The sequence below is a fragment of the Lactuca sativa genome, chromosome 4 (assembly GCF_002870075.4).
Source record: "Lactuca sativa cultivar Salinas chromosome 4, Lsat_Salinas_v11, whole genome shotgun sequence".
In the NCBI taxonomy this organism is placed as follows: Eukaryota; Viridiplantae; Streptophyta; class Magnoliopsida; order Asterales; family Asteraceae; genus Lactuca; species Lactuca sativa.
The window spans coordinates 366,589,356-366,661,444 of record NC_056626.2 but is presented as its reverse complement, the minus strand read 5'-3'; the positions used below and the strand labels follow the sequence as shown (position 1 = coordinate 366,661,444).

The window sequence follows — 72,089 nt, the reverse complement described above, 5'->3', positions numbered from 1 at the left end:
GAATAAAAGAAATTTTTGTATTTTTGAACTTTTGGAAAAAGAATAAAAACAGAAAATAAAAGATATTTTTGTATTTTTGAAATTTCTGAAAAAAGAATAAAAACAGAAAAGAAAAGATATTTTTGTATTTTTGAAATTTCTGAAAAAGAATAAAAACAGAAAATAAAAGATTGCAGATAAAGATAAAGACCAATGAAAGATGAGTATAGATACTGAACAACATATACAAGATTTACAACCGAAACCTAACCTTGAAAAGATGAAGCGAAACAGACCGAGCGATCGAGTCATTTCGGTTCCCTAAATTTCCGGAACCGAAATAGACCGAGTGTTCGGTTCATTTCGGTTCCCAAAATTTACGGAGCCGAAATAGACCGAGCAATCGCTCTATTTCGCTTGTCTAATTTTTAGAGATATGTATGGGGTTTCGGTACCGACTCTTCTTCCATCATTCCCAAACCTTGTAATATTCTATTAAAACATGCTTCTGGTAGGGCCTTAGTGAAGATGTTAGCCAGTTGATCAGAGGACAGAACGAAATGAACTTCCACATTACCATCTTCAACATGGTCCTTGATGAAATGGTATCTCAGTGCAATATGTTTGGTCTTAGAGTGTTGCACTGGATTGTGATATATTCTTATCGCACTTTCTGAGTCACAGTAAAGAGGAATTTTCTTCATATTCAATCCATAATATCGAAGCTGGCTTTGAATCCAAATGACTTGTGAAGTGTAGGGTTTAGGTTGTTTGAAAGAACTTAAACTTTTAAGAGACTCTGAAATTTTAAGATCTGAATTTTTAAGAGATTAAAGATGGTAGTGAAAAGTAACAGAGAGGCGGTCGTGTGAAATAGAAATAGAATAATGAAAATGTTTTGTTAAAAAACATTATGGTACATTCGGAACATGCTCTTTTTATATTTATATACAACTCTCTTAAAAATTAAACGGACACTGAAAAGTTAAGAGGAAAAATTAAAAGGCTATTAAAAAACATTGGTTATTCAAAGACTATCAAACAACCCCTTAGAATCTTGTAAACTAACTTCGGTTATTCAAAAACACTAGCAATCAACAAATCTCATGTTTATATTGGTTATGTATCTTAGAGGGTGTTAGGGATTTCATTTAAAAACAATTTATTCGTTTATTAGCTTTTTGTAACACCCATCGCATGGCCCTATTTGAATTAGCCTTTAATAAAAATTCCAAAATGATTTCAGAGTATAGTTTGCTGAAAAACGATTTCCAAATCAAACACCCTTGTTCTTGAGTTTACAGTCGTACACTCTTCAAATCTGCACGGGTCGTAAACCCTTCAAAGAGGGGTTCATGGTCGTAAACCTTGTTCACGGCCGTAAACTGCCTGTTGGCAGTAAACTGGTCTTCACAGCCGTAAACCCTTGTTCATGGCGGTACACACCTCTTTAGCGATGAAAATCTCGTTTCCTCGATTCAACCAAGTCCCAGTAACATTCCTTAACTGAAAGCAAGTGTTTTCTAACACTTTATCTAACGAAATCTCTAATTTAGATACATATATGTATTTATTGATATTAGGATTCCGTTAAGTGCCACGTACTACACTCCAGGATCTTCGTTTCCAATCGACATTTACACACAAGACACAGTGAGTTCATACCCCTACGCTTTTAAGGTTTTTAAACGTTTTCAGGGGGGTTACAAGCCAAACACAAAGGATTTTTGTGAACAAAAACAGAAAAGTTTTCAACGAGTTAACACTTATGCAATTAATACAAACCAATGTGTTTCATAAAACATATAGATATTTTATCCTTTTTTGTATTATGCGGGGCATAAGGGACGTTTTCTAAACACAATTGCATAGTTTTTAGAACAGATCACAAACATAACATTTCCGTCAAACTATAATAGGTATAGTTTGGGGAATTCATTACCAGTTTTACTGACACAAACTAGTTACATGGTCAATCATATAAACTATAATAGATTTAGTTTATGATATTCATTACTACATTCAGATAACAAGAGTATAACACTAAATAATTATTTTTGCATATAATTATTTATACTCTGCTAAGTATACAAACGATTTCAAAAATGAGAACATGATACAAAACAACACGTAAAATAGTTAATATAGGATTGTGAGACCTCTCTTCATTGTAGCCTTCGGGGTACTAGCAAATCCTTTACATTTAGTATAACCAGAGTCTCCTGGAGGAAGAGCGTGATATTTTTGAATAGATCTATTCGAGACTGACAATCTCACACCTAACTGTTAGCTACAGTTAGGCAGGTATGACTGGGGTGACAAATATCATACCATACGACGCTTGAAGAAACATCGCGGAGGTCATTAGTCATATCAATCATGATTATACGAACTCACAATAGTATAACGTTACATTTGTTTACAAGATTTCATTCTTCATTAGTTTTATTTGAAGTAATAAAACTACTATACATACGGGTGGTAGCCATGGTTTTCAAACAGAACATACACTACATAGTGGTGATAGCCAAGGTTTTCAAATAGAACATACACTACATACTGGTGGTAGCCAAGGTTTTCAAACAAAACATACACTACATCCTGGTGGTTGCCAGGGATTTTCAAACAGAACAAACTATACATACTGGTGGTAGCCAGGGTTTTCAGATAGAACACACTATACATTCCGTAACGAATAAACATGTGAGAAAATATTGGATTTTTCTTGGGAAGCATGCATACATTTTTCTAACCTGATAACATGGTTTTTACTACGAAACAGTCTTATGAACTCACCATCTTTATGTTGTTATGTTTTTCAAAATCACTTGTATTCTCAGGACATCAGTAGACAGGTACTCTCGCCGGCTTTTGAGAAGACGGAGATTATGGAGTCTCGTTTTATATTTTTGCTACTTTTGATTTATACACACAATGAATCAAACATATGTAAATATTCATATTATATTGTAATGGTTGTGTTTACTTTGATTACTATGATGCAACTGTTGTTGTGATACTACACATGACGTCCTCCACCCCTAGACGTTTCTGCCGTTTTCGGTTTGGGGGTGTGACATATTCTCACTACCAAAAATAAAATCCATAGACAATGTGGTAACAATATTGCTATGAAACGACATTCCATAGCACAATCCATAACAGATTAACAACGAAAATACGTTCCATAGCGACCTTCCTTAGCAAAACTGCGTTTTTCTTGTTGTGGATGTAGGCCCAGGATGCGTGTATTGTATATGTATTGTTGTGTGGGGTATTTTGGTAGAACTCACTATACTTTGGCTTACAGTTGTAGATTTAAATGTTTTCAGGAACTTTAGATTATCAGGGTCAAGCGAAGGCATGATTGTACACATCCTTTTGCTGATATATATCTTCAGAGATTATTTTGATACTCTGGATTTTATGGATTTGTTTTGAAAACAATGTTTGATTATCTTATAGTTTATGAAAATGTCATCAAAAAATGAAAATTTGTGTCCTGGTTTTTGGGTGGTTAGAATCCATAAACTTGCCAACTTTATGGAGCCTAACCATTCAAACTCTCACAATAATGGAGAAAATGGACAAGAAGCTTAAATCTAGAAGCACTAAACATAAAGCTTTGAAACTGAGGACTTACAAAAGTCCAGAATATGAGGAAGGATAAGATGAGAAGGTTTGCTTGCTAGATCTATGCACCAATAGGTCACCATTCTTCTTCAAAACACCAAAATCACCACCAAAAGCTCTCAGATGGAGAATGAATGCTCACCTAAGCTGGAATAACTCACTCTCACTGGTGTTCATGATAAAGATTTTAAACAACTGAAACCTTTTTGCAATTTTGTCTTATTTATATATTTTTTTCATTTATAAATTAGGTCCAAACTGTTTTCACCATCTTTTCCTAAATATGTTTTTAACTACAACGATCTGATAAATAGTTTTTGTAATCACTATCCTTTGATTAAAATTATTTGTGGCCAACTCCAACGGTTTTAAAATCCAAATTTTCATTTAAAATATTTTCATGTCGGAAGTGGGCTATGGGATGGGGCAATTACATCGATCACTTAACTCCAAATAAGAAAAACAATAAAATCTAAAGCATCAAAATGAACAACTTACCACTATCTCTGTCTATTACCACATATTTATATTTTACAATCTTCTACATGAAATAAGAACAAACAAACTTACATAGTTTAAAGTAGAAATCTCACTTTTGAGAAACTGATTTACTGATAAACATATTAGAGTTCGTCCATTCATGAGTTTGAATAGTGAGTGTAATGCTCCAATCCAACTCCATTTCCAACTCCAAAAATAGAGCAAAATATTCACCAAATGGCTGGAGATTTATCATATTCTGCATCATTTTTAATATAGCCAACATATATTATTATTACCCCACCATTTGCTCGTCGAGTGGGTGTGATTTACTTTTTTACTTTGAAAGTGATTTATAATAGGTTCGACACTCACTTCAAATATAGAGTTTTGTTTAAGTTACTAGTAAAGTGATAGCTATGCTATATATTAAGTAACTTGTTCTTCATAAAAGCAAGTCAGTGTCAAAAATATTATGTCTATACTAGTCACCTAAAGGGAATAATATAAATAAAGAAGAAATGGCTAAATCAATAATATATATATAATTTACGTAAAAAAATTGAACGAAAATAATGCTACCTATTAATTATAGTAAACTTAAAAATTCTCAATTAAATAACTAATCTACATTATATTATTAGAAAAAAACACTTAAGATATATGAATATATTATACATCGGACATAGAAATATATCATTCATAACACTTTTTACTAATAAAAAATTTATAAACAAAATATAAAACCATAAAAGCAATATAAAAACAAAATGTTTATATTACTGATTTTTTGTTATTCTTCACAAGTCACAAATAATGTGTTGCCAATATACTGTAGAAAGAAATATGTGTTGCCAATCTACTATCTTCCTTCAATTTAATTGGAAAACAATGAATAAATCATATAAAATTTGAAAACAATGAATAAAAAACAAAAAGTATACATATAAGAAAATAAAATTTGATTGCCTTTATTTGGAGTTATTTTTACACGCTTTCTTTGTCTTGTCGCATCTTTGTCTTGTTACATCATAGCCTCAAAGACAATAAACAAATTTGGTTTGATTATTTTCATCTTTCCAACAATACAAAACTGTTTATAGAATAATGGAGAGACTTTGTTTTCTTCTCATAGTCTCTCAATCGTAATTCAAAAACATATGCGCAAAAAGGAAAAACAATCGTAGCGAGATCTGAGAATGCAAATTGTGCATTGTAAGAAAGAATTGATTTATAATGCAGGGATTGGGAGTTGAAGCGGAGTTGTACGTGAATACAGTTATTCTTCCCTATTAATTTGTTTATTTTTTCTCCATATTCGTTACCGTTTTAGATTTACATAGATTTTTTGTTATTTTTTCAGGGTCAAAACTCAAAAGTAGTAGTTATCCATGCTAGATTAGTTTTTGATATCTTTTTTTTTTCTACTAAGTATGGAGTCCTTTGATAAAGGGTATAGCATCTAATATACAAAAATCACTTTTCAAAAAAACAACACTACTAATAAAATATCAAAGATATTAAGTCTATAGATATTAAGTCTATACCTTGTGAAACTTCAAATCCACCCTACCTCCACCTCTATACTCCTCCTCTAGCCATCTACCGCCCTAGTTCTTGGTCACCGACAACAACTTTTCGGTATCTGATGATCAATTTTTGCCTTCATATTCGACGATTACATCTCGTACTATACCCCAGCCTCTCATCATGATTCTTCGACACTGAGACTAATTGTCATAATCCAGATTTGGCAGATTAATTTCTTGATTTCTGCACATTTTTTATGTTAGTTTACTTAGTCTTCAAGCTAATATAAGTCTAAGCCATGTTTGCTAGTTGTTCCCTATTTTCATGCATACAGGGAAGTTTGTTTCCTTTATGTTAGGCAATTCCTTTTTTTTCTAGTTTAAATACAAGGCAAAAGTGTACGTTGCTGAAGTAGTTCTCTCTTCCAAGTTAGTGAATAACAAGTGCAGCTTTTTGCCCCTATATCTATTACTTTTTCTGTTCCAGTTTCTTTTATATTTGGCTACTGTGATACCCGTTATTCTATCCCCTGTTCTTTGTTTCTAGTGAAAAGTCACTATCACTCCTTAAAGAAGCCAACATATGGTATCAGAGCACAACCTGGTGAATGCCTAAATACCAACCCCGTGAGAGAGAGATGACTGGAAACAACCACAACGAGAAGGAGGGGCAGATCACACTTCACTACCCTATGTTGTCAAGAACAAATTATGTTGCCTGGGCTATAAAAATGAAAGTCTTCATGCAGGCTCAAGGAGTATGGGATGCAGTTGAGCCCAGAACAGCAAACACAATGGTTGAAGTGAAGAAAGACAAGATGGCCTTGGCAGCCATCTACCAAGGCATCCCAGAAGACATGTTGTTGTCTTTGGCGGAGAAGCAAACAGCAAAGGAATCATGGGATGCATTGAAGGCAAGATTTCTTGGGGCAGATAGAGTGAAGACAACATGAATTCAAACTCTAAAGGCAAAGTTTGAAGCTTTAAGCATGAAAGATATGGAGGTAGTAGATGAATTCGCTGTGAAAGTGATTAACATTGTGAGAAACATTCGTACCTTGGGCGAGACAGTTGAAGAGTCGTATGTAGTGAAGAAATTACTATGGGCAATGTCATCTAAATTTCTGCAGATTGCTTCAACTCTTGAGCAGTTTGGTGATTTAGATGAGATGCCAGTTGATGAAGTAATAGGAATGTTAAAGGATCATGAAGAAAGAATGCGGGGTCAAGGTGAAACCGATGACAGGAAGCTTCTCTTGACTCATCAAGAATGGATTGAAAGAAGTAAGAAGAAGACAGAAGAAGACTCCAAATCCAACCACAAAGGGAACCATGGTGGAGGCTCAAGAGGACGAGGTAGAGGTCAAGGTAGAGTTGGTGGACACAGTGGTCGTGGCAGAGGTAACTCTCCTCACCAGAAGAATGGAAACAATGGTGGGTCCAGTAGTCAAGACAAGAGTAGTGTACAATCCTACAATTGTCAAGACTATGGACATTATGCTGCAGATTGTAAGAATCCAAGAAAGGAAAGAAATCAAGTGAATAACTTGATACAAGAATAGCTTGACAACGAACCAACACTATTGTTGGCATCTTTTGATGCAACTTTAGAAGATGGTGAAGTGTTCTTGAATGAAGAAAACTTAAACCCACCATTAAAGACAAAAGGAGATACAGTTAAGCACTCAAATATGTGGTATTTGGATACAGGGGTCAGCAACCACATGACAGGTGACAAGTACAAGTTTAGAAATTTAAACAAAATGATTCATGGTTATGTGAAGTTTGGGAATGAATCTAGAGTGAGAATTGAAGGGAAAGGCTCAATTATTTTCCAGTGCAAGAATGGAGAACATCGCAAGTTGGATGAGGCTTATTATATCACAGACTTATGTAGCAACATAATAAGTCTGGGACAGTTGGCTGAAGGTAGAGATGAAATCAGAATAAAGGATCCATTTTTATGGGTTCATGACACTTCTGGAAGGTTGTTGATGAGGGTCCAGAGATCTCCAAATCGGCTCTACAAGATTGAATTAGAAGAAGTAAAGTCAACATGCTTAGTTGTAGAAATCAGTGAACCCTCATGGCTTTGGCATGCTAGGATGGGCCATGTGAATTTTCACTCCCTAAAACTCATGTCTGATAAGGATTTAGTTGAATGTATACCAAAGATACTCATCCCAAATCGACCATGTGAAGGTTGTCTAGTAGGAAAGCAGTCATGTAATTCCTACCATTCACAAGCAAACTACAGGGTAAAGAAAAGATTGGAGCTTGTTCATAGTTACTTATGTGGACCGGTCTCACCTCCTACACCTGCTGGAAATAGGTACTTTATGCTGCTTCTGGATGATTACAGTAGAGTGATGTCGGTCTACTTAATGAAAACAAAAAATGAAGATGTTCAAGTTTTTAAGAACTTCAGGGCTAAAGTAGAAATTAAAATAAGAGAGAAGATAAAGGTTCTTAGAACTGATCAAGGTGGTGAGTTTCTTTCGAATTATTTCACTTCATACTGTAATGAAACAGGCCTAGATCGCCATTACACTGCACCATACTCTCTACAACAAAATGGGGTTATGGAGATGCGAAATCGAACTGTTCTGAAGATGGTTAGAAGTAGCTTGAAATTCATGAAGGTGCCTAATGTTTTATGGGGAGAGGCAGTAAGTTACATTGTGTATGTTCTAAATAGAGTTAACACAAAAGCTCTTAAGGATACTACACCGTATGAAGTATGGACGGGTAGGAAGCCACCGGTAGAGCATCTTAGGGTGTTTGGTTGTGTTGGGCATATGAGGGTGTCTAAGAGTTACTTGAAGAAATTAGAAGACAGAAGCATGAAAGTTGTTCATCTTGTAGTAGAAAGAAGGACGAAGGCATATAGAGTTTTGGATCCAGACACGGGTTTAATATATGTGAGCAGGAACGTGTGTTTTGAAGAAAATAAAAGTTGGCCATGGGAAACAGCAAGAAAGATATGAGATGTTCCAGGAATGGTGTTCACAGTGAATGGGTACAGCTAAGATACCTTTGAAATAGAGGGATCAATACCTAATACGCCTAATGAGTCAAACGTTGGACCTTATCAAGATAGTCCAACATTGACTGAAAGTGGGCCATTTAATGAAGACACATCGCATCCCTTTAATAGTCATGTACAACCCATTACTTCTCGATTGGAATCACCCACAAGCCCGCAAGGCAGACCTCAAATAGGTCGTATCGTCTCCACACACCCTAACGTCGTTAATTGGGTCATCGAGCTCAGTCTCAAGCTCCACGGGTGGAGGAGCTCCCAAAAGGTATCAATTACTAACCGATCTATATGAAAATACTGATCGATTATTGTTGATTCAAAACAATGAAGAACCATCGTCGTTTATAGAGGCAAGTAGGCAAGTCGAATGGATTGAGGCTATGAAATCAGAACTCGACTCAATTGAGAGAAACAAGACATGGGATTTGGTCGAACTACCTAAAGATCGAAAAGCAATAGGGCTGAAGTGGGTTTTCAAGGAGAAGAAAGATCCAGAAGGAAAGATAGTGAAGCATAAGGCAAGATTGGTAGAAAGAGGGTATGTCCAAAAATCGGGGATAGACTATGACGAATTCTTTACACCCGTAACTAGATTGCAAAAAGTACGAGTAATACTCGCCCTTGCCGGAACAAACAGATGGCTTGTGCACCATCTAGATGTGAAATCGGCTTTTTTAAATGGAAAATTAGAGCAAGAAGTTTACGTATCTCAACCGGATGGATTCGAGAAGAAAGGTCAGCTAAACAAAGTGTTCAAACTAAAGAAGGCTCTCTATGGGTTGAAGCAAGCGCCCAGAGCATGGAACTCTTTCTTAGACAAATACTTGAAGGATTTGGAATTTGCAAGGTGCTCTCAAGAATACTCTGTGTACACTCGAAACAAAGATGGTAAAGTCTTAATTGTGGCAGTGTATGTAGATGATCTGCTTGTGACAGGAAATTGCAATAAGGAGATAAAAGTCTTCAAGGACCAGATGGAAAAAAGGTTTGAGATGAATGATCTGGGGTTGTTAACTTATTACTTGGGAATAGAGGTGAGTCTTCATGAAGGAGGAATCAGATTGAAGCAAGAGTCCTATGCAAAGAATGTTCTAGCCAAGACCAATATGGCTGACTGCAACCCCACCAAATGACCTATCGAACATAAGACACAACTGACTAAAGATGAAGGTGGAGAGTTGGTGAATCCAACTGAGTATAGAAGAATCGTGGGAATCTTGAGGTACTTAACCCATACCTGTCTAGATTTGTCCTTTGCAATCAGTGTGGTTAGTCGTTTCATGGAGAGACCAACCACAAAGCACCTCCACGCTGTGAAAGGAATTCTCAGATATGTGAAAGGTACCCTGGACTATGGTTTAGTCTACTTCAAAGGGAAGGATGAAAACAAAATCTTTGGAGAATGATTTGGCAATGGATGTGAATGACCAAAGAAGTACAGGTGGTATGGCATTTTACATCAATGAAAACCTTGTCTCATGGGCATCTCAGAAACAGCGGCGTGTAGCTCTATCCTCGTGTGAAGCAGAGTTCATGGCTACCACATTGGCAACCTGTCAAGCAATTTGGATGTGCCGCCTTCTTGCAGAGATAACCAGAAAACCGGTAGCTCCTGCAACTTTACATGTTGACAATAAGTCAGCTTTGGATCTCATGAAGAATCTCGTGTTTCAAGGGCATAGAAAACACATTGATACACGATTTCACTTCATAAGAGAGTGTGTGGAGAATGGAGAAGTGAGTGTAACTCATGTTTGCAGTAAAGAACAAAGAGCTGATATCCTCACAAAAACAATGGCGCATGTGAAGCATAAGGAAATGCAGGAGTTGATTGGAGTCAAACAGGTACCAAACTCTGGACTAGGGGGGAGAATATTGTCATAATCCAGATTTGGTAGATTAATTTCTTGATTTCTGTACGTTTTTTTATGTTAGTTCACTTAGTCTTCAAGTTAGAATAAGTCCAAGCCATGTTGGCTAGTTGTTCCCTGTTTTCATGCATACAGGGAAGTTTGTTTCCTTTATGTTAGGCAATTCCTTTTTTGTTTTTTCTAGTTTAAATACAAGGCAAAAGTGTACGTTGTTGAAGTAGTTCTCTTTTCCAAGTTAATGAATAACAAGTGCAGCTTTTTGCCCGTGTCTATTACTTTTTTTGTCCCAGTTTCATTTATATTTGGCTACTGTGATACCCGTTATTCTGTCCCCTGTTCTTTGTTTCAAGTGAAAAGTCACTATCACTCCTTAAAGAAGCTAACAAGATTGTGGAGACAAGTTCATGTTCATCAACTTTGGACGATGCATGGAGGTTGTTCTCTTCGGTTGTACATAGTGTGCAGAGAAGAAGTCGTATCATAATCATTATTGTTCGTATCTCCTAGATTATTAATAAGAGTAGTCGATAGAGGACTTAAAAGTCTTCGGCATAATGGTTGGATTGATCTCCACCGGCGGCTTAATTTCCTCCAGAACTCGAGCAAGCTGCAAATTAAACAACCGTTTGTAGGAAATCCATAGTAATTGATCCTGCGAGAACTACCTAACAAGGAGATGATGACTACGACGTGGGTTTAATAGTGACTATATATGGTGTGCAAAAGCTTTAAGCTTTTTGCAGTGGCATACATACAAGGAGATGAGAGAGTGCAACTTTTTGTTCGATAAAAATGATGGTATATAAATAGATTCAAGGGGGGATAATAAATGGCTAATTAAAGATAAAGAACTAACCCTCACTGAAGTTGGAAATAATTCACTCACTGGTGTTCATGCCAAAGATCGTACAATTTTGTCTTTTCAATTTAATATTCATCTATATAATAGGTCTAAACTCTTTTCACCATCTTTTCATATATATGTTTTTAACTACAATGATCTGGATTTAATTAAAAATATTTGTGGCCAATTCCAACGGTTTTAAAATCCAAATTTTCATTTAAAATATTTTCATGCTGGAAGTGGGCTATGGGATGGATGGGTTAAATAAAAAAATTAATAAAACATAAAGCATCAAAATGAACATTGGCGGAGCTTTATAAGGGCAACGGGGGTTGTGGCTGATTTTTTAGTTATCAACAGTCTTTCATACTCTCATTTTATACATTTTTGGCCCAAAAATATAAAATGTTGGCTGTGGCCCTCCCTGTTTAACAATTTTTTTACATATTATATTTTCGGTCCCCGAAGTTGAAGCTCCGCCCCTGAAAATGAACAACTTACCACTATCTCTATCTATAATTACATTTATATTTTACAATCCATAATTAAAGTAGTGTACAAGTTTTGCATTACGAGACTCTTTGAAAATTTAGAAAAAGTGAACAAATCAACATTCAACAATTAACAAATAACAACAAATAAAAAATTATTTAATATTTATATACTGATCTTCAACATGAAATAAGAACAAACAAACTTACAAAGTTTATAGTAGAAATCTCACTTTTGAGAAACTGATTTACTAATAAACATATTAGAGTTCGTCCATTCATGAGTTTGAATAGTGAGTGTGATGCTCCAATCCAACTCCAAAAATAGAGTAATATTATTCACCAAATGGCTTATGATTTATCATGCTGTACATTTTTATACAAAATTTCGACAAAAAAATGCGCTACAGTTGAAGAAAGGTGGATTTGATTGTCACAAAAGAAATTCAGAGAAATAATTTAGATTTATGGGAAAATGACTTATAAGGGTAAATGTATTTCAAAATCGTTCAAAAAATATCATTCAAATTTGGTGTGTCTGAAAAACACCATCCAAGTAAAGCATTTGTACAAAAAACACCAACGAAGTATATTCTTTGTTCAAATTTGACATTTGGTAACCGGCAATTAACGGTAAAAAATAAGTAAAGGAAAAAAACAATAGGAAATGACTCAAAGAGATAACTATGTTTCAAAATCGTTCAAAAAACACCATCCAAGTTTGGTGTGTTCAAAAAACATCATCCAAGTAAACTTTTTGTACAAAAAACACCAACAAACTATATGTTTTGTTCAAATATTACCCACCGGTAATTGGTTCTTACAGGTTAAATGATAACTTGACTTTACTATTATGACATGACATAATAATGATTGACAAAACAATAAATGATATATTCCTTCTTTGGGCGTATGCTAGTAGTACGTTGGGCGTATGCTAGTAGTACGTTGGGAGTACGCTAGGAGTACGGCGGGCGCACTGGCTCGACATCCGGATTGCAGAGGCTTCAATATATGATGGGAATATGCACATACTTGTTTAAGTTAGGCCTCGGGCCCACCTGATTGTAGCAGGTAATTTTTTGGGCTTAAGGTCATGTTGGGGTTCTTGGGCCATATTAGGCCTTAGATGCCTTGTAGTTGGGCTTGGATGCCTTTTTGGGCTTTTTGTGGATTTGGCCTTAGGGGGAGGGAGGTCCATTGAGGTAGGGGTAAAGGGGCCCTTTTTGCCTTAAGTTAAGAATTAGGGTTTTGGACTTGAGTTATCACTTTAGAAGAAGACGAGCAATCATAGAAGAAGAATAAGTCATTCGTTCATGAAGAAACCCTAAATCGGTTTTTAAAGGAGGAGTATATCATTTATTGTTTTGTCAATCATTATTATGTCATGTCTAAATAGTTAAGCCAAGTTATCATTTAACCTGTAAGAACCAGTTACAGGTGGGTAATATTTGAACAAAACATATAGTTTGTTGGTATTTTTTGTACAAAAAGTTTACTTGGATGGTGTTTTTTGAACATACGAAACTTGGATGATGTTTTTTGAACGATTTTGAAACATAGTTACCTCTTTGAGTCATTTTCCTATTGTTTTTTTTCCTTTACTTATTTTTTACCGGTTACCAAAGATAAAAGTTGAACAAAGAATGTACTTTGTTGATGTTTTTTGTACAAATGTTTTACTTGGATGTTGTTTTTTAGACACACCAAACTTGAATGATATTTTTTGAACGCTTTTGAAACATACTTACCCATATAAGTCATTTTCCCTAGAGTTATCATAGGGACGTTGTCCCGTAAATGCCAATATGGGGAAAAGTAATTAAAGAATAATCGTTGTATGAAAAAGTATAAAAAATAACTTGTCTTCTCTTCTACAAAATCTACAAGCACCCTTATCGATGCTTGCTGCTTAGTTGCATTCTCCAAAACTTATTTTTAAAGCTATAATCTATTTTCATGTATATTAGTATATTGTTGTATATTAATATTAAAGTCATATGATTAGTAATTAAACAAAACACAAACAGTATGTATATATAGCCATCAAATTGAATTACATGCAAAATACAAATTTTACTCTACTGTTTATTTTAAACATAGCCAACGCCACCATTTGTGTCCCATTTAAAACATGGATTTTAGGTGTCATTTACTAGTCGGACTCCTCCACCGGAAAATTGGTCTTGGCTGACTTTCCTCTATACTGAATGTTGGCGACGTCGTAAGCTCTGGCAGCCTCTTCTGCAGTCTCAAAAGTCCCCAACCACTTCCGCTCTTTCGTCCCCGGAACCATTATCTCCGCCGCCCATTTCCTCGACGGCCGGAGACGAACTCCTCTGTAAATCTTCTTAGTTCTCTTTCCAGTCTCTTCTCCACTGCAGCCGATGAACATTTGACACCCCAAACAGTGTTCCGGGATTGGCAATCTACACTCGCCGCAGAGTTCATGCTCCACCGGCGACGGCTGACTTCGAGAATTTCCCATCACACCACTGCTTGTAGAGGCGGCGTTTCCGCCGGAAATGACATACCAGAGTGCTGAAACAATGGCGGAATTCTCGTCGTCGAAATTGATGGTCGGATTCTCCATTTTTTATGAAGAACGGGTAAAGTGGTTTCCTTGGCGCCATTATATAATTGCGATTTGCGCGCTGCGGATGAACTTCGAAGCGGACGTTGTGATTTCAGTCAAACGCCGAGGATGACATCGGAGAGCGAGGTAGGGTTGATAACAACATAAAGTAGAACTCTGTCGTTTGCTACTGCTATTTGATAAATTATAACCCCCTCTTCTTTGAAATGTTTTTCACTACAGTCCCTACAGTCTTAATTATTAGATATATAGTTGAACTTTTCTTAAACATGAGGTATTTTTACTTTCATTTCCTGTAAATTTGAAAATTATTTATAAGTACTCTTATTTATTTAGAATAGGCTAAAGGGACTAATTTCGACGCACCCACAATACTATTAAGGTGACATGCATGCCAAATTCCATGCCTATTGTTCGGCATATCGAGATTTTGTGACACCACATCCTAATATTGATTTTTTTCTCCTAATCTTACCCAATTAACGGTTAGTTTTTTTATCCAATATAAATATCAATCAACCATACCATTTTATACCACATCAATATGTCTATTATTTCTCTGAATTTTACTTAGAATGTCTCCCTTATCTTCCTTTTCGGTAATATGAATGATGAGGCAAGCAGGGTCATGCGTTTTACGAAAGCGTTTGAGGGAACAATCGATGTGTTTAACCAATGAGTAAGTTGAAAGTGCGTGTCAGAAAAAACAAAAATTTATACAGAAAGATCGTGAAGCTACCCACCAAATATACGGAGTTGAGCAAATTGATTTCAACGTGGAATCCATAGATTATTTGGATGATGAATTTTTAGACCTAGAATACACGTCACTTGTATTAATTTTTTTTTTTTTTTTATGTTTTAAGTTTTTAAGTTTCTAATTTCTTATTATGCATTTCATATTTCAATTAATGAAAATTTTGTTTTCATATAAATAAAATTGTTTTAAATAATAAATGAATGGCACGTGGTATGGTAAAGATCGTTGATGTAACAAATAAAATATAGTGATAAAAAGGATGTCAATTTTTTTCTAACAAGTCACCAAAAATTAAAAGTTACAAGATTAAAAGTTATAAGACGAAAGTTTGGCTAAATTTTGTAGAAAATGCTTAATTTCTAAATGATTATTACCAAGTCAATCATTATGATTTGCTTTTTCTTGTATCTTTTTTTTTCATTTTTTCTTCTAGGTTTACCGAGTAAAAAGGTTAGTTCGTGTAGTTTTTTGATTTTTACCATTTACAATTCTATAACATCAGTGGTTGTTATCAAGAGTAAAACCATTTTTTAATACATCTAATAGAGCAAATGAAGTCATGTGGGATGAGAAGAAAGATGGGTTAGGTACTGTGGTTACCTGGATGAACACTATTAATTAATTGGATCGTGGTACCTCAAAAGATTTTGGTAGTGGGTTAGCCAACTAATTCTTACTCCCATACTCTTGTTTTTTCTTTCAACTTGTATCATATGTATTAAAACATAGTGATGAATTTTCATTTGTTTTAGGTCGAGATAGATTAAAATAAAAGAAGTAGGTTGAACATTGAACATACCCAACCAATCAATCATCCACTTCCAAATAGTCGTAGCATAACCACAAGAAAAATTAAATGATCAATCGTCCCCTCAGCAGAATGACGGAACGGACAAGCAATGGAAGAAACACTAATCCCACAAAAATCCAAATTAGGAAGACTCGGGATCCTGTTTTTGACCAATCTCCATAGAAAACAATTAATTTTAAGAGGTATCCAGTTCACCCACTTAAAAATCATAGCGTGGTTATCCACACACTTATCAATAAGTTGCATTAAAACCTTAACAATGAAGAAATTAGAATTGTGGTCATTCTTTCCATTGTCATTTCTCAGAGCCCTATTAAAATGAAAGTTGTCACGTTATCCATCAAAGTATCTGGTTGATTAAACTCTCTCACACTTCTCATTTCTCGAGTCTAATTCCATAACCAATGGGGCATTAGCATCAATATTCACCATATCTAAAACCAAACAATCTTTATTTCTCTTCATGACACAAAAATTGGGACAAAGATACTTCAAAGCAAGGTCACCACACCAAGTATCTATCCAAAAGTACGTCTTGTGTCCACATCCCACCATCTTTTTAAACAAATTATTCAATGAAATGTCTTTGTACTCAAGATCCATCTTGACTTGAGTAATATTAAACCAAACTCCCTTTTATAGAGCTTCTAGTTAAAGTCTTCCCATCAACAAGCTTGAGATTATTGATGGTTTTAATACCCCAAACCAAAAAGAATAAAGTTCACATAATTTCAAGCTTGTTGATGGGAAACCTTTGACTAGCATCATCTAGTAGACATAATCAACGAACAATGTTGACATTTGTTTTATTCTATTATATTTTTGATATTCTGAGATTGTATATTATATTTTTAACAAATCTTACAAATATACTCATGGATTTTTCAAATATATATTTATTAATATTATTGATATTAAATTTCTATCGAAATATTGTTATAAATAAGAAAAAAATTATTATCTTTAACTATGTTTCTCTATACAATATGACTCGTATTGCTAAAAGTTATTTCCTAGTTAACATATTCAGGTTAAATTTGTTGATTTTTTGTTTGATATTTATTTTGATATGTCACAATTTCAAGAGAAATAAAACGTCATATTAATTTGTTAACAACATTGATCAAATGACATTATATTCATTTAATAATATCCTTACTTACATGTACTAAATACGAGTATTGTTACATGCAAGGTTGTAGAACTCGTTACTCGATACCTGCTCGACCGACTATCGAGTAGCGAGTACTCGGGTTTGGTAATTCATGTAAAAATATTTTAAGGGAAATTATATATGTCAAAACCATAAGTTAAAATCATATGTTGATTCAAATATATAATAAAATTAGATACATGTGAATACATAAAAACTGAAAAACACATAATGGTCTCACTTCGTAAATAATTACTAAAAAATTAAGATATATATGTAGTAATAATCACATGTGTATGTTAAATAATAAGTCATTAAGTATATTATACACATTAATCATCGGGTTGACCGAGTTTTACAACACTGGTCAAGTCAGTAAGAGACCGATCAGGGAGTACTCAAGATTTTGTAACTCGCCTCGGTAAGGGGCCGAGTAGCGAGTACTCAGAGGAGTAATCGGCCAACTCAACGAGTTTTGCAAGACCGGTTACATAAATAGTTTAAGATCTTATATATAATAACTTTTGTTCATTCAACAACCATATGAACGACCATCAACCCTTGAATGTTGAGGACTACAAGGGACTATTATTAACACAAGTGGTTGAATTTTTTATAGATAATATCATTCTTATGAATTTTAGAGATTATATATATAACATGGAATTCAAATTATACCAACTTTATTTTTATTTTTTAGATTCGTTAACAACGTGAATTTCACGTTATCTATTGTGCTCAAAGGAATACAATCACTCATTTATTTATGATTTTTAAATTTGGTCATGTTCTTAAATAATGAAAATTTAAATTGACTACACAATAGTACTACCCGATTTAATTAAGTAGATTTACTGATTAAAATATAACAAAAACAAGACACAAATTATAGGCATATTTAAAAAAATTAGAAATTTGATGTCAAAACAAATAAAATTGTCTAGTAAGCATTTTGTAGCACTCAAAAAAAAAATAAAGGGAATAGTTTCGGCATTTCATAATTTAAGAGTGAAATTTTTATGAAGAAAGAATTGTGATGGGTTATAAACTGAAAATTGAATAACAAAATATGTGGAACCGATTCACACACGGATTGCATTCGTTTGTTATGAAAAATATCTTAAATTTATGAAATGAAATGCCTATAAAAAGCAACAAATGAAAATCACAATGAAACAACACTCATTACATCAACCTTGGGGACATTCCGTCTACGCTTTGACGACTCTCCTCCCACGTCCCAGTTGATGATAATCGCTATTGTTCTACCCTTGGTTTAGTTCACGATACACATCATGATTCTAGCTTTGACACCGAAACTGTGGAACAAGTTCATGTTCATCAACGATATATGGACCATGAAAGCTGTTCTCTTCCATTGTAATCTGTAGAGAAGAAGTTGTATCATAATCATGATCGTTCACATAGTCGATACAGGACTTAAAAGTCTTTGGCAACAGTTGGATCGATCTCCACCACCGACTTAATTAATTTCCTCCAGAACTCGAGCAAAGCTGCAAACTAAACAACCGTTTGTAGGAAATCCATAGTAATTGATCCTGTGAGAACTACCAAAGGAGATATGATGCTTATATAGGACGCGGGTTTAATAGTGACTATGGTGTAGCTTTTTGCAGTGGCATACATACAAGGAGATGAGAGAGTGACTTTTTGCTCGATGAAAATGATGATATATAAATGGATTCATGCCAATGAATATTGTTTAAAATTGGGACCATTTTTTGCAATTGTCTTTTTATTTAATTTTTCATTTATAGAATAGGTCCAAAATGTTGTCATCATCTTTTGGTAAATATGTTTTTAACTACAATGATATGGTAAATAATTTTTTGTAATCACTATCCTTCAATTAAAAATACTTGTGGGAACCTCCAACGGTTTTAAAATACAAAAATTAAAATATTTTCGTGTTGGAAGTGGGGTATGGGACGGGTACACTAGATCACTAACTCCAAAAAAAAAAAAAAAAAAAAAAAAAAAAAAAAAAAAAAAAACAATAAGAATTAAAACATAAAGCATCAAAATGAACAAGTTACCATTATCTATATCCATTATCACATTTATATTTTACAATCCATAATTGAAGTGTAGAAGTTTTGCATTTAAGACTCTTTGAAAATTTAGAAATTTTTAATAAATCACCATTCAAACAGTTAATAAATAACAACAAATCAAAAACTATTTAATATTAATATAACGATCTTCAACATGAAATAAGAACAAACAGACCTACAAAGTTTTCAGTAGAAATCTCACTTTAATTTTGAGAAACTGATTTACTGATAAACATACTACAGTTCGTCTTACTCATCAGTTTAAATAGTGAGTGTAATGTACCATTTCCAACTCCAAAAATAGAGTAATATTATTCACCAAATGGCTGGAGTTTATCATGTTCTGCATCATTTTTATACAAATTTTTTATGCAAAAAAATGCGTTACAGTTGAAGATAGGTGAATACCGTGAATTTGATTGTCACAAAAGAAGTTCAGAGAAATATGAAGTGGTGTTGATTCTGATGGCATGTGCGAAATTAGAAAGATCTAGTAATTCATCATACAAATTCAAGAACACAAGGAGTAAATAAATCTTTGTAAGCTCTTATTAGATCTACAAAGATTATACAAATGGGTCTTGTATACAAATTCTCTCTCTAGTCTAACACTCCAAAATGGTTCACTTACATAATGGGAGTCACTCATTTCCTATTTATAGGAAAGACTCAACCCATTTACACATACAAAGAGGAAAGCCTAAAACACTACATCCAAGCATGACTTTGCACCCTAACATTCTCCCCCTCAAAGTTAGGATTGGATGTCCGGCTTTAATCTCCAACGAGCTAGCGCGATCAAGACCAAACTCCCCCTCGAAGTAACACCGGTCTTCAAATCCGCAAATGAATATTCGACAAACCCGAGAAGCTTCGAATATCCATCATTTCTCCCCCTTTTTATAATCAAAAAATGATTATAAAACCCACTAAGGATGAGAAGCGCCCGATGAATAATCTTCACAATACTCCCCCTTGATGTGTACCAAAAATGAATCACCAAAAATCTTGCACGGAAAAACAATCATGAAAAAGCCACAAAAATTTCCAATTTATGAAAAATTTTGACTTTTTAAGTGAAAGTTGCAAGATTTTTCAAAATCCGGGTAGAAATTGTCACTTTCTGAAACTTGTAGGGACCCGTTGCGCCAAAAACAGTCAAATATGCGAAACTCTAGCCCATTTGCGAAACCGGGCATAAAGCGTAAATTCGCATAAACTGCAGGGACCAGAAATGAATATTCTTTAATTTCCAGCAAAAATTAGTTCTTTTTCGAAATTGGGCGAAAACTGCCAAACTTACGAAGCCTCAGGGACTATTTTCGAAAAATCTGGCTTTTTGCTCCAAAACATACGAAGAGTGTGACCAAACATTCGAAGAGTTGAAAAAACTGTCACTCTTTCGTAAGATCAGGGACCAATTTCGTAAGTTGTGTGGTTCTTCCCCATTCTTGTTAAGGACAAACGTACGAAGACTCTTTCTCTCTCCTCTTCATACAAAGACTCTTTCTCTCTGCCCTTCGAATCAAAATCCCAAATCATCGTTCTTTATCCCCAAAATATCTATATCCAAACAATAAACCAGCATCGACAACAACTATTCAATTCATAGCCTTCGTTATCAAACATCTACAGCCTTTCGCTTCCCAGTTCATTCGTTTATCAATACCTTCCAATCGAATCCATAAGACCAAAAACGAACTTCCAATCATTGAGTTTTCGTGAGTCAACAATTATAAAGTCTTCGAACATCACACTTCGCTTTTCATTCAAGAGCACAAATACCATCGATTTCTATATCAAAACATTCGTTTTCAATTAACTGGCCTTTGAAACACATTCCAAATGCAGTGAAGTATGATTGTAACCCAAACGAAGTTGACTCAACAATCAACTACTCAAACTCGATCCTTCGATTCTCAAAGATCGACATCAAATTCAAACTACATTTTTGACTTTCGAAATCAGAGTAAACCCTTCACAGATCGAAATCAAACTTGGAATCAAAATCCATTCACGATTCCAAAATCGATCACCAATCGACATCCTGCACTTGAGTTCACAGTCTTCGCTTTTCCCAGTTGATTACGTTTCAATACTCACCATTTCATCGATCGATTTGAAATCCAAATCAAATACCTTCGAAATCTAACCCCAAAATCGATTCCGTTTGTGACTTTAACAGACCTTAGAACCGATTTCTTCATCAAACTCGATATTTCCAGTTCAAATTCCGATATGTGAGTCTAAATCTGTGGCCTTCGAAATCAGATTACAAGCAACAACCTTAAATCTTTGATTGTTCATCTCGTTATCAAGCAATCGACTTTGGTATCAGATGCAATATTAGATGCAAATGACGAACCATCGGATTCAATGAATTCGAACACCAGTCGGAACTTCAAACTGATTTTGACTTTTTCAAATTTTCGTTTGATTATCAAACCCAATTACCGTCGAGATCGACATGGAAACTCTTATAGATCCTTCAATTCACAAAGTCTTCGATCGTACATCTTTCCCATTTGAAATCGACTCCTAAGCTTAATTCCAGATCTTCGAACACAACAAATAGTCATCGACATCAAACCCAAAATCCAACAGGTGACCATCAACATCGATCCAAAAACAAACAACCCTCAATATCGATACCAAACCATCGATCAACATACTATCGAAATCGATTTCTCATAAGGACCCTCAACCCGTTGAAATCAAGTCTAAATTGATATCAGATATGAAAGAACGAGATCAATCAAACTAATGTTGACTCCAAAAAGTCAACTACAAGTCGATTTCGTCAAATAGTTTGATTCATGAAACATACATTCGACTTCTTTGATTTGGAATGAAATTGATACATCAAACACCAATATTTACAAATGCATTATGGATTGGGCTGATTGAATTAAAGATGAACAGTAACCATAATCAAATGATTTGGGCTAAAGACTTGGACTGTGAACAGTAAAAAAAAAAACTTTGCGCTAGAAATTTGGATCAAACAAATCATAATTTGTTTGGGCTTGATCTAATGGGGTAAATATGGATTAGATCCAACGAAACAAACCGATCAAATATGAAAAACGCAATGTACGAATCGAAATCATAGACGTTTTGGAATCCATTTGAGAATTTGAGATACTTTTTTGACGAATCGAGATCCGTTTTCAACGAATGAATTAAATTTAGAAGATCTCGGTTCTTTTGTCGGAATGAGAAAATCTCCAAATCGAACATTGTACCACCCACCATGCGAGATGTACAACTCGTTCTTCGTGTTCTTCGTGTTCTTCAACGATCCAAGAACATCTTCAAAAGAACCACCAACACTTTTGGGTTTTGACTTCAAATTCAATTCAACACATGGATATTGTTGCTTTGGAACCCAAATTTGCTTCACGGATTTTGGCTTCAAAACATATGACGATTTTTGTGAGTAAACCCGCTTGTTCTTCCGATTCATCTTCTTCTTTTTTTTCTTTCTCATCTTTTTGCATCTTGAAGACTTGATTTCATGAACAAACCCACTTTCAACAACATGAGCATTTTGAGTTTGAATCAAATCTTTTGGAGTTTGATATTTGTGAATTTCTTGAACCACTGGATTCCGATAAGGAATCATTCCTTCAAACGAATCACAAGAACACAAAATATCATCGGTTTGAACTCCAATCGAGCAAAAAACTTTTTCATCATGAGAATCAACTTGAACTCCTTTTTCTTGAACATCAAGAACATCACATTGAACTCCATTATCAAGAACTTCAAGAAATTTAAGAGCACGAAGATCATTTGGGTCTTCAATAAGAGAAACATATTTCTTATTGAACAAATCTATTTCTTCTCCTTCCTTTTGATTTCTACTACGAACTAATATGGACAAGGCAATTTTATTCAACCATGCAATCTTACAAAGTGGTTGAAATACCAAGTTTCCATGATCATCCTTCAAACCTCCATAAGAAACCATATTCCCCCATGAAATCAATTTGCTTAACACCAACCCATAAAATTGATCTTCATTGACTTTGTATTTCACATCTTTAACGATCACAATCCAAGAATCATATGGCAAACCCACCATGATCACAAAAACTTGATGAATTCTAGAGAGAGAAAGTAATTTTGAATGGGTTTTCTAGAAAGATAAAGTGATACAAAAAGTATTCTAGAGAGAGAAAGTCGAATTATGGATCAAATCAAAGAAAAATTCGACTTCTAGAACACAAAAACACTCTCTAAACACGAAGATCAATGAACAATAAGAATCACCAAATCAAAATAGCCATCAAGGATCAATTCTTGATGAAAATCAAGAACACCCGCTCTGATACCAATTGAAGTGGTGTTGATTCTGATGGCATGTGCGGAATTAGAAAGATCTAGTAATTCATCATACAAATTCAAGAACACAAGGAGTAAATAAATCTTTGTAAGCTCTTATTAGATCTAGAAAGATTATACAAATGGGTCTTGTATACAAATTCTCTCTCTAGTCTAACACTCCAAAATGGTTCACTTACATAATAGGAGTCACTCACTTCCTATTTATAGGAAAGACTCAACCCATTTACACATACAAAGAGGAAAGCCTAAAACACTACATCCAAGCATGACTTTGCACCCTAACAAAATAATTTAGAGGTGTCAATGTCATAGGGAGATGTCCCCCTAAAGAGAAATATGGGAAAAAGTAATTAAAGAATAATCGTTGAATGAGGAAGTACAATAACTTGTCTTCTCTTCTTCTTCAAAACTTATTTTTAAAGCTATATATAAGCTATATATTTTCATGTACATAATTATATTGTTGTATATTAAAGTGATGTGACTAGCAAGTAGCAATTAAGCAAAACACAGTACGTATATAATTATATATATATATATATATATATATATATATATATATATATATATATATATATATATATATATATATATATATATATATATATATATATATATATATATCGATAAAATTGAATTACAATTTACATGCAAAATACAAATTTAACTCTACTGTTTATTTTTAGGGTAAATTACACCATTCGTCCCTCGTACCTGTTCCCAAAAACACGTTTAATCCCTATTTTCAAAAATTAACTCGGAGCATCCCTTATATCATAGAAATGTGCATGTTTCATCCCTCATTAGTTTAAATTTGCATGTTTCATCCCTTGTGAGACTTGAAATGACCAAAATACCCTTTGCAATTTCTTTTTCATTTATTTTTAATAGTTTTGATTATTTTTAGTTATTAAAAAATATTTAAATTAAAGTTATAGGTCCACCAAAAACTTTACATGTTATTTCTCTTTTTTTGAAGAACACTAAACCACCACCCTCATCGGAAATCTGCAGCACCACCGAAAACCTGCACAACCACCACCAGAAACATAGACAACAACCACCAGAAATCTGCTCTCAGCTCACCACACCCCCTTCGAACATCATCTATCATCGCTCAATCATCACTACCAGAAAACCCAAAAAATATTAAAAAAAAACTAATTATTATGCAAACAATCCATAATTAGGGCAAAATCAAAATGGGGAAGACAACGTTCTTCTCCAACCAGACGTTGCCGTCCCCTCCACATCCGACCAGACTTCGCTAAACCACTATGTCTCTTTCTTCATCTCTAATCCACCTAGGTCTCCTACACCACCACCTAGAAGAGTTCGAAGAGATGATCTCTAGCGTTCATATCGGCAGAGTACAGATCCACGAAGTGAAAATCCATGGATTACAACATCGGTGGCTTGTGGGGAAAGACGGTGGTGGATTGGAGGCAACACATGGAGGATTTTATTTCAGTTCCGGAAAACCGATCTTGTTGATCTCCTCTTCCTCTTCTTCTTCCTCTCATCGATTTTGTTTCCATCACTTTCTTTCTCCCTCTGATCGGTGGGTTTAAAGGAGAAAGAGGGAGAATTTTCTACTGGAAACCACCCTAAACACCACCAGCTCTGTTGGATATGAAACTCCCATCTGAAACACAAATTTAAATCGCCACCAGCTTCTTTCTCTCTCTACTGTTGCTTTTGTTCTACATCATCTATTGAGGGTGGATGGTTTCATGATCTCGTCGGAGTATTTCAGGGGCGCCGATCATTAGAGAGGAAGATGAGTTCGAAAGGAAGATGAATAGGTGAGAGAGAAGGATAGAATCTGGGAAAGGGAAAGGATGGGTGGGTGGGTGGGTTTGGAAAAATATTTTTTTATTTTTTATTTTTTGTATTAATTTAAACTAATAAATAAATTAAAAAAACAAATTATTAAGGGCAAAATAGTCATTTTGTATCAATAAGGATTAAGCGTGCAAAAAAAAAAAAACAAAACCAAAGACGGTCCGAGTTAAAACATAGCCAATGTATATTAATCACTCCACCATTTGTGTCCCATTTAAAACTTGGATCTTAGGTGTCACATCCTAGTCATTTAACATAGCAATTTAGAGGTTCCAACCAAGCAACATATTAACAAATTAGATCTTAAACATTCAGACCCTCTTAGAAATTAAGACCTCTTGAAAATTCAGATCTTAAAAATTCAGATTCTACCAAACAGCCCCTAAAAGTTATAAGATGCAAGTTTGGCTCAATTTTGTAAAAAATGTTTAATTTCTAAATGATCATTACCAAGTCAATGATGATGATTTGCTTTTTATTCTATCTTTTTTTTTCATTTTTTTTCTAGATCATATTTATCGGGTAAAACGGTTAAATAGTTCATGTAGTTTTTTGATTTTTACCACTTACAATTCTATAACATCAGTGGTTGTTATCCACAGTAAAACCATTTTTAATACATCTATTAGAGTGAATGAAGTCATGCGAGATGAGAAGAAAGATGGGGTAGGTACCGTCGCTACCTCTATGAACACCATTAATTAATTGGATCGTGGTACCTCAAAAGATGTTGGTAGTGGGTTAGCCAACTTGTTACTCACATACTCTTGTTTTTTCTTTCAATTTGTATCATATGTCTTAAAACTTAGTGATGAATTTTCATATGTTGTACGCTGAGATGGATTAAAATAAAAGAAGTAGGTTGAACATTGAAAATGGCCAACCAATCAATCATCCACTTCCAAATAGCTATACCATAACCACAAGAAAAAATAAATGATCAATGGTCTCCTCAGCAGAATGACGGAACAGACAAGCAATGGAAGAAACATTAATCCCACAAAAATCCAAACTAGGAAGAGTCAAGATCATGTTTTTTACCAATCTCCAGACGAAACAATAAATTGAGAGGTATCCAGTTCGCCCACTTAAAAATCACAGCTTGGTTATCCACAGACTTATCAATAAGTTGCCTTAAAGCCTTAACAATGAAGAAATTATAATTGTCGTCATTCCATTGCCATCTGTCAGAGCCCCTATTAAAATGAAAGTTGCCACCTTATCCATCAAAGTATCTAGTTGGTTAGACTCTCCTACTTCTCATTTCCCGAGTCTAATCTCATAACCAATAAGGTAATAGCATCAATAATCACCATATCGCGAACCAAACAATCTTTATTCTCTCCATGACATATAAATTGGGACAAATATCCTTCAAAGCAAGGACACCACACCAAATATCTTTCCGAAAGTACGTCTTGTGTCCACATCCCACCACCTTTTTAAACAAATTATTCAATTAAATATCAGTGTACTCAAGATCCATCTTGACTTGAGTAACATTGAACCAAACTCCTTTTATAGAACTTCTAGCCAAAGGCTTCCCATCAACAAGTGTGAGATTATTGATGAATTTAATACCCCCAAACCAAAAAGAATCAAAATCACATAATTTCAAGTTTGTTGATAGAAAACCTTTGGCTAGCTAGCATTATCTAAGAGACATAATTAACAAACAATATTGGTATTTGTTTTATGCCATTATATATATATATATATATATATATATATATATATATATATATATATATATATATATATATATATATGATATTTCAGGTTGTATATTATATTTATAACAAATCTTAGAAATATAACTCATGGATTTTTCAAGTATATCTTTATTAATATTATTGATATTAATTTTCTATCAAAATATTGTTATAAATGAGAAAAAATTGTTATCTTTAATTAAATTCAAAAAGTTGATAATATATAAAAAAAAAATTATTTATTTTATAACGTATAAGTTAATATATACAAAATTATGACTTATTAATCTAACTATTTTTCTCTATACAAATTACAATGTGACTCGTATTGCTAAAATTTATTTTCTAGTTAATATGTTCGGATTAAATTTGTTGATTTTTTGTTTGATATTTATTTTGATACGTCACTATTTCAAGAGAAATTAATAAAACGTATTTGTTAACAACATTGATCAAATGTCATTATATTCATTTAATAACTAAGTGTAAAACCCCGTGTATTACACGGGTTTGATTAAAGAAAATAAAATATTAAAATGTAAATAATAAGTATTTTTGAAAATAAAATTTTAAAATAAGAAATGAAGAAACATATTAATTGCAATTTATTATAATATTTTTTACATTTGATACTTTACATATATAAGTATAGGATTACGTGGCTTTTTAATTTAATTTAAAAAATTGAAATAAACATAAATTGACATGTGGATATTATTTATTTTAAAAATACAACAAAATTACAAGTGTCAAAACTAATAAGAGATTGACATGTGACAAAAAAAAAACATTCATTTATTAAAAAAGATATTTTTTAAGATTCTTTGCATTTATTATCACATTAAATATATTTAATACCTTACATATATAAATTTAGTATTATGTGGCATATTAATTGATTTAATTCAAAAAAACCACAAAATGACATGTGGATTTAAATTTAATCAAAAAATTTACAAAATTACATGTGGCAAATTTAATGAGAAGATGACATTTGGCAAAATGATCTTTCATTTATTAGGATAGATATTCTTACTTACTTGTACTAAGAGCATCCACAATGGAAAGTTTAATGGAAGAGTTGAATGAGGTGTCATGCCTACTTGTCATTCAATGGATACAACTCCACCATTGTGAAATGGCACATTCGTATTCAAATGATTTGGAGTTCAATGACCATTGAACTTTTCAATGGGAAAAATTAAAGTATTTAAATCTTTAAATAAATATTCTTTTAATATGTTCCATTGAACTTGTAGAGTTTAATGCATTATGGGATAAAAATGAATAGAGTTGTACGAAATAGTGAATGATGATGTGACACTCCATTGAACTCTATAGAGTTCAATGCATTGTGAATGCCCTAACTACAAGTGTTACATGAATATTTTAAGATCTTATATATACTAATTTTTGTTCATTTAACAACCATATGAACTACCATCAACCGTCGAATGTTGATGATAAGGACTATTATTAACAAGCACTACAAGAAGATTGGGCTACAGCAGCGACGTCTGTCGCCGCTAAAGGTAAGGGTAGTCGCCACTAATACCTTTAGCGGCGACATGTCGCTGCAAATGCGTCGCTGGTAATGTTTCGTCGCTAATACGCTTTATGTCACCGCTAATACTTCTCGTCACCGCTATTGATCAGTCGCCGCTAATACTACTCGTTGCCGCTAATAAATATATGTCGCCACAATAGATGTTGCCGCTAATACTTTTTTGATTTTTTTAATTTATTTATTTAACATTAAATTTATAATCAATCCAAATATTAATTCATATAGCATTTATAAAATCTGATAACTTTTTATAGAAATATTAATACATATACAATCAATCCAAAATATTAATCCATACCACATTCTAAAGTATTCTTCCAAATTACAAAACATTTCATAAAATCCTAAAGTAACTACTCATCCTCATCATTTCCTTCATTATTTTGTGGCGGCAATGAGCGAAACCACTCTTCTAATGCTGCAGAACAGGCCGGGTCCTTTAGTATTGTTTGCAGCATTTCCAACTATAAAGAAAACAAAATATATTACCAACATATCATTATAGCATTCTACTTTCCATTGTATCATTTACTAACAATTACCTGTGATTGTGGTTGTTGTTGTGTCATTGGTTGTTCCTGATCGTACATGGACACAACGGTATGGGGTTTACGCCCAATGCCTCTGATATGTCCGCGTCGAACACCCAATATTCTTTCAAAACAATTTTTTATATCAGTTGGTGCTAGACCGTTTGCTTTAGAGGTAGCTTGGGTTCGTTGGTTGATCTCCTCGAGTAAAGCATTCTGTATTTTTAAAAAATAATAAAAATCATAAAAATTAGATTACTAAATACTTTTGACGATATAAACACTTATATGAAAAATACAAATTAATCACTTACGTACTGTTGCTCGACTGCAGGACTATAAAATACCCCTTGGCGATTGGAATTAGCCTTACGAAACACTTCGATTCGACTGATATCCTATTTAACATTAAAAATTAGATTACTTCTACTTTAAATAAATTTAAATATATCATAACTTACTTCTTTGAAACATGCATTGTTGTATGAGCTCGACCCCCCTCTGTTTTACAACTACTTGTTTTGCACGACATTCTTTGTTTAACGCCGAACGCCTTAAAAATTATGGCGTTTGAAAATGTTCGACTGCCTTCGCCCAATTTTCATGTGACATACCATTAGGGGGTTGTTTAATGCGGCTGGGATATCTGCAGGCCCCCCGATTTCCTTAAAATAAGAATGAGCTTTACTTTTTCGGCCTTTGTAAACTTTTGAAAGACTCGAATCAATGCTCCACAACAATTGAGCACGCTCCGGATCCATGTTAACCTTATCCAAATCAAATTTATTCTGCAAAACACAAAAAATTTAGTTAATTAAATAACAATCACAACTAAACTTAAAATTGTATCCAAGTTACCTTTAGATGTACAGCTGCTGCGTTCCTTAAAGCGGGGGAAACATTGTCCCAACCAGATACGTTGAAAGGGACATTGTTCCACAAATACCTCTCAATTTCATTTGTGAACCAATTACCACGCTTCCCGATAGGGGAATATTTGATCTCCCTGTCGAAATCCAAATCTACGGGCTATCCCTTGTTTGCTCGTATCAACTTTCCCAACTCGATATTTTTTTACATGCCCCTTTTTTTTTGGAAGCTCGGCTGAAAAAATACAATTAAAAATATTAGTCACGATAACTTATTATAAAATAATAAAAATAGTTAATAAATATATCATAATAAAACTGACCATCCTGTTCGTGCTAACCACGACCAAAGCCTCCTGGAGGTGGTGGATCCCCGGCTCCATCACCTCCATGTCCAAGCCCCATAACATCGGCCATCATGGCCAAGAGTATCGCCCAAGTAAACCTCATCTGCAGCCTGTAAATTACAAGATGTACAATATAGAAATACAATATGAATAAAAGTTAGTTACCCTGCGAAATTGTAAGATATACAATATAGACAAACAACATAAATAAAAGTTAGACAAACAATATGACTTCAAGGTACATTTCAAATAAAGTTTCGATTACAAAAAAAATGATTTTTTAATCAGAATCTTCATCATATACTTCAATGTCTTCTTCATCGGTATCATAATCAGAATCGCCATCATCATAATCAGTCTCTTCATCGGAAACATTATCGATTCTACCCGTTGGCGGAGGTACTTCAGTCTCGTCTTCATCGTCATAATCAGAATTGTTTTGAGCTACATCAACATTGTTTTGAAAGTATTGTGAGAAGTCGATAAAAAGTCTAGCTCCAGATGAAGAGTTGTTTTGAACTATGTCAACATTTTCGGCCTCCACATTGTCGACATCTTGGACATAGTCACTTCTAAGCATTTTGGACATGAGCATTGTTGGATGGTAGATCCCAAATATTTCGATGATTAACATGTTCGACGACACAACGAGGGTTGTTGTTTTGGTTTCTTTGATGATTAACAGGCTCACGGATGTAGAACACTTGTTTGGCTTGCGAAGCATATATGAGTTGATCATCTTGGTACGCTTCTTTTTCTGTGTCGATACTTATGAAATTATCATCAGGAATATCTCCCGTATCGAACCACTTGCACCAAAATATTACAGTCGAATAATCATATGGATATTGCACCTCCATAATCTCTTCTAACAGGCCATAATATTTCTCTCCATTCTCACCAACCACTAGAACCCTAGAGTTTTCCGTTTTGCGTTGTGCATCACGACTAAGTACCATAAACCTAACACCATTGACTATGCACGTAGTGTAAGTATAAACATCCATTTGTGAACCCATTGAAAGGGCTGAAAACTCTTTGTGGAATTCTGGAGAGTTTTCTTTTTCCATCTGATAAACTTATTAAACATATGTTGATGTGTGTATGTATTCTTGATTCATTATATTTATCAAAGATATTTGTTTGTTAACTATTATTACCTTTTCAAGAAACCAGTTGGGAAATTCAGTCTTTTCGTCACTTTCAGGATGTTCGGATTTGAATTTTCTATAATTAGGTGTTAGTTTAGGTGTAGATTATATATTTGTATTTGCCGGTTCAATATATATATATATATATATATATATATATATATATAATTCATGAATGGAAAAAAGTAACAATAAATAATGAAAGATAATTAAAAGTAAGAACACTTACTCGATGTATTGTCTGACTTCTTGACAACTATTCAATATAACCATTCTATATTACGTTTCTCCCTTATATCAAGATGTTTGATTTGCGTTGCGGTCGTCGGACGACACTTGGACTCAAACATCCAAAACTTTGTTTTCTCAATGACAACGTCTTCGTTTCTTTCAAGTCGATTGACATCTCGAAGGTACATCAAACAAAATGTCAAAGCTTCTTCAGCAATATAACCTTCAGCTATACAACCTTCCGGCCTCGCCTTATTTCTGACATAATTTTTTAATTTTTTCATATACCTTTGAACGGATACATCCATCTCATACATACCTGTTACAACTGACATTTTGCTAGGAAATTCTATTCCTATGTAAGCATCATCCATTGTAAAAGCCTATACTCTATTCTCGTTCAAATACACCTCATATGTTCAACTAAGGGTTGGAAACCTTAGAAATCCCAATTCAAGATTATTGGGTCTAACGAACCAATAAACTTTCAACTTGACTACTTTGGGCCTAAAATGATCCATATATTATTAATGGGCCATATTGGGCCATAACTAATCCAATTAACCCTAATAAGCCATATATGCATTCTTTTATGCCATTTTGGTCTGTGAATTTCCCTAAAGGCCCAATGGGCCGAAAAGTCATTAGTGGGCCTCATAAATTCGAACAAAGACTAGAAATGGGCCAAGCTAATCTCCCTCCCCTCTCTTTAGCCCAATTCTCGGCCCATTATCTATTTAAACAAAAAAAGGAGAAATTAGTTAACTAGCTTAATGCATGACACCTCATTTTTGTTTGGAGGATAACCATGCCATTTACACACCATGTAACAATGCATTCACCTTATCTCTTCCTTCCCTCTCCCTATAACTCACGGCCATAAGGCTTTTCCCCACCACAAATTTTCATTCCAACTTCACTTTCATCTCATTTTCTCTCAAGACATCCATTCCTCCCTCAAGAAATTTCGAGTTCATCATCAACAAGGACCAATTACTAAGCTTCTTGGTAAGTCCATAGTAAACTCTAGATGTTTTATTTCAATTTTATACTAAGATCATCCTTCTTACAACTCCATTTTCATGAATATGGGTCTTAGAACAACCATCATTTCGAGATCCCTTCAAGACACAAACTAGGACTCAAAAATCCTTTCCTTCTTCATCTACATCTCAAAAACCCCCAAGGTGAGTTCATACCCCCTTGCTTTTGGTTTTTACTTGTTTTGGGGGAGAATACAAGTTGATTTGTGTAAATCTGTGTGTATATGCATGATTATGTGTGTTTTCCATGAATTATTTGGTGATTATATGTTGATTTCTTCATTAATCTAAAAATATGTTAAGAATTTGAAGTTTATCACTTGGATCTTCATAATAACCTTGAGAAAAGTATTTTTTTTATCACATATAATACATTTAAACTAGTAAATCTGAGATTTATACACTTTAAATAGCAAAAATGAGTGTTGTGTTCTAAGATCTATAAATTAAACTCATAAAACAGCCCTTGATAGGAAAGTTTTGGTCCATTCTCGGACTGTTTTGAACCTCTTAAGTGAAGGATTTTTGAAAACTGTTTTACATGGATACAGTTCAGATTTATACCTTTAAAATGTCTACTCTCACGTTTTCATACGATTTTTCTATAATTTTTGGCGAATTTTACAAAATTGCCTACCAAATTTGAAATAATTTCGGACCAACCTGTGAAGGTGAGCAATTTCACACTTTTTAGAAGCCATTAAAAATTTTGAGAAAAATTGTGAACAAAGAAGACAAAATTTCCAAACTTCCAGAATTTACGGATCCAAATTTCAACTTACGATGATTTTTCTACAAATTTTCCAAAAACTAAGTCTGAAAAGCCCAAAACCAGAAAAATGTGTATTTTAACAAAAATCAAGCCAAAAATGATATTTTCGACAAAAATGGGTTTAAAATGTTATTTTTACCACAAACTAGTCATCAACACAAGTTTTGAACAAAATGGAGATTAAAGTGTTATTCTTACAAAAATTGGGCCTTAATTATAAATTTTTGGCTTATTGGGCCAAGAACGTCATTTTTACAAAAAGTGGACTTTTATACTATTTAAGTTAATACTTGAACCAAAACCAACGATAAACTAACAAACGGATTAAATTGATCATTTTCTAAGTTATCGGGCCTTAGTTGTCCATTTTTATGTATGATAGGTCCTGTATACTATTTATATGTTTATTGGGCCTCATCGACCCATTAACATGTGAGACGGACCTTGGATACTATTTGCGTGCTATTTGGGCCTGTAAGTACCTTACATATGAAATGTACCTTAGTTGTTCTTTCACATATATTTTGAGCCTATGTTATATAATCTCATTGGGCCTTGAAGTGATTTACATGTTTAACGATGCCTTAGTGGTTCACTTACATGGATGATTGGGCCTGGAATGAGTTTATACTTTTTATTCGCGTAAATTCGATTAAGGATCTAGTGAGTTTTTATCGGTTAGCACCTATTAAGTGTACGATCGTAGCCTGTAGTTATAACCAGAGTCTTTTGAAGGGAGAGCGGGGATTTGTGTATAGATCTATACGGGGATGACACCCCACACCTGAGCTGTTCACTACAATTAGACTAACTCAGTATAGAGTGACGAAAACCTTATTCTATTTTCCGTCGGCGTCCACGACGCCAAGACAGGTGAAATTGTCAGTAATTAGTATGGTTATGATGGCTCGCTTAGAGGAATTAACGTTATGAAGTTTACGGAAGACCATTCTCTTTTCTCTTGGATTACTCGGAAACATTCTCTTACTAGTACTCAACCTCGGTGGTTGGTATGGCAACTTTCTCTTTTACAGACAACATCGGGTTGTCTGGGAATATTCTCTTTACATGCTCTTTACATTCTCTATACGATCTCTTTACCCTTTTAGACAAATAAACAATAACATACATGCATTAATACAAGATCTGACACAACCATACTAAACAGTTTTCAGAAAATATCGGATTTTCTGGTGGTTTTCAAAATTATACAAATCATTTTCACAAACATGCTTATGAACTCACCAACATTATATGTTGACGTTTTTCCAAAATAACTTGTATTCTCAGGAAACCGTTGAAGCAGGATGAACGAAACAAACTAATGGATATTGTGTTATATTTTGTTTCATCATACTATTTTGGCATGTAATATTCAAATACAATACTCGATGTAAACAATGAATGTTGTTATATTACATGTGTGATGATGATGATGTTATGTTTCAATTATATTCACTGTAATGATATTTCAAGATGAAGTCACGCACAAGCCCCCGGACGTTTCCGCCGTCTGGTTCGGGGGTGTGACAGATTGGTATCAGAGCATTGTTTATAGTGAACTAGCATATCTAATCATACAGGATATGCAACTATAAATACAATGGGACTAAACAACTCTGAACATAATAATTTAAAATACATACATTTGTGTGCATTTTAGAATAATAACACAACAAGAACAATAAAAGTCATTGGAGGATTTGAACATCGCTATTAAACTCGGGCAGTTATGTAGTCGTATTAGGGGTGAATGTAGCCTGATCAACTACATTGATTCAAAATATGACCAACATGTGTTCGGGAGTAATTATGATGGACAATGAATCAAAAACATACCATTTAATTATCCAAAGAGATTATAGAACCAAACCTAAACAAAATTTAATTACTATAGGAGTAATTGGTATGCTATTTGTTTCTAGTATTTATACCCCTTCGTGCAATACACTATAGACAAGTATCATTAGCTAAGAAACCCCTACCTCCCTAGTCAGGGAATAGCAGGGTGGCTCGACTCAGAGGAGTAACATGAAGTAGAACTTGCAGATGGACTTGCCGAATCAATAAGTAGACCTCGAAGAGGAAGTGCCCAAGGGCAATGATGATGATGACTCGGATGCCGAATCCGATGTCATCAATCCTCCATGTAAAGCCAGAGTACTGACTTATCGTATGGGCCCCAATGGCCGCATGCCCCCGTGGGCACACGATATTTGGAGATAGAGTCACTGGCAGGGGATACGACCACACTACGGAAGGAACTGAGGTCGCTTCGATCTTAGTCATAGAGGACCAGCTGACCGAGCACTCCCAGTCATGGTCCGACGCACCCGAGGTATTGATAACCAAGCTCAGGACACCCCAAATCGAACGGAACAAATGTGGTTTGCTATTAAGAGAGATGAGAGGCAAACTCAAGAAGTGAATGGAGACTCCCGAGCGAGACATATAGTTTGGGAAGTACGACTACGAGATACCAAACAATAAGTAGCTCGTCTCCGAGGTGTATCCACTTCATCAGCACCAGCACCAGACACTTTCCACCACAATTAGGACCAGCCTTTTCTTTTTCCCCCTTACTATCCGATATGAATCTCTTTCGTGTACTATGATGGTACATACCAATGGAACAATTGTGTGCTATCTTTATTTCATAACCTTAATTATATGCACAACCGAACCCTCAAAACCGCTAGACACTTAAGGATCTCAAAGCCAAAACAACCCATATACTCTAAGGATAAACATAGAGATCGTGCCAAATCTGTGATTGCCTACTACCGTAAATACATCATAGGGATGTAGATAGAAACAATGAGAATCATACGACGAGACTCGAAATTTATAGGGTACAACCAGGAATGACGATAATTACTTACGGTCTGGCTTATCAACGTGTAGCAGGAAAATGCCATCCCGTAGGAATAACAAGCGCACCCGCGAGACACCACTGCTACGGATGAACTCTGCTACATTCCAAGTTGTTGAAACAGCGACAGTAACCGCTGCTATGGCACAGATCAATGCAAACAACACCAATGGAGGCGGGAATAGCATTGACAACTCCAGCCGAAGGAATCAACACGGAAACCAGCAAGTGATAGCTTATCAAGGAACACTAAACCCCAAGCTTAAGAGTAGGAAGCAAAATCCTGGAAGTAAGAGAAAGGGACAGCCAACTCAAAGGTTCTCAAAGAAGCAACATGTTGTTGTTGTTCATGAAACCATGACCCCTATCACACCAACATCACTGAGACCATATGCTGGAAGCCTTCCAAAATGAAACCATTGCAAATTCCATCATAACGGAGCCTGCCGGTATCTACTATCCCGGATCGAGATAACGGGATTATTTCAAGACTTTGACAGTCATTTCAGAAGGCTATAGGAACATAGCTAAGTATAAGCGCTACTTACTGCCCTCAAACCAATAGCCAAATCGAACGAACCATTCAACCACTTGAAGACATGCTACAAGTCTGGGTGTTTGAATTCAACAAGTCCGGGGATACCCAGTTGCCCTTGATTAAATTCTCACGCAATAACAGCTATTGCACGAGCATCAAAGTTGCTCTTTTTGAGGCTCCTTATAGTCATAAATCCAGATCACTCGCCAGTACTCACATGGGACCAGAAAACTATTCGCCAGACGACAGAGAAGATAATCCAAATCAGAACTCGACTTCAAGCATCTCGAGACCGACAAAAGAGCTATGCTGACAAGCGGCGTAATCCACTAGGATGTCAAGTCGAGGATTGCGTGTTATTAAAAGAATCTCCTTGGAAAGGAATGATTCACATTAGGAAACGAGAAAACTAAACCCACGATACATCGGACTGTTCGAGATTCTTGCCCGGATTGGTCCAAAGACTTATAGGTTGCAGCTGCTTGTAGAGCTCAACAACGTACACCCCGTGTTCAACGTCTCGAATCTGAAAAAGTGCCTATTAGGCAAAACTCTTATCATTCCTTTAGAAAGAGGTCGAAATAAACAAGAATCTCCTGTTCTTCGAAGAACTAGTCGAGGTATTGGATAGGGAAGTAAAGCGTACAAAACAAAGCCGCATTCCGATTGTGAAGGTTCAAAGGAACGCAAAACGTAGATCGGAATTCACAAGTGAACACAAAGACTAGATTAAGCAGAAGTACCCTCACCTATTCTCTCATTCATGAACCTATCTTTCGAAAGAATTTCGGGACGAAATTCCCTCTAACCGGGGGGACGGGGGATGATGTGACAACTGGCATTTTGGCTAGGAAATTCTATTCCCATGTAAGCATCATCCATTGTAAAAGCCTATACTCTATTCTCGTTCAAATACACCTCATATGTTCAACTAAGGGTTGAAAACCTTAGAAATCTCGATTCAAGATTATTATGGACTAGGATTCTCTTATTGGGTCTAACGAACCAATAAACTTTCAACTTGACTACTTTGGGCCTAAAATGATCCATATTATTTCTGATGGGCCTTATTGGGCCATAACTAATCCAATTAACCCTAATAAGCCATAAATGCATTCTTTTATGCAATTTTGGGCCTTGAATTTCCCTAAATGCCCAATGGGACGAAAAGTCATTAGTGGGCCTCATAAATTCGAACCAAGACTAGAAATGGGCCAAGCTAATCTACCTCCCCTCTCTTTAGCCCAATTCTCGGCCCATTATCTATTTAAACAAAAAAAAAGGAGAAATTAGTTAACTAGCTTAATGCATGAAACCTCATTTTTGTTTGGAGGATAACCGTGCCATTTACACACCATGTAACAATGCATTCACCTTATCTCTTCCTTCCCTCTCCCTATAACTTACGGCCATAAGGCTTTTCCCCACTACAAATTTTCATTCCAACTTCACTTTCATCTTATTTTCTCTCAAGACATCCATTCCACCCTCAAGAAATTTCGAGTTCATCATCAACAAGGACCAATTACTAAGCTTCTTGGTAAGTACATAGTAAACTCTAGATGTTTTATTTCAAGTTTATACTAAGATCATCCTTCTTACAACTCCATTTTCGTGAATATGGGTCTTAGAACAACCATCATTTCGAGATCCCTTCAAGACACAAGCTAGGACTCAAAAATCCCTTTCCTTCTTCATCTACATCTCAAAAACCCCCAAGGTGAGTTCATACCCCCTTGTTTTTGGTTTTTACTTGTTTTTGGGGGAGAATACAAGTTGATTTGTGTAGATCTATGTGTATATGCATGATTATGTGTGTTTTCCATGAATTATTTGGTGATTATATGTTGATTTCTTCATTAATCTAAAAATATGTTAAGAACTTGAAGTTTATCACTTGGATCTTCATAATAACCTTGAGAAAAGTATTTTTTTATCACATATAATACATTTAAACTAGTAGATCTGAGATTTATACACTTTAAATAGCAAAAATGAGTGTTGTGTTCTAAGATCTATAAATTAAACTCATAAAACAGCCCTTGATAGGAAAGTTTTGGTCCAATCTCGGACTGTTTTGACCCTATTAATGGAAGTATTTTTCAAAACTATTTTACATGGATACAGTTTAGATTTATACTTTTAAAATGACTACTCTCACGTTTTCATACGATTTTTCTATAATTTTTGGCGAATTTTACATAACTGCCTATCAAATTTGAAATAATTTCGGACCAGCCTGTGAAGGTGAGCAATTTCACCTAGTTGCTCTTTTATGTCTTCATTAGTAAAGTGTCTCGGAGCGGGTCTTGTCTCTGGTTGCCCATTAAATTTCAAACTCATCCTTAACGGATCATCAACATATAAGAACCGATGATGACCGATATAAACGACTTTATTTACTGCACGGTACGAAGGAGTGTCTTCATTGCAAGTCGGGCATGCTCTATACCCTTGTTCGTTCCGGCCCGATAAACTACTACGAGCTGGAAAGTTGTTTATTGTCCATAAAAACATAGCTTTCATCGTGAAGAATGTTTTTGTCGATACATCTTTAATGCGTATGCCTGATTGCCATAAAAACTTAAGCTCTTCCACTAACAGCCTAAGGAAAACATCTATGTCCTTTCTAGGCGCTTTAGGGCTGGGAATCAACAAGGCCAACATGAATGATGACTCTTTCATACAAAGCCATTGTGGCAGATTGTATGTGGTGAGTACAACCGGCCACGTACTATGCGGATTACACATGTTATCAAATGGATTAAAGCCATCAGCTGCCAGCCCTAGACGTACGTTGCGAGGTTCACTCGAGAAGTCAGAGTAATCTACATCAAATTTTTGCCAAGACTCTCCATCAACGGGATGACGCATCACACCATCTTCTGATCTCCCAGTACTATGCCATATCATATTTTTGGAAGTGTACCGTGAACAATACAAACGACGTAGTCTAGGGGCCACTGGAAAGTATCGTAACACCTTATGAGCCACTTTCTTACCCTTGGTGTTTTTATCAATCCACCGAATCTCTTTACAAACGGGACAAACTTGCAATGACTTGTGTTCCTTCCAGAAGAGAAAACAATCGTTTTTGCACACATGAATTGACTCGTACCCCAAACCTAACTTCTTCAGTTTCTTTTTTGCTAAATAATATGAACGAGAAACCTTGTTGTCTGGTGGAAATGCCGAATGCAACAACTCAAGGAGTTGATCAAATGAACTATCAGTCCATTTGTTGTTGACCTTCATATGCATCTGCTTTGCTAAAAAAATCAAGGAATGAAAACGTACAACCAGGATATAACTTGGTTTCGACTGCCTCTAACAACTCTTCAAAATCATCATCAACACCACCACCCCCTGTATTCGAGGTTCCTTCATCGAGGTTTGTATCATTTTCTCTCGACTCCCACATAACATCGTCAATAACATCATCCATCTCGTTGCTTGGCGATACGACATCTACAATTGTCACACCCCAAAACCACGAACGGTGGAAACGTTCAGGTGTGGAGGACGTCATGTATAGTATCACAACAGTGTAAAATAGTAAACAAGCAACAACATCATCCATTGCATTATAAGTAAAGTTTTAATACATGTGTTCTTTCATTGTAATAAGACACCAAAAATATATAATCAAAATAAAAGACAAGACTTGTCTGCTCCGTCTTCTCAAAACCTGGCCACCGTACCTGTCTACTGATGACCTGAGAATACAAGCTATTTTGAAAGAGAGTATCAGCTTTAAAGCTGGTGAATTCATAAGTATTTAAGTGTCACTGACTTGCTTTGAAAAGCTGTTTTAAAAGTCATGTAAACCTTTAAATGAAAATGTTGATGTAAGTATGAAAAGCCCTAGAAAATCCCTTATTTTCTATTAGTTTGAGATGTAGTCTTCTACCAAGACCCGAATGTTTTGTGATGACAATGTAGTCTTCTACCAAGACCCGAATGTTTTGTTATGACAATGTAGTCTTCTACCAAGACCCGAATGTTTTGTTATGATAATGTAGTCTTCTACCAAGACTTAAATGTTCTGTAAGTAAAATGATAGCTTTTCCTTTCTATTGACTAGTACTAAAAGTGCTCAGTCTAACTCATCGTTTATGTGAATATATCATAAAATAAAGTAAATAGGAAAAATATAATCATGTAAGTATTACCCTTGGATTACCAGGGTTAACACGAAATCACTGAAGCGAAAAGTATAACCTAATGAACATCCGAAGATTGTTCAATTAACCTCTGTGGCGAACAGTAGGTTCCAGGAATGGTTAGTCCCGTAACTGACTTTACATCGCTGTAGTCGAAGTAAATAACCTAATGAACATCCGAAGATTTTTCAATTAACCTCTGTAGCGAACGGTAGGTTCCAGGAATGGTTAGTCTCGTAACTGTATCCTAATATATGTAATAACAACCTAATGAACATCCAAAGATTGTCCAATTAACCCCTGTAGCGAACAGTAGGTTCCAGGAATGGTTAGTCCCGTAACTGACTCTACATCGCGATAAGCGAACTAGATAACCTAATGAACATCCGATGATTGTCCAATTAACCCCTGTAGCGAACAGTAGGTTCCAGGAATGGTTAATCCCGTAACTGACTCTACATCGCGATAAGCGAACTAGATAACCTAATGAACATCCGAAGATTGTCCAATTAACCTCTGTAGCGAACAGTAGGTTCCAGGAATGGTTAATCCCATAACTGACTCCCGTTGAACTGGGATGGGCTGGGTGATTTACTGAAAATACTAATAAATCATCTCCACGAATCGAGTTTCAAGTATTCCTATAAGTATACACAGGTAATTGTATCTACGTAAAGGTATTCATGTAATGTGTTCATGTAAGCGTAGTCATGTATCATGTAAGCATATGTAAAGGTACTCATGTATTAGGTAATGTACTAGTAAAGACTCATGAATGAACTGACTCTTGTGTGATTCTTTGTAATAGGAATAATGTTTGATATCTTCTAACTATCCCTATGATAGTTAACTGAAAGGTAATTGCTTGTTCAAGTAGGTTTATACACTCTTGCTACCCAAGAGTGTTGGAAACTAAATGAAGGGTGAAAACTATAATCTCTAACATATATATGAACATATGCATATAAGTATAGTTTCGTTCAAGAAGGTAAAAATGGTTTTGTACGACATCTAAGAGTTTTGAACAATAATTAACAATGACTTGGTGTCACTTTAATAAACATTTCAAAAGTAATACATTTGATAACAAAGTATTTTTAAGATTTAAAACCATTTCATGCATCACATTTTGTAGTATGTGAAATCTGCTGATTTAAAACACAATTATAAAATACATATAAATGATTTAATAATATGTTGTTTTCTACTTGTATTCCCCCCATTAAATCATTTAAAATTATTTAAAACGTTGATTAGGGGTATGAACTCACCTGTTGTGAGTGGTTCTAGCGGGTACACGTGTATGGATGAGAAGTTCCACGAATGAAGTCCCGAGACACAGTAAGTCCTAAATGATATTTAAGGACACATAATGACATGAATATAGTCTTTATAACAACTATATGAAAGATAACACCTTCCAGGACTAGGAAACACCTTGACCAAGTGTTGGAATCACATGTGATTCAACATAGGAAGGTATAAGGCACACAAATGAGTTTACTACCATGAGTTCACGGCCCAAGGGAGTTTACGGCCGTAAACTCATGGTTACTCATGGGTTAGTGCAAGTATGAAAGCTAGGGAATGATTTAGGGACATTAGCTTTAGCCTAGGATGAGAAAGACCACTTCTTTTGGCATTTTGGGGGTGTTCACGGCCCAAATGAGTTTAAAACCATAAAATCATGTCCAAATATGTTTATGAGGGTCTTAAAGGTCATAAGGAAGCATTCTAAATTCATGCCTAAGCCTTAGGAAGTGTTTGTGGCACCAAAACACCCCTAACTTGAGTTTTCGGCCCATAGACCATTTGGTCATGTGTTTGTGGCCGTAAACACTTGTGGGTGTTGGTATTTTGGTTGTTTTGGGTCTTAGACACATCAAGGTAAAAAGCTATGCTAGTCTCTTAGCTTAAGGGTGGCATTTAGGGCATTTTGACACCCTAAAATGGAGTTCACGACCCAAGAACTTCCTTGGCCGTGAACTCACTTTCAACCCTTGATTCTATTTGTTTTGGATGTCTAAACATGTCATGGGTAGTATCAAGGTTCATTTCCAAGGCTTTGAGGGACATTGGGACACTTTTGGCCCTTAAAATGGAGTTTACTCTCCAAATGGAGTTTACTCTCCAAGATGTTCTTGGGGAGTAAACTCTCAAATCTTGTTACTTTGAATTTTTTTTCTGTCCCTAAACTCGTTAGTGTACAAGTCCAAACTAGTTTCATGGCTTAAGGAAGGACTAGGCATCATTTGGCTTTTGAAAAGGAGTTTACTCTCCAAGATGTTCTTGGGGAGTAAACTCACAGATCTTGTTGTTTTGTCGTTATTTTGATGTTATTAAGCACAATCTAAGCTATATAATACAACTAGATTGAATTACTCACGATTTGGGATAAAAACCCGAAGATCCGTGAGAGAGAATTTGGCTTTTCTCTAATTGGAAATGTAACTAATGAGTTATTTGGTTCAGGTTTCTATATATAGTCCTGAGATATTTTTGGCAGAAAATATTTTTATTCCTGAAATGATTTCTAATATAACAGAGTGTTGGAATAACAGTGTTGCACAAAACCCTAGTGCATCCACTCTCCTGATATTTCCTGAAGTGTAAACCCTGCATTACTCAAACTTATCCGAAAAGTCTAAAAATTTACTGTGACTGTTATAACTTCTATTGAAGTGATATTGTTTGTTCAGAATGGAAATTTCGGGTTGTCACAACAACTGGAGGGATTAAAGGTTCACCGTGATATATCCACATTTTGTATGATTGACTGAAACCATATATACGAACATGATGTCTCATTGCTTTTGGATTCATGAAGTAACAATTATCACATTTCTCACACAGACATCTGGTTTCACCTTTACAATCTAGGTGTAACATGGATCTCATGACAAAAGTGTCGAGTCCTAGCTGGAACTCGGGAGATTGACGATGTGGATTAGTAGTCCAGCTTTTATCAATAGACATGATGCAACTGAAACATAATTTAGTGTTTAAGGTTTATTTTACGGGAAACAAAAATCAAGTAGAGTATTTCCAACACGGGATACTTTAGTTGTAATGACCAACGGTAAGTCACTAACAAAATTAAGCACTTTGAAACCATATACAATACATTGAGTCACTAAAAGTATGTTGCTATTAAGTTGGTTTTATAATTGATTTAATTTGATTTTATAAAGGTAACTTAATTTGATTCTAAAGGTAAATTAATTAGATTTTCTAATTAATTTAATATTTTCTTTTTTGTTATTAGTTTAATTTATTAAACTAATTTTATTTTATTTTAATATTAACATTAACTTGATTTTAAAACTACTTTAAGTTGATTTTACAATTAATTTATTATTTTTTTTAATGTTTTTTTTAAAATTAATTTAATTTTATTCTATAATTAAATTAAAACTACTAGAAGTACGTTGCTATTAATAACCTAATTAAAGCTAAAGTTGTAATGAACAACATTAAGTCACTAAAAGTATGTTGTTATTAAGTTGGTTTTATAATTGATTTAATTTGATTTTATAAAGATAACTTAATTTGATTCTAAAGGTAAATTAATTTGATTTTCTAATTAATTTAATATTTTCTTTTTTGTTATTAGTTTAATTTATTAAACTAATTTTATTTTATTTTAATATTAACATTAACTTGATTTTAAAACTACTTTAAGTTGATTTTACAATTAATTTATTATTTTTTTAATGTTTTTTTTTAAATTAAGCCAAATTTATACATCCAATTTATATATTCAAATTTCATCCAATTTCATACAATTAAGCCAAATGTATACATAAATTACAATTAAGCCAATTTCATCCAATTAAAGTCAAACATTAAGTCACTAACAAAATTAAGCACTTTGAAACCATATACAATACATTACTAGAAGTAAGTTGCTATTAATAACATAATTAAGCCAAATGTATACATCCAATTTGCATATTCCAATTTCATACAAATTTATACATTTAAATTTCATTTTAAGGCAATGTGATATAAACATAAATTACAATCCAACAAATGTATATATTCATGCCAAATTTCACTTTTAAGCCAATGTAATCTAAACATAAATTACAAAACATACACAAAATGCATAATAAAATTCCCACAAATTTGAAAAAACATACACTCCAACAAAATGCATACAATCCAACAAAATACACAACCACTTCATATATCTCAAAATACAAACATCATCACTCAACAAAATTGAAAATTACTAACAATTTATCATCTAAATTAACACCAAAACAGAAAAATCATAAAAAAGAGGAGGAATTCGACATTGATTGTGGGCAATTTCGGAATGTAGCTCAAGGTCGTCGGTTTTGGGGTTGTGGCGGTCTTGGGGGAAGGAGGGGCTAGCACCGGTCCCAACAGGCACTTCCTAGTCCACCAAGTCGGAAGAAATAAATGAGATTGAAGAAAGAAATGAGAGAAAAACGAGAGAAGAAAGGATAGTGCAGAAAAGAAAGTCGCAGAAAGGTAAACTGGAATGGGATATTTGCATGCGCATTAGCGGCGACAGGCAATAGCGGCGTGGGTGCGTATTAGCGGCGACACTAGGGCAATAGCGGCGACCAGTGGAGGGAAAAGTCAGGCGTCTTTTCGCTTTCCTCTACAGTCGTTGGATTGAAAAGAAATCGGACGGATGGGGTTAGTTTGACACAGATCGTTGTAACTTAGCATTAGCGGCGACATGTAACGCTTCAATTACATGTCGCCGCTATTGTCTGGTGTCGCCGCTAATGCTAACCTTTCTTGTAGTGAAGTGGTCTAATTTTTCGTTCAAATGAATTTTAGAGATTCTATATATAACGTGGAATTCAGGTTATACAACTTTTTTTTTTTTTTTTTTCTTTAACAACTTGAAATTCATGTTATCTATTGTGCTCAAAGGAATACAATCACTCATTTATTTATGATTTTTAAATTTGGTCATGTGTTCTTAAATAATGAAAATTTAAATTGACTACATAATAGTACCACCCGATTTCAGTAGATTTACTGATTAAAATATAACAAAAACATGACATAAATTATAGGCATATTGGAAGAAATTAGAAATTTGATGTCAAAACAATAAAATTGCATAGTAAACATTTTTGTAGCACTCAAAAAAACTAAAAGGAAGAGTTTCGGCATTTCATAATTTAAGAGTGAAATTTTTATGAAGAAAGAAACGTGATGGGTTATAAACTGAAAACTAAATAACAATATATGTGGTATCGATTAACACACGGATTGCATTCGTTTGTTATGAAAAATATCTGAAATATACGAAATGAAATGCCTATAAAAAGCGACAAATGAAAATCACAATGAAACAACACTCATTACATCAACGTTGGGACATTCCGGCTACGCTTTGACGGCTCTCCTCCCACGTCCCAGATGATGATATTAATCATTATCACTCTCATATCTCCCCACGATAACGACTTTCTATATTCATTTCTCAACCCTACACCCTTGGTTTAGTTCACGACACACATCATGATTCTAGCTTTGACACTGAGACTGTGGAGACAAGTTCATGTTCATCAACGTTAGACCATGCTTATGGAGGTTGTTCTCTTCCATTGTGGTGTGTAGAGAAGAAGTTGTATCATAGTCATTATCTTTCTCATCTCCTAGATTATATATTAAGAGTAGTCGATAGAGGACATAAAAGTCTTTGGTCACCCAATTTAAACTCTAAGGCCATAATATTCACACCGTCTAGTTTCTCCAATCTCTTCCTTTGTTTCGTTCACCTTTGTTCAAAGAGACATTAACACCGACCAAGAAAACAAAGTCACACGCTTCACAGTTTCCTTTCAACTTGCCAAACGAACGAACTGAATCCAAAGTCACCTGCTTTGATGAATCCTTCCTGCCTGCTAGCTTTTCATGCACCTATGCCGGTCTCCCCTTATCACGAGCAAGTCAATGTTTCTTCTTTGCTAATGATTGTTGTCCGGTTAATGTAACTACTGCCTTTTGATTTTTCTGCTTTCTGATTTCAACCGATCAACACCCGCAAAAATCAACCTGTTGATTGAGTCCTTCTTTCAATTGATGCCAATCATACATTCTTTCTGAATTTTCCCTCCAAAACCAGTTGCCGACCCGCAGCTTCTACAGCTCTCGCAGCCCTACAGCCGAAGCTCTTCCCTCCTTTGAAAGTCGCCTATCAAACGAGCCCTTTTCAACCTTTGTTCTAATATCAAGTGTTTGTTTTAAACTTAAAGAATCGCATCTTATGAACAAGAAAGAAAAGGAAAAATAGAAGGAATAACACACCAAGAGAAACTATGTTGTTTAATACTTCAAAACTCTTATTAGTGAACACGATTACATCTAATCTATTTATAAGGGAAAAAAAAAACTTGTCTTCTCTTTGGATGAAATCTTCATCCAAAAATATGGAAAAAAAAAAGTAATTAAAGAATAATTGTTGTATGAGAAAGTATAAAATAACTTGTCTTCTCTTCTTCTTCAAAATCTACAATAACATAGCCAATGTATATTACCCACCATTTGTGTCCCATTTACAATTTGGATTTTAGGTGTCATTTATACGTCGGGGTTTTCTTGGTACTCCTCCACCGGAAAATTTGTCTTCGCCTTGTTTCCTCTATACTGAATGTTGGCGACGTCGTAAGCTCTGGCAGCCTCTTCTGCAGTCTCAAAAGTCCCCAACCACTTCCGCTCTTTCGTCCCCGGAACCATTATCTCCGCCGCCCATTTCCTCGACGGCCGGAGACGAACTCCTCTGTAAACCTTCTTCTTCGTTCTCTTTCCCGTCTCTTCTCCACCACCGCCGGTGAACATGTGACACCCCAAACAGTGTTCCGGGATTCGCATTCTACATTCGCCGCAAATTTCATGCTCCACCGGCGACGGATGATTCTGAGAGCTTCCGGTTTCACTACTGCTTGGAATGACGACGTTTCCGCCGCAGATAACATACCGGAGTGCTGAAACAATGGCGGAATTCTCGTAGTCGAAATTGATGGTGGGATTGTTCATTTTCTCTGAAGAACGGATAAAGTAGTTTCCTTGGCGCCATTATATAATTGCAATTGCGGCGGATGAAGGTCGAAGCTCACGTGTAATTTCAGTCAATGAGTCAAACGTCCGAGGATGACAGCGAATTTTAAAACTCTGTCGTTTGCTAACTGCTATATTATAAATTATAACCCCTTCTTCTTTGAAAACTTTCACTACCAGTCCCTACAGTGTTAATGTTTAGATATATCAAGAAAGTGGTTGAACTTTTCTTAAACATGAAGTATGTTGATCAACGTTTCCTTTAAATTTGAATGTATCTCAAATTTATAAAAATATCGATGTCATAAAACTTTGTATGTATCTCATATTTATAAAAAGATTAATGTTATAGATGAGTAGAAACACTATTAGAAAACCAGTGCAATAGATACAGCACAATCCGTAGCTATAAGTAAATAGCTACGGAATTGCTACGGAAAAATGTCTGTAGCATAATAGCCCGTGGGAAAATTATAGTTACGGATAAGCTACGGAATCGCTACAAAATAACTACGGAGTTTTCCGTAGTTAACATAGCTACGGAAATAAGTAACTATGGATTTCCTACAGAATAGTTACGGAAATGGATACCTACAGAATAGCTACGGAACAAAATAGCTAATAGCTACGGAATTGTTACGGAAATATATAGCTACGGAATTGTTACGGAAATATATAGCTACGGAATTGTTACGGAAATATATAGCTACGGAATTGCTACGGCTAACATTACCTACGGATTTTTTGTAGGTAATCCGTAGGTAATTACTTTTAATTTAAATTAAAAAAAACATCAAAAATTTATAAAAAATCCAGTTTTTTTTGTTCATATTGGAAAAACTCATTACATTAAACTAATAATAATATTGAAATTCAACCAAAAAACAAATAACATTACAATAAAACTAATAAACCTAAAAGTGTCATATACAAATACATATTACAAATGAGCATTGTTTAATAATACATTAAATGTGTCTAATAATACACATTAAAAGTGTCAACTACAAATGTTTATTTAGATGCTTACATACATAAATTTGAGAATTATATGGTGGATTGTTTGGCAAATTACCGAGTAAGTTGAATTGATAAAGGCCGACAAGTGTTCTTCAATTTGAGTTTTGAATCATATCGTTCCTGTTTCAACACAAAATAATCAATGATCACAAAAAATACAAATATAGCAATGTACTTTCATTTATTTTTTAATATAACCATAATTAGGAACATTTTCGAAAGTACAACGTTATAAGTTAGACAAAATGAAAGTAAGATGTTATAATAAACATGTATATCTTGCATTTAACTAGCTCAAAAATAAAAACACATTTCCTTCTAATAATCGACTCCTTCATCATGTTGTTGAATCACTACAATAATTGACTCATTCATCATTTTGTCATCACTAGAAGTTGGCTACCAATACAATGATCAATAATCCATAATAAAAATAGAAATTAAAACAAATATATGCATGCACCAAGATTTAATCATTTAAAAACCACTCACCACTCTAATATGCCATTCATGGCTACCAAAATCTTTGAAAGATGCTACGTCTAGTTCCCAAAAATAACATATTTGTGTTCATTATTTATTAGTAGTAAAATAAAAGGAAAGTATGTTTAAAGAAATATGAACTTACAATGCACTACATGGTTCATTAACTGTGCAAATCATAACCTCAAAATTCATCCCCAACTCCAAATCAGTCACCATTAGGTCCAATTTTCAATTATCAAAAATTGAAAATCCAAAACTGAAGTGAAACCTATAAAATAATGGCAAAATCAATGTAATATGATAAAAATTGGAACAAAAACTAAAGGATAAATCCCGATAAGCTCTTACAAGCTATAAAAAGGAAAGCAATTCTTAGAGAAACTATGAATGGACTTGGAAAGTTTGTAATCATGGAAGAATTGTGATATTGGTCCAGCTAAAAGTGCGACTTTGGTCCAGCAAAATGTGCACCGGGTATAGATACGAGGGATTACCTTAGTTGGAGAAGAAATCGAGCAAAAGAGGTAACAGAAAAGGGATGAACGCGCACTAAACCAAAAAGAAATGAACCCTAAATAAAAATAAAAATAAAAGCTAAATCGAAATGAATTCTAACCCAAAACGAAACCCTAAGTGGAATTAAACCAAAAAGAAACTTACTTGAAACAGTGACGATTGCTAGCAGATACGGCGACAACACTAATGGCGATAGCAGGAAAGAAGGAACTCCGACGGCGGCGCAAACTGTGTAAGAGAAGAAGGAAATCGAAAGAGAGTGTGTGAATGGAAGGAGTGAGTTCCACTGTGAAAGAGAAAAGGGAAAACGAGAAGGAAAAACGAGAAGAGGGAAACCGAATGAAGGAAATGCGATAGAGGGAAGCGGCCGCTAAAATGGAGGCGGACAATGGGTGAACGATCCGGAGAAGGGACAAGCAACGAGGGGAGGGGTGATTTTGGGTAGCGTTCACAGAAGACGAAGGGGGGAAGACAGAAGCGAGGAGTGTAGGAGTCGATCGCTAAAATGGAGGTGGAGGCGTACAAAAAAAATATGAAACCCTAAACTGAACAAGGCAAAAAAAAACGAGGGTGGCGGGACTCGAACTCGGGTATTTTCCATACATAACCACCAAATCTACCAATCGGGTGGGAATGCCACATCCATAATAACATTGTCCACTATTACTTTTAACCACTTCCACAACCGTTTATTGTTGTTGTTGTTGTTATTATTATTATTATTATTATTATTATTATTATTATTATTATTATTCATTTTTTTTATTTTTAAGTACACACATACACATACATATACATTCACACATACATACACATATAGACATACATAAAACATACATACATACATACATACATAGATACATACATACATACATACATATGCATTACAGTGTTAAACCATGAAATGAGTAATAGATCCTAAAGGTGTACACGACTTTGTGAACGATATTAATAGTTATAAGTTGGTGAAAGTTTAGATAATCATGTATGCATGTATGTGTCTATATGTATAATGGTTACACTTTCAATAACAAACTATTTTGTTCTTTTATATACATGTAGATACACATACACAAGTACATACATATACACATACACATAACCATACACAACAAACTGATGCATAAATGATGACGATGAGGATGATGATGATGATGACTATTGATAGTGTGATGATGATGGTGATGGTGGTGGTGGTGGTGGTGATGGTAACGATGGTGGTGATGGTGGTGATGGTGATGGTGATGGTGATGGTGATGGTGACGGTGATGGTGGTGATGGTGACGGTGATGGTGATGATGGTGATGGTGGTGATGGTGATGGGGATGGGGATGGTGATAGTGGTGTGATGGTGGTGGTGATGATGGTGATGGTGGTGATGATGATGGTGATGGTGATGGTGGTGATGGTGATGATGGTGATGGTGATGATGATGGTGATGGTGGTGATGGTGATGGTGATGGAGATGGTGATGATGGTGGTGGTGATGGTGATGGTGATTGTGATGGTGGTGTGATGATGGTGTGATGATGGTGGTGGTGATGGTGATGGTGGTGATGATGATGGTGGTGTGATGGTGATGATGATGATGATGGTGGTGGTGGTGGTGATGATGATGATGATGGTGATGGTGATGATGATGGTGGTGGTGATGATTATAATGATGATGATGATGGTGGTGGTGGTAGTGATGGTGATGATGATGATGATGATGGTGGTGGTGATGATGGTGATGATGATGATGGTGATGGTGATGGTGATAGTGGTGATGGTGATGGTGATGGTGGTGGTGGTGGTGATGGTGATAGTGATTGTGATGGTGGTGTGATGATGGTGGTGATGATAGTGGTGATGGTGATGGTGGTGATGGTGATGGTGGTGATGATGATGGTGGTGTGATGGTAATGATGATGATGATGGTGGTGGTGGTGGTGGTGATGATGATGATGGTGATGGTGATGGTGATGATGGTGGTGATGATGATTATGATAATGATGATGATGATGGTGGTGGTAGTGATGATGATGATGATGGTGGTGGTGGTGGTGGAGTTGGTGGTGGTGGTGGTGGTGAAGATGATGATGATGATGATAATGGTGTGGTGGTGATGATGATGACGATGATGATGGGTGTGGTGATGATGATGATGGTGGTGGTGATGATGATGATGATGATGGTGATGGTGATGGTGATAATGTTGGTGATGATGGTGATGGTTGTGATGGTGATGATGGTGATGATGATGATGATGTTGATGATGGTGATGATGATGATGATGTAGGTATAGGTTTTTGTGAGATGTAAGTGAACGTATTCATAAGCATTATAGTGTTAAACCAGCAAAGAGTAATAGATCTCATATGTGCACACGGCTTTTATGGATGATATTAATAGCTATAAGTTGGTGAAAATATAGATAATCATGTATAATAGAGGTGTGAAAAAAACGGAGCAAAAAAAACGACGTTGGGTGCCCGAAAAATCGAAAATAAGAAAAATTCATAGCTAATTAGCTACGTATCATCAGCTACAGAATTCTAACGAAAAGCATATTCCGTAGCTAATTACCTACGGATTAGCTACGGAATATGCTTTCCGTTAGAATTCCGTAGCTAATTAGCTACGGATTTTTCTTATTTTCAAATTTTCGGGCACCAAACGTCGTTCTTTTCGCTTCGTTTTTTTCACACCTCTATTATACATGATTATCTATATTTTCACCAATTTATAACTATTAATATCATTTATAAAATAGTGTGCACATACATGATTCATTGCTCGTTTAATGGTTTAACACTATAATGCTTATGAATACGTACACATACATCTCACAAACACGTATACATACACATATACACGTACACATATTCCACAACTCATTCATGTATATAAATATACATATACAAACATAATCCATCACAAGTTGGTGAAAAATATAGGCATTATAATGTTAAATTGTGAAACGAGTACTTGATCCTGAAGGGGCACACGACTTTATGAACGATATTAATAGCTACAAGTTGGTGGAAATAATGATAATCATGTATAGTCGAGGTGTGAAAAAAATGAAGAGAAAAAAAACGACGTTTGGTGCCCGAAAAATTGAAAATAAGAAAAATCCGTAGCTAATCCGTAACTACTTAGCTACGGAATTCTAACAGAAAGCATACTCCGTAGCTAATCCGTATGTAATTAATATCCGTAGGTATTCCGTAGCCATTCCGTAGCTAATTAGCTACGGAATAACTACGGATTTGCATTTGTAGCTATTCCGTAGCTAATTAGCTATGGAATAGCTACGCACCCGCATCAGTAGTTATTCCGAAGCTATTCTGTTACTAAATTATGACATCTCATTCTATAACTGATCCGTAGCGATTCCGTAGCTAATTAGCTACGGAAATTTTCCGTAGCTATTTTCGGTAGGAAAAAGTCATATTTTCTAGTAGTGAAAGTTATCTTATTACTTTTTAAAAAACATGATTATTTTAATGGTTTTTTCATTAAATGAACAAATAATTTGTATGTATTTCAAATTTCATAAAAGTTTGTATGTATCTCAAATTTATAAAAAACATAAATGTCATAAAAGTTTGTATGTATCTCAAATTTATAAAATGAATAATGTCGCGAATGAGTAGCAAATTATTTTATTACTTTCTAATAACATAATTATTTTAAGAAAAATTTGTCAGAATATAAACAACTGAAATTTATTATACATAAAATACTGTTATTTTATTTTTGTATTAAAAGAACAAATAATTTGTATGTATTTTAAAGTTCATAAAAAATTTTATGTATCTCAAATTTATAAAAAGATTATTGTTATGAAAGCTTGTATGTGTCTCAAATTTATAAAAAGATCAATATCATAAATGAATACTGATTTTTTTTTTTTTCAAAAAACATGATTATTTTAAGACAAAATTATCAGCATTTAAGCGACTGAAATTTTGTAATCGTTAAATACTATTATTTTAATGATGTTTACTAAAAACAAATACTTTGTTTTTTTTTATAACTTTCTGATAAATTCAAAATATTTTATAGAAAATAATTTGTTTCTAGAAGCATTAACCTTTATAAAATTAGATACTCAAATGGATTAGAAAAAATGTGTCCAAATTCGACAACGCGGATTGCATTATGTTGAGTCCAAATACTAGAGTACCATCAAACCATAAAAGTAGATAAACATGTTTACTTGGTTTCCCATTTCAACTTGTTCCTGATGACATATACTTAGGACGGAATCTCACTCTCATCAGTTTCACTGTTTCCGACACTTTTTCTTTTTCTTTTTTCCTTTTTTTTAAACGAAGAGTTATATTAAAAACCTAGATACTAGGCAACAAGGATCACCTTATTGATAAACACTATTAGGCTGAATAGTACTCTCATTTACTCTCATTGATCAAATAAATCCATACTATTTTGATGCCTATATAGAGAAGCGAGGGAGAATAGAGAGATAAAAACATGCACATGATCTATCTATCTTTGCCTCCAACATTTTAACTCGTAAACCCTACACCGGTCAACCTTATACATCATTGAGTTCTTTCTTTTCTTTTCGGTTTTGGTTTGTTAATAAAACTTTTACAAGGATAACTTATCAATCTTATTATTTCTCTCAATACGATGTGTATAGTGGCTCATATTGCTAAATTTATTTACTAGATATTATTTTGGGGTAAAATTTGTTTGTTTTTTGTTCGGTAGTTATTCTTGATGTGTCCCAACTTCAATGTTGTGGCAGGTCTAGAATTAAAAAAATCACATGGTTCCCTAACCGATTCAGTCGGACCGAACTGCTACAAAATGGCTTGAAAATCGAACCACATTGATCGGTTTGATCGGTTAAACCGAAACCCGTTCACATTACCAGTTTTTTATCTCAAAAAACCGTTTTTTATCAAACAAGTTGGAACCGGCTAGTTAAAAAAACGATTCAACCGGACTGATTAGAACATTCAAAAAAATGATTTTTATAAATATATCTATTAAATATTTAAAAATAAATGCAGAAGCTAATATATAATAAAAAGTGTTACAACTAATTAGCTAAATCATAAACTCATAGTTGTCAAGTACAAATGTTCTTTCATTTTGTTATGCATAAGACATCACCTCTCATTTATTTCGTTAGTCGGTTGATATGGAAATAACTATAAGTGGTAATCAAAAAATTCAAACGTATCTCTACTTTAACTAATATATGTTGTTTTTTCAACAAAAAGTTAGGTCTTTTAATATTTTTAAGAATAAATTATGTAAATGGTCCCTATGGTTTAGTATAAATTGCACGCTTGGTCCCTAACTAATTTTTCTAACTCGGACCATCCTCAAGTTTTAATTGTGTAACGCGCTTAGTCCTTATTTTAACAATCTGTCAATTGTTTTCGTTAGACATCACACATGTCTTGCACGTTGGGGGTATAATAGTCATTTACCATTGTCAGCGTTCTACCGCCAAGAAATAAAAGACGTATCACTTATTAGCGTGATCAGCCACAAACATTCATAGACAAAACTTTTGAAAACCCTTGATCGAAAGAACCCTACATTTGAAGACGACGATGGCGCCTTGGAGGATACATGCTACCATGGACGAGATCGACGTTGCTCATCGATATGGTAAGTGTCCACTCCCTCGATCAGTTAGTAACTTAAACAAAAAAATATGTGACTGATGTATCTTCCCTTCAATCTACAGCTGGACATCCGACGATATTCACTGTTCGATTATACCATGGTGGACAGTTTACACAATTCCCTGGAAGAAAGTACATCAAAGGCAAGCAAAATTACTTTGATTTACTAGACATTTACACCTTTTCCATTCACGACATTGACGAGATGATGGAGGAACTTGAGCATGTTAATTCAGACAAGACACTGCTCTACTATCATTTCCTGAGACCGTTTGGCGATTTGGATTTTGGGTTATTTGCTTTGGGTTCTGATCAGGATGTTCACCATCTGGGTACGTATGTTGGTAACCATAAGCTAATAGACATATATATTGAGCATGGGAAAACAAACTTACATACTTATTCTATGTCCCCTAACCCTAGTAAGGTTTAAATTGTTGAAATTAAAGAGCCACCAGCTTGCTCCAAAAAGGTTGTTCTTGGAGTGGCATGACTCTCCAATTGAGCATGAGAGTGTTCCATACCTAACCCTACTTAACTATGAGAGTGTTCCAGACCAAACACAAGTTGAGAATGATAGTCACTTAGACAAAGAAGCATTTGTTGTCGACCATGTTGATTTTGAAATAAATTTAGAGAATGAGGATGACGATGATGGTAGTGGACACAACAATGGCAATGGAAGTGATGAGTTTGATGATGATAGTGAGAGTCAAGATAGTGATTTTTTTTATTGATAAGGATAATCTCATACATGATGTTGATGTGGATATGAAAGATTTCCATATTAACATTGGACAAGGATGTAGAATTGGTTGGAGGTTCTTCTGAAAGTAATGTACTTAAAGATACACAACAAGGTGACTTGGAAGTGATTAACATAGAGGTTTTGTTGTGGGTCTTTATCTGATGAGGAAAATGATGGTAAGCGAAGGAAAACTATTAGAGCCATATAGAGGGCTTATGAAAATAATGCAAATTTGGGTAGCGAGCCTTTTTACATTTTTCAAACTTTCAGTTAATCTAAGGACTTTAAGACACAAGTGAAACTACATTCCATAAGGACAAGAAGGGAAATACAATTAGAGAAAAATGATAAGAACAGGGTTAGGTTTGTGTGTAAGGGCACTATAACAAATCTTGCTACTAATGAAGAAGAGAAATATCCATGGGTTATCTACTGTAGTAAGTGGAAGCGTGACATAGATTGGATGGTTAAGACATACATGAAAGAGCATCGATGTCTACAAAGCATGTGACTATAAGTTCCTTTTAGAGCATATAGTACAAGTTATTGAAACAAACCCAAAGATTCCTATTAGGGATTTAAAAGAGCAACACCAACGTGAGTACCAGATGGACATTTCACATATGAAAACTTTTAGGGCAAAGTAGGAAGCTTTAAAGCATGTTCAAGGAGATTATGCCAGTCAATACAGGTTGTTGAGGGATTATGTTTTACAGGTACATGCACATAACCCTGATACTACAGTTAAAATTGATGTTGAAAGTGAAGAGAATCCAACTGCTGAGACGAGAACATTCAGATGTATCTATGTTTGCATTGGAGCTTTGAAGTGAGGTTTTTTGTAGCGAGAAGAAGGGACTTTCTTGGACTTGATGGAGCCTTTATGAAAGGTCCATATCCAGGCCAAATCTTGTCTGTTGTGGTAAGATCTTCTTACTTCTTTTTGTATTATCTGTTCTTTATTGAAAGTAGTGTTAACTAACCAATGTTTTCTGGTAATTTATGTGTGTAATCAAAGGCATTGGATGGTAATAATGCGATATATCCTTTAGCCTACCCTATGGTTGAATCAGAAACATTGAATCCTTGGACTTGGTTTTTAAGTAATTTGGGTGATGACTTAGGTTTGGGAACCAATTCCAATTTTACATTTATGAGTGACAGGCAAAAGGTATTCAAACCTATCCAAACTAGGTTTTATAGTTTTATATTTTTGATTTAGTTTTACTAACATAGATACATGTTATTGTTGTTAGGGTTTGTTGCCTGCAATTGCAACACTGTTTCCATGTGCAGAGCATTAATATTGTCTTCGTCACATACACGAGAACATGAAAAAGATCTAGAAGGGAAAGGAGTTCAAAGATCTTCTTTGGTAATGTGCCACGACCTCTAATGTACAACAGTTTCATCAAGCAATAGAAAAACTAAAGAAGCTTAATAATGATGCTTATGAGTGGCTGAAACAAATATCTCCTCAAAGTTGGGCTCGCTAAAACTTTACTAGTATATCGATCTTCAATATCTACTTAATAATTTTAAAAGAAGGTATATTGAATACTGAGATAGAACTTGTTTATGTTTAGGGAGAGCACATTCTGATGCTCTTACTAATAATCTGTGCGAAGCATTTAACATCAAGCTAGAAAAAGGTCGTGATGCACCAATCATTAACTGCATTGAGTTCATTAGAGAGTACATTATGAAGAAGATAGTCAAAGTTGACAAGGAAATTCAAAAAGTTGTAGGTCCTTTGACTCCTACAGCTACAACAATATTGGATAAGATAAAGAGTAAGGTAGAAAAGTATATTGCAACATTTTGTGGTGATGGAAAATATCAAGTTGCTGGACCTTGGCAAGATCAGTGTATTGTGGATGTAGGTGTACAAATTTGCACATGCAAAAGGTGGGAATTAACTGGAATACCGTAAACATGGTGTGGCTGCTATTTGGGATATAGGGAGGAATAATAAGGATGTACGTATCCCAAAATCATTTGTGCACCCATGTTAGTGGTTATCAAGCTGGAAAAGAGATATATTCTTTTAAAGTTATTCCGATCAATGGAAGGGCCATGTGGGAGAAGTCAGTTATATCAACAACTTTGTTGCCTCCAAAACATCATGTTCCCATAGGAAGACCAAATAAGAAGAGAACAATATCAACTGTGGAAAAGGATGACTTTGTTAGAGGAAGCACAACATCGAGAGCCCATAGATCAGTAACATGTAAGAAGTGTAACAATGTTGGTCACAATGCAAGAACCTGCATAGGGAAAAGACCAATTGTTGGTGGGGGTGGTGGATAGTCAAAAGTCAAAGGAAAAGGGAAAGGGAAGGCAACAACTTGATGGTTTGTAATAGGGCTAGTATTTTTTTTATGTTGCTACTTGTAATATGTCTAATATTTTGGTACATTATTTATGAATAGTTTGTAATAGTGCTAGTATTTTGCTATTTGTTTTGGTCAATATGTTGGCACTTTTGAATGAACTAGTTTGTAACAACTAATCCTCATTGCCATGTAATAGTTTGGTACTAGTTAATGGAATGTTTTCTTCTTATGATGCACCATTGCTACTTGTTTTGGTCAATATGCTCTTATACATCACTTTAAAACATAATCAATACAACACAATACCATTTTCATTGATCTTGAAGAACTTAACCATTTGCATTACAATACTTAGACAACTTAACCATTACAGAAGAGGATACCATTACATTCACTATTACAACCTAACCATTACAGAAGACTTTACCATTACAATAACAACTCATCTCCACCTTACAACTTGTAAACAAGTATCACCAAGAACAATACGCAACTAACAAATAAACATGTCTTCAAGAATAGATTTTCATTTTTCAGCTTCTTGTTTAACCTCACAAGCCAGGAGATTGTCAATTCGTCACCATGATCCTTTTCATCATCATCTACCCAAGCAATAAATCATTTACGTGGTTCCTGTCAATTTCAAAAGCCACGATTACAATACCCACAATCGCATACAACCATATCTCCATCTAGGGTTACGATTACAAAATTCTCAACTACAACATACCTTACTTGGACATTCGTAATAAGGTCTTCCTGGATTATTGTTTGTAGTTGAAGTCTGAATTACAGCAGCACGCCCACAATCACATTTAACCATCCCTGATTTGAAGGAGAGAAGGTGTAACCGATTCAACGATGAAGAAATTGAAAAAAACTCAGAATTAGGGCCGATCTAATGAAAAAGCGACTATTTAAAGATCGTTGGCAATGGTAAATGACTATTATACCCTCAACGTGCAAGGCACATGAGGTGTCTAACGGAAACAATTGACGGATTGTTAAATAGGGACTATGCGCGTTACAAAATTAAAACTTGAGGACAACCTGAGTTAGAAAAATAAGGTAGTGACCAAATGTGCAATTTATACTAAACCATAGGGACCATTCGCGTGATTTACTCTATTATTAAAGTAAGTCTTAATTTTTTGGTATATAATTTATAGTAAATGTTGAAAATTTAGGAGTTTCTGAGGACGCACCTTGTGATATAGCAGCACCGTCCTTGTGTCCTTGTTTCAACAGAAATAAAACATGTGTTAATAACAATGAACAAGCAAGATTATATCCATATAATAATATACTCCGCTAAATATACTAAGTACGAATAATATTAAAAAGATTGAAAACACAAGAACAAATCTCAAATACCTATTAGTTTAGAGTTATGGTTAAAATTAATGTATCAATTTTGTAACTAATAATAACTTTATTTCATTTAGTTTAAATTAAAGATAACAAAAGATGATTAGAGTAATATAACTAATTACCATAATTTTATCAACTCAAATAATCTCTCATCTCTCTCCCTTCTTGACATACGACTAGTCATTTCTTTTATTCTTTCTTTCTTGTAACTGCAGGTCTCTACCGATATCTCTTCTTTTCCGCCCTAATAACCTACCTGGGTTTTGTTCATGTAACAACCATAAGAATCACCATCAACCGTCTAATGATGATAAGGGACTAGTATTAAAAAGTGGTAATTTTTTTTTTTTTAATTTTATAGATAATATGAATTTTGTAGATTATATAACATGGAATTCGGATTATACAACTTCATATTCTAGATTCGTTAGCAATGTGAATTTCACGTTATCTAAAGTGTATTTCCAAATTTATCATGTATTAAGGTTCACCCGTAATTATGTATTGGTCACTATGTAGTTTTAATAGTATAATTAATTCTAAGATGTGCTCAAAGGAATACAATCACTCATTTATTTTGATTTTTAAAATTTAAAATTGGGGAGTAATTAATTCCTAAAACTATCTATCATAATAAATGAAAATGTTATTGTCACTTGTTATTCTTTCATTTAATTGGTTACATTTCATTTTCTAATAATTTTGAAATATATTTATTTTCCAGTTGTCAGTTACTTCATTATTCATTTCCATTATATCATTAATTTAGTTTCCACAAATTAAACCTACTATAATAACTATTAATTTCAATTTTTAAATTTGTAATTTCAATTTCAATTTCAAATAAATTTACACTTTAAACCTTTGTATTTAACATTTTATTATAATAATTTGTTTAGTATACGGGTCTAACAATTAAACACATAATTTGAATTAATTTATTTTTTGTATGTTTTTTTTTCATAATTTTCATTTATTTCATATTTCAAATTCAAATAAACTTCTCATTTAATCACTCCTATTTAACATTATGTTTTAATTAACCCGTATAATATACGGGTTTCACAACTAGTTAAAAACTATATCAAAATTGACTAAGCTAATCAATCATATAATTTGAAGAACTCCCCAATTTCACTTGATTTACTAATTAAAATATAACAAATATAAAACATAAAGTATAGGGATATTGGGTGAAATTACTTGGATAAGAAATCGATTGTCTCGACTCCTTGTGTTCTCACTATGACAAACGAGAGAAAAAGTAAATCCAAACTCTATCCCCCTCCCAGTTGCTCAAGTAATCGAAGCCTACTTGTTTGAATACATTGATTGATTGAATTAAGCTTCATTGTTCGCTCACTATGTTAGACAAAAAAAAAGTACAAAATTTAAGCAAGAATTCGATCTCCTCTACTGTTTGGCTAATCCCCTCACCAAAAATCGATTTCTAATTTTCTATCATCTCGGAGCGAATCAAAGTCACAAAATATGAAGAGTTTGGATAACACTAAAGAAAACTCAAGTAAACAACCATAGTCAATTTTTTCAATCTTTCAATGTATGTAACGTATACTGCTATATTGTATTAATTATGAGGTATAAACCAATATCAATCTTTCAATATGTATGAATAGCAATGTACATTTTTGTTTTACCCTAACAATGTGTAAGAATAGCATTGTAATTTTATTTTATATTTTTATGTATAGGTACTGGTAGCGGAACTGGTTCGTAGTTCAATGCATGTTCGGTTTTTGGTTCAGTACGGTTCAGAACCGATTACATCCCAAATTTGAGCCTCGTTTTACCCATCTAGTCATTTTCTCAATACTATATCCCAATATATTTTAAGATAGCATTTTGTAACATTAAAAAAATAAAGGGAACAGTTTAAAACTTTCAATATTTTCGTAAGTATTTTAATGAAGAAAGAAACATGATGGGGTAAACTGAAATTTGAATATCAAAATATGTGGATCCGATTCACACACGGCTTACATTCGGTTATGAAAAATATCTCAAATATATGAAATGATATGCCTATAAAAACGACAAATGAAAATGACAATGAAACAATGCTCATTTAAGCAACATTTGGGACATTCTGTCTACGCTTTGAGGTGCTTTAGTGTTTTTTATATATATATATATATATATATATATATATATATATATATATATATATATATATATATATATATATATATATATATATATATATATATATATATATATATATATATATATATATATATATATATATATATATGTGTGTGTGTGTGTGTGTGAATTTCCAAATAAGGTGTCACTCACAGAATTAATGTTCATTAGCTTCTACTTCTCTCAATATAAAACATATCAAGTCCGGATCAAGATACAAGGTTTATAGAATATAATATAAGCTGTGAAATATGTATTTTCTTAAAAACAGCAAGTTTGATTCTGCTAATAAAAAGATCTCATATTTACATTTTTTCCCCTAAATAAATTTTGATTAACCAGTTTTTACCCTTCATGATTCTAAAGTTATATCATGGATGTTTTTAAGTTATGATCTGTAACAGACATAAAAATCATATCAAATTTAAACGTTTAAAAACATTTCAAATCTATTAACCATCACAAAGCTTGTTTTCAAAATGTATCATATCAGAGTATCCCAGTAACAATGTCATCAAAAGTGAGGAGCTGTATGATCACGCCCTTGCCTTGCCACGATCCCCTTATGTACCTGAAACAATAAACTGAAACTATAAACTCGAAAGCTTAGTGAGTTACCCCAAAATACCAACGTTATACAAATATAACCATATCATATAACAAATACATAATAACATGCATAATGAGCCTTCAGTCTGACTGGACCGCCTCACAGGGCCTACAACCTATCTGGACCACTCCCGAGCCTTCAGCATGACTGGACCGCCTCGTAGGGCCTACAACCTACCTGGACCACTCATCGGGTATGTTGACCTACAACACAAAGCAGGACCGCCTTAACCCAACCCCCAATTAAACAAACATGTGCACATAAATATCATACGCTAGCTCATGTCATATAACAGTTAAACCGATCTAACATATCACTAATCATAGCAACATCCGAATACCCGGGATACAGACCTAACCAGTCACTAACATAGCATCATCCTATAACCATGACACCGACCTAACCAGGTCACTAAGCATAAGTATACAACTATCCTAACTACCAGGATGTAATCAATAAACATATCATGCCATATTCCAGATACAAATATATAAAGGGCTGGCCTTGGTGCCTTAGACCCATTAGTATAGTGATGATAACTCACCTGACACTACTGAAGTCTCGCAGATGAAACTCCAGCTGCTAGTTGACAGATTCCCGAACTGCCAACATCAAACAACACCCAATTAATAATTGGGTTCTAAGCTCAAGGTCCAACTCACACTCCAAAGGCCCAAAAGTCCAACTATGGCTCAAAGCCCAACATATGGCCTAATTTTCGAAATTGGGCCCAAACCTTTACATGGCCTTATTCAAAGGCCCAACCATTTAGTCCAGTCCAAATATTTGGCATTTCTAATGGCCCAAAATCTCATAATCGTAAAGGCCCAAACTATGGCCCATCTATGGCCCAATTTCCAAATTGGGTCTAAGTCCTTCACATGGGCCTTACCTAAAACTCATCCAATTATTTTGGTTCATTTACATGTTCTTAGATATCCCATCAATAGTCCAACCACCAAGGCCTAATAGGAAGACACAACTCAAGGCTCAAGTGAAATTTGGGTTCCCACATGAAATGACGATTAGGGTTAAGTGTTTCTTACTTAACCCATTAAGGACTTAATCCATTAAGTCCAATATTACCTTAGGGTAATTTGACAATGATTAATAATTATTATTGTAGGTTTAATAATTAGTTCTCGTACGGTCCCGATCAATCCTAAAATTAGGGTTTCACATAAAATGACAATTAGGGTTAAGTGTTTCTCACTTAACCCATTAAGGACTTAATCCATTAAGTCCATCACTCTTCTAAATAAATCATATGGTGTGATTGTACTTAATACATAGTCCAATTCCAAAGGACCAAATATGGGTCCTGAAGTCCAAGGCCCATAAATCCAATATTAGGGTTTTCTAAACCCTAATTAAGGTTTCTAACCCCATCTTTGCCCAATAGGCCAATAGCTTGGTCCTTTGATCAATTAAGGTTTATTAGACCCATTAGTCACATGCTTGGGCTTTTAGGTCAATTAAGGATTCATTAGACCCATTAGGGTTTCAAACATCTCGAACGAATCAAACACAACAAGGCAAAGCACACCGCCACCCGATACGGCGGCCAGTGGCAGCAGGAGGCGGCTGCCACCACCTCAAGGTGGTAGTTAGGGTTTCATTTCATTATTCTGAATTCTAGTTACACTTTACAATGCTAATCTCAACTAAACACACACAACCACTAAGACACACACACACGGTGGTTCATGGCGGCAGCCACCACCTTACGATGGTGGTGGTGCTTGTTCTTGATTATCCAGCCCAAACAAACAACACACACAACACACACGTTAGTTACTTGCAACAGATCCAGCCACCCACCTGGTGGCGACGAAATATGGCAGCGGCAACAGCCACAGGCGGCAACAACGGCAGTTAACGGTAGGGGTGTCAATTTATGACATGACAAGACAAAAATACACGAAACGAAACGAAATCGGAACAAAATCAAAATTTGAATACGTGTTCGTGTCGTGTTTGTGTCAATATAAAAAAACACGATGTCGTGTTGTTTAATGTTCGTGTTCATAAATTGACACAATTAAGCATGTGGTTGTCGGGTTTTCCGTGTTTGACGTTTTTATTGTGACATATATCTTTAAGTATGAATGAAACACACTAATAGTTATGTAATATTATCTTTGTCGTGTCATGTCATTTTGTCGTGTTTTAATTGGTTTGATTTCGTGTTAATGAAAAAAAACACGACATTGTGTCGTGTCGTGCTCGTGTTATACAAAACCTTGTCGTGTCGTGTCGTGTCAGAAAAAAACACGACACAACTGCCCGATTTGACAGCCCTAATTGACGGCGGTTTGCGATGTAACAATGGAAGAGAGTGGCGGAGGGAAGCTGGGGTGCATGAAATAGTTACTTGACGGCGGCAACGACATCGAGCAACGCCTCTTCAGCCCTATCTGACCCAACGTCCATACACCGGTCACCCACAGCCATGGCGGCGTCAAACAGAAAAAGGGATGAAGAAGAATGGTGACATCGGACTTCGACTAATGACAGGGGCTCCTCCCCAACTCGCTTCTCCGGTAAATAAGTCACAGCGTCCGACGATGAGCTCGTCTTCAAGCGGCAGCAACCACAGCGGCATGGCAGCTGTGGTGCGGTCCTCCTCACTCACGACTGAAATGACACATCCTCGTCGTCATCCGTCTTTCGACACCATGGAAAGGTACTAACAGTAATACTTGTCACGGCGGTGATTCTTCCGAATCCATCATTTGTGGCAACACCCGCGGTGAAGGGTGGCGTAAGTGGGGTGCGTCGCCGGGAGTTAAAGAGGTGTGGATGGCGGCTGGACAAACACAGCCAGGGTTAGGGAAACATAAAGCATATATGTTTGCTGAGCTTTGGCTCTTTAAAAAAAAAACATAAAGCATATATACCCGACTCCTCAAACTCTAACCCATGTTGATACTATCGGTCCCTCATTTCAAGATTCGTTTTCAAACATAGTCCTTATTTTACCATTTCAATCCCATCTTCCGAAATACCTTACAAACTAAGTCCCATATTTTACTAAGTAGCTCCTCCCTCCACAATTATTATCAAATGAGGTCCATAATATACTCTTTAGACCCCGATATCATAAATCCTTACATATTAAGTCCAAATAATACCAAACACCCCTTGACTTATGAAAATCTTTACAAATTAAGTCCCAAAATTACACTTTAACCCCTGGAGATTCAAATATTGTCATTTGGCTTCTCGAAACCGACTCCCAACTAATTATTATTTGATTTTGGGCTATAATAACATATAATAATAATAATACAAATTGCTTCTCGGGTTCCAGTTTTATTATTTAATTATTATATTTTATATGGGATGTTACAATCCCTTACTATATTTTTAAATTACGTTTTGGTCCCTTGCACTGTTGTTTTTATAGTTTTATTTTTATTACTATTACATTTTTATTTAAAAGTTATAAACTTTTATGGTATCTGTGGTATCACCTTATAAAATTAATACGATTCAAGATATACTTTTAAACTTTATTTTTGTTTGCCTCTTCCAATATAATTGTTTGGTTCGAAATCTTATTTTATATTTTTATGGTCCATTTTACACATAACCCATTTGCTAAGTGAAACACAAAAATATAAAAATAAAATTACGGTCGAAGCACGCTTGAAGGTTTAAACTAGGTTGAAAGTTGTATAAAAACTTCTCCCACAAAACCTTATACATGTTACACTACATTTTTCAACTATCAAGTTTTCGAAACATCGTGCAAAGGGTTCAGACCTTTGTATATATTAATTACCAAATATGGTTTGCGAGGGAGAATTACTATTCATTGATTATTGTTTTTTCAAGAGCCAAAACTACTAAACTTAAATCTTATTATAATTATTAAAAACATTTGATACAAAATGCAAATAAGCTTCTATTTGGAAATAGAATTTTTTACTCTTCTTATAACAAACCTTTATATATTCACTTTTCCTCTCAACTAATTTTGAATTAATTGTTTTTATTTTTATGAAGTTATATTGTTGGTATTTTGTAAGTTGTGATTCCGGTCCCTTATTATATTTTAAAAGTTATATTTTTCATCCTTACATAATTTGTTTTTATAGTTTTCATTTTGATTCATATTAATTTTTGTTAATTATTTTTTTATTAGTTGTTATTTGTAGTATTGTATCAAATATGATATATTTTCGAGTTTTATAATTTGTTCGCCTCATCCAAATATAATTATTAAGATGGAAACTTTAGTTTTATACTTTTTTGGTCCACTTTACAAAGGGTTATCTTGAGACCTTTAATTTTTTCAGCACCCTGCTTATGTTTTTATTTCTTGAAGATGATAAAAGATCAACAGTTTTTATTTCTTGAAGATGATAAAAGATCAACAAACATTTGAATGTAACTACAGTTGTTCTGTTGCTTGATTTTATACAATCTAAATATGTTGGCTCAAGATCATCACTATAAAACTGCATAAATTAACATCATTGTGGTAGGAGATAACGTTATAGTTTGCAATTTTGGGTTATGGTTGAAAGTAACTATGTTGAAAGTTGCCTCAGAATTTATCCCACAAACCTTATCCATGTCGAGCTGCGTTTTTTAAAATATCAGGTTTCTGCACCATCGTGCGGACGGTCCAAACCCTAGTTTCTCTTTATTTATGTACAAAATAAATAAATAAATAATTATGTATTGCATTTGCATAAGCAACTCAAAGTTTATATATATATATATATATATATATATATATATATATATATATATATATATATATATATATATATATATATATATATATATATATATATATCAAGGTTCTAAAAATCTCGACATGGCACGTCATGGTTCGAAGGTTTGTACTTGCCGCCAAAATTTGACAAATTGTCGTCTTAAGTCATATATGTATATAAAAATGAATAATATTTTAAAACACATATAAATTATCAATTATAAACAAATTGACGCTTTAAGTCATGACTTACAAACGACGTGACTCGCTAATGAGGCTTGACATTGCCGCCAAGCTACATTTTACATCATATATATATATATATATATATATATATATATATATATATATATATATATATATATATAGGCAAATCAAAATTAAATAAATAATTAAATAAATAAATAAATAAATAAATAAATAAATAAATAAGGATAATTTAGTTAATAACTTCTATATAAATACTTCCTGTAATATGGTATTGATAGATTGTAATTTATCCCCGTCAATATTTACAGCCGTTTTTTCTCTAAAAACCACAACCACCGATCAACTTTTAATCCTAATCGTCATCTACCCTTGGGGTGGACTGGTGAACGAAGGTGACAAGGGGGAAAACACGAAGGCTTCACATGCAACATTCATTGATCAGATGGCAAGCGGAGGTTGTCGTCTTCGGGGTCGGCGAGGTAGAAGCAACGAAGCTTCCCTCTTTATTCCGGTGGCGAGGAGCGAGTTCCAGGCGTCACCAGTAGCGAAAAATTCAAACCAGTTGAGGTTTCCGGAGGTTTTGTTCGATGAACGAGGAAGAGGAAGGTACAAGAGTTTCAATCAATGGGAAGGAGGCACGAAGTCGGTTGAATGGTTCGAAGGGTTCCGATCGTTTGCAGTTCTCAGGTTACATCTCCGGGATTTGACGACCTTGAGGTGTGAAAGAGGGAAGGGTCCGATGGGCCAAATCAATCGACGAGGTTCGATGGTGTTCTCTGGCATCAGAATTCTCTACTACACACAACAGATCCTTGAAGAAGGTTCGTGTACTTGTGTTTTCATTTAAGGATAATACACATTTCAACTTACCATCATGTTTGAAGTCGTATGCGAAGCTAATTTTCTTATCGTGCTTATCATTTCCTCTAGATTGAGGGTTGTAATGGTGATTTGCTGGTTATTTCCCCCTGAAATTTTACAAAAACAATTGGTTTATTTAGGTTAATCTAGCTTAATGCCTTTATTTTTGTAGGTGGGCAATCTAATTAAGCTGGTTTAAATGTTATCCTTATTGATTCTTGATTTCTCTGTGTTTACCTATATATCATGCATTCCCCTGCTACACTGGAATTGGAACTCTAGTTTGATTAAGTTGTTATATTTAATATCCTTCAAGTAGATGCACATATGCATGTTAGGAGAATTGATTGCATCTGGCTATCTACATACATGTTTTTATTTTCCTATTGGTAAAGGGTTTACCTAGTTTCATGTGTAATTTCATAAATTCATCAAGCCTACCCAACTAATTCATCAAGCTTATTGTCGTTAGTTGCTATTTTTAGTCTCATGTTGTTTTGTAAAACCTTGCCTGGTTAAGCTTATAGATGTTGATTTCATTTGTAACATGATTCAAATGAGTTTCAATATCTTTTAAATTTCATCTTTGATCTCTCAGTAGATGTTTAATTTCCTTATAAGAGTGATGTTATGTAGCTCTATTCTTGCCTTTGGTATTTTACAGATTAGGTATAATGGTCTTGTTGGAGATTATCTTGGAAATCATGGTGACCTAAAGACTATTTCTGAAGTTGAAAAAGAAGATGAAGTGAAGAATTCTAAACTTCTTATGGAATTGAAAACAATTTTGGAAATGATGTGTACAAACACATTCTATGTATAGAGGCAACAACAATTAAAAAGTCGATTTGAAGCCTGATAAAGAATGTAAAGTAAGGCAACAATATTCATTTAAAATTGATTAGCATGTTTTTCTGTTAGAATGGATTTACAACAATATTCTATCAAAATGTATTAGTGTTTTACTTAGATTTTAATGTTTTTATTTGATTTTTAACCAATATCAGTTTTATTCTTTAAGAATAAATGTATTTGTTAACCATTATTATTTGTATTCTTTCAGAATGAATGTCATTTATGTATGTTCATAGTTGGTTTAGTTAAGAATAAATGTAAGTACTAATTTTAAGATCTTAAAATTCTTTTCATATAAAATTTGTATTCATTAAAAAGTATTAATATTGATAATATATGTTTATAGTATTCTGTCAGAATTTAATTTTTTTTCGAGATAATGATAAACACATTCTTTTAGAATGTCTGAATTAATATATTTATTATCCAAAAAATCAGATTGTTTAAGTTTAAAGAATTAACTATTCCCTAAAATCTGTAATTTTCTTTTTTTAAATTTATGTTAAATGACTAAAATACCCTTAGAATGAAATTAGATGGTATTTTTCAATTATATTTAATTTAATAAATAAAATGATTGGCTCACAATCATTCCTACATCCATATAATAATTAGTTAGAATACAGTAACCTAAGCCTATAGGGTTAATAGGTAACTACCAATTATAAAACGTCACATGTTTATTTATTTAAATTAGAAAAATCATCCTTATGATATGGAATAATTTGTTTTGGCCTTTAATTTCCTTTTTCGTAAACTCAAAATCAAAAGGTCTCTATCTTTTATTTTAATTGGATGGTTATTTATATATTATTTATTCATTATTAAATACCACATGATGAGTTAAAAAGAAACAGTTTCACCCTACCCAACCGATTCTATATGTGATATTTCTACACTCTTTGCATCTCTTCGAAGAACACCGTACCACCGGACACAGTCATCAGAAATTCCGGACGTCGTCGGATCATCAAACTTCAGACGACAGAAACAACCTACACCTCCTAAAAGCTCCTTACAAAGTCGATCTGAACTCTAAAACCGACAAAAATCACACGTTGTTGCTCTCTTCTCTAAACCCTCCGGAAAACACTAAATATGACAGACCAGCTATAACATCCCAAAAATTCTAATAAAAATTTACATTTTCAAATCATCAATTTCATATAATGTTTTCTCTAAAATATTTATAGTAAAATGTACCATATTCATCAGAGTAAAATAACAATCATCAATGTAGAAAAACGTCAACGGATATTGCGCGGTCAAGTCGGGCCCTTCCTTTTCGAACTGGAAGTGCCTGAAAATGTTAAAACCATAAAACCATAAGCACAAAGCTTAGTGAATTTCCTAAAATACCACATATCATATTGGGCCCCACCCACATATTAGGCCCCGCCCATGATACCAACGGGCCCCTTCCAGCATACAAACGGACCCAACCCAACATACAAATGGGCTAAGCCCAAAATTCAAATTGACCATGCCCAGCACACAATGCAAGAGTCACAGAGACAGCTAGCATTCTACACAATAAAGTGAGAAGACTCACTTATCACATAAAGTCAGATAAACCATAACTCGATGTTACGCAATAGGTGCTACAACACATCTATTGAGTCAAATAAGGTTTAACCTTACTATATACTCTAAAACTAGTAATTTGACCAAAAGTCAACCCAAGTTAACAGGTCAATGGTCAAGTTCAAAGTCAACGATCAGCATCGCCATCAACTGACCCTCACGTCGTGACCAACCTATGATCACGTCATGAGAAATGTACTTGGCCCGATCCCAAACTCGATTATTATCCAAATCAACCAAATCAGTCTCGATCCAAGCCACCGTCACATCATGATGGTCTGGCCAAAACATCGTGATAGAATCCATCCAAAATAACTAGGAAACCCCGAGTCATCACGTCGTGACCAGGAGGATGTCACATCGTGAAACTAGGATTTCTAAAGCTTAATGGATTCAACCCTCTATTCATTAAGTCGTCCAGTCATTCCTTCCAGAAAGATTCCAAATGTCCAATACATCCTAAAGATTGATGGTTTTCAGCCATGCATCTCCATTGTATGTCTAAGGCTCAAACTAGGTAAAAAATGGAGAAATTACACCATGAATCTCATGCATGGGTTCAATATACAAGAAAACTTCATATCTAATCCATATGCTCAAAAAGGTACTTCAAGGACCCATAAAGTTGCCAACATTCC

At 34.4% G+C, this 72,089-nt stretch overlaps 3 protein-coding genes across 3 annotated transcripts; 1 reads left to right on the top strand and 2 right to left on the bottom strand.

Moving 5' to 3' along the window:
• Positions 1-14,025: 14,025 nt before the first annotated feature.
• On the bottom strand, positions 14,026-14,463 carry LOC111916468 (ethylene-responsive transcription factor ERF071). Its single transcript, XM_023912132.1, has one exon. It carries the CDS (start codon positions 14,461-14,463, stop codon positions 14,026-14,028), a length of 438 nt encoding a protein of 145 aa, XP_023767900.1.
• A 33,365-nt stretch (positions 14,464-47,828) lies between these two features.
• On the bottom strand, positions 47,829-48,284 carry LOC111916467 (ethylene-responsive transcription factor ERF109). The gene has a single exon (XM_023912131.1). It carries the CDS (start codon positions 48,282-48,284, stop codon positions 47,829-47,831), a length of 456 nt encoding a protein of 151 aa, XP_023767899.1.
• A 20,180-nt stretch (positions 48,285-68,464) lies between these two features.
• Positions 68,465-70,057, top strand: LOC111916465 (uncharacterized). Its single transcript, XM_023912130.2, has 2 exons — positions 68,465-68,972; positions 69,677-70,057. The coding sequence occupies exons 1-2, from the start codon at positions 68,594-68,596 to the stop codon at positions 69,679-69,681; spliced, it is 384 nt and encodes a 127-aa protein (XP_023767898.2). The 5' UTR covers positions 68,465-68,593; the 3' UTR covers positions 69,682-70,057.
• Positions 70,058-72,089: the final 2,032 nt, after the last annotated feature.

Excerpts from the sequence above, each read along its gene's own strand:
- LOC111916465 (XM_023912130.2), top strand. The coding sequence starts at position 68,594 with ATGGCAAGCGGAGGTTGTCGTCTTCGGGGTCGGCGAGGTAGAAGCAAC.
- LOC111916467 (XM_023912131.1), bottom strand. The coding sequence starts at position 48,284 with ATGAACAATCCCACCATCAATTTCGACTACGAGAATTCCGCCATTGTT.
- LOC111916468 (XM_023912132.1), bottom strand. The coding sequence starts at position 14,463 with ATGGAGAATCCGACCATCAATTTCGACGACGAGAATTCCGCCATTGTT.